Source organism: Rhinoderma darwinii, chromosome 6 (genome assembly GCF_050947455.1).
Source record: "Rhinoderma darwinii isolate aRhiDar2 chromosome 6, aRhiDar2.hap1, whole genome shotgun sequence".
Lineage (NCBI taxonomy): Eukaryota > Metazoa > Chordata > Amphibia > Anura > Rhinodermatidae > Rhinoderma > Rhinoderma darwinii.
The window spans coordinates 21,084,468-21,145,415 of NC_134692.1; the positions used below are offsets into that span (position 1 = coordinate 21,084,468).

Sequence of the window (60,948 nt, forward strand, 5' to 3'; positions counted from 1 at the left end):
AATATAAAAGCAACCTTAGGGGTAGTCACCAGGTTTCCCCACTGACCATAAATGCATATAAATCTACCTTGGAATGCAGATATACATTTAGTTATTCTTCATCAACCAGGTAGATTAAGACGAACACAGAGATACTCTTCCCACAGGGGCTCATCCGTCTTTTTGTTTTTCCTTCTATGCCCTTTAATGTGTGTAGTATTAATACAATTTTACTTATTACATAAAGTTTCTCCACGTTTTCCAGGAGATAGGTCTCTGCACTCAGGATCCTGTTGTTGTCCAGTATCAGGATGTAGTGTGCGGCGGCCCACACATTGCCTTGCACCAGGCGGCATCAGGGCACAAAGCTTCAGGAGAGACTGAAGCACACTACTGAGAGGAGCCAGTGCAGCGGAGACAGACAAGGAGAGGAGCAAGGATATGTGAGTTCATTTTTTTTTTTGTCTGGTCTGTGGTCTGAATGTAGAGGCACAGTGTGGTACTATCTACAAGGGGAATTGCGTGGCTCTAACTACAGGAGTGCGGCATTATCTACAGGGGGCACTTTAAAGCACTATCTATTGGGGAATGAGTGGCACTATCTACAGGGAGCACTCTGAGGTGCTATCTACGGGGCTCTGTGTGGCACTATCTACAGAGGGCACTATGTGGCACTATTTATCGTGGAACTATCCACACGGGGCACTGTGTATGGCTCTTTCTACAAAGGGCAATGCGTGTGGCACTATCTACAGGGGAACCGTGTGGCAATATCTAAAGGGGGCACTATTTACAGCGGAAACTTTGTGGCACCATCTACAGGGGCAACGTTTGACATTACCTACAGGGGGCACTGTGTGGTAATATCTACAGGGAGCACGGTGTGGCACTATTTAAAGAGGGCACTGTGTAGGATTATCTATGGGGCACTTTGTGGAATTATCTACAGGGGGCACTGTGTGTGGCACTATTTACCGGGGCACTGTGTGTCGCTTTCTACAGGGTGCACTTTGTGTGGCACTATTTACAGTGGAACTGTGTGGCACTATTTACAGGAGGCACTGTGTGGCACTATTTACAAGTTGTACTGTGTGGCACTATTCTTCAAGGGGCACTGTGTGTGTCTCTTTATACAGGGGGCACTGTGTGTGTCCCTTTCTACAGGGGGCACTGTGTGTGTCCCTTTCTACAGCCGGCACTGTTTGTGTCACTGTCCACAGGCGGTACTGTGTGCAGGGCTGCCATCAGGAATTTCTGGGCCCCATACTGCCAATGAGTATGGCCCCCCCCCTCATTATTAGGAGGGGGTGAAATGTAGGGGGTGTAGGGGGGGCAACATAAAGAAAAATCATCGCACTGAAGCTGCTGAAGTCCTATACACAGCAGAGTCACTCACCAAAATGTAGTTCTGGCTGCTGCAGTCCCTAATATCTCCTACCGCCACGGGCACGCCTGGATGATGTTTTTGCATTCTTTTCACACGCCGCACACACGTTATCTGTGTAAAAACCACACAACAAAATTAATTCAGACACCAAACCAGAAGAAAATTCAGACCCTAGACCAGAGTTTAGCATTTAGACTTTTATCTGCAGGGGGCTGTGTGTGGCACTCTCTACAGGGGGGTGTGTGTGGCGCTATCTACAGGGGGTGTGGAGTGCTATTTAAAGGGGTGGCACTATCTACAGGGGGCTGTGTGGGGCGCTATCTACAGGGGGCTGTGTGTAGCACTATATACAGGGGGGCTGTGTGTGGAGCTATCTACAGGGGGGCTGTGTGTGGAGCTATCTACAGGGGGCTGTAGTGATACAATCTAGTGATACTGTAGTGATAGTGATACAATCCTATGCTGCAGTGTTAAGAGGAAATAATACAGAGGTGGGTAAGATATTTACTTTCTATAGGGGCAGGAGGAGATTTTTTCAGGAGACTCTGGGCAGCAGCAGCAGCCGGACACAGACATAACTTAGTCACTTACTCACTGTGTCAGATGAAGATTGCTGCTGCTGGACGTATCCTCTGAGGCTGAGCTCATAAGTAGCGCTGCCGTGATGTCTCCACTCCTTGTCTCCTCCCCACACGCTGTCACGCTGTTGTGGAGGAGGAGGAGGGGGGGCACATCTCACTCTCCAGCGGGCCCTTATGTTTTTTTTCTGGTGTAAAGAACGGGCCACGGCTTCGTGATGGAACCTGTTACTTTCACAACAATTAAATCATAAGAGCTATACTGCCATGAGTATATTTAATCCAGCGGCAGAGTGCGGGACCCTTTTTTTTAAATGTATGCCCGGGCCCCTGACTGCAGTACCGCCGGTACTGCCCTGATGGTGGCCCTGACTGTGTGGCACTGTCTACAGGGAGAAAAATCTGTGGCACTGTCTCCACGAGCACAACATGTGGCATTTTCTACAGGTGGCACAGTGTGTGTGTGTGGTGCTTTACCTATATGGTGCACAGCTTGTAGCACTATTTTCATGGGGCACAGCTTGTAGAAGTCTTTTTAGAAGGCACTATGTGTTTGACGCTTTATTTTCATGTGGCACAGCCTATGAAACTATTTTCAGGGGCACAGCGTGTGGCACTATCTTTATGGAGCACTGTATGTAACACGATTGTGTTCAGGGGGCACAGTGTGTGACGAGATTATCTTCAGGGGCACAGTGTGTGGGGGGGGCACAATTTACCTAATCCGCCTAGGACACCAAATTACCTTGTCCTGGATCTAGGGGACATAGCAAAAATTAAAACAGCCCCCTACCTGGTGCTGGTTAATGTTGCACACCCCAATTGTCCCTGGACAAGAGGGCTCAGTACTTATATACCCCTCCACTGGTGGTGTCTGGAGGAATGGGTCCAAACTTAGCATGCTTTACCTCCACATGGGTTTAATCAAAGCTGCAGAGGTTGCCTCTATGGCACATGTATTGTTGTAGCCATTTTCCAGAGGAGCACACATCACTAGATTCATATAATGATATTTTTTTACAATCAGGATGACTTTCCATAACGTTTTCTGGTAAGATAAATTCCATATTTTACCATCCTTCCAATACCTATTATAGATACAATCAAGGTTGGACTGGCCCTCCAATAATGATCCTCTGATTTCAAGTAAAATAATTTGTAGCCAATTGCTTTCCACTAGGGTCTTTTTCTTATGGGATGATTTACAAATAACCTATTAAAACATATTGACGACGTGTCCAGTGCAAAGATAACAATAAAGATTACGATACAATTAAAACTGTTCTGTATATATGGAGGGTGGACCTCAGAATCATCTCTTTCTATGGGCCCAAGAAACCCGGTTCCCACACTGGACACAATTCATTTTGCCAACGGTTCTCAAATAAGAAATTGTTGGACCAAAACAAGCTGACACACTGCCTAACAATGCATGGGCGCCTACACTGCACCCTTTTATTATCTTCCCTTGAATAATGGCAAAGGGACTCATCTTTTTCTACCATTTTTTGAATAAATGTTCTCCTGTGCATTTTTATTCTTGGAGTGGAGGCGATAAATTAATTATTTTCAGATATAGATTTCAATAAACTTAATAGCATTGATTATCACTATTTGTCATATTTATTTAGCTCGGAGCCCAACTGATTTTGTATACGTAGGGGGAAGAATGAGAATCAAATGCAGACATGAAACTGCTTTATTGGTTATGATGATGGAGTTAAAAGGGTTGGAGGCGTCTTTCAATCTCGCAGAATTGGTTTACAGTCTCATGTTCCATTCTCTGTCAGCCCTTAACTCGATTTGCACTGTCTCAGATATGGTCCTTTCTGTGCTGATGAGAAATTTGTAGTTTCCTAGCAAATGTGCAGAGTTGTAAGCACCTAAACAGATTACAGGAGAGGCAGGGAGCGATTTTCCATTTCAAGTGTTTAAATAGATGTTTATTCCTAATCCTCAGTTGATTCCATTATTTTAAAAAAATACAATAATATAATATTACAAGGATATAATTTTTTAATTTATAATTTTGTTGCTGACTAAATAAATTAATTACTTGAACTGTTACCATCTAGCACTAAAGGATTTGTCTCATGACGACTCATAATTAGGGCACGTGGACTTCAGAGAGGGGGGGTCCACCACTTGCGACTCTATTAGAGTGGCTCTCACTCTGGCAGACACATCCTGTCCATGTATTACATGAACATATATTTGATACCACATTTTACCTGCCCATTGATACACAAACAATCGGGTCAGCCAGAACAAGAGACTCCCTCAGTCACTCTCCACTGGCTAATAGATAAGGTTCCTAAACTTGAAACCTACAACTCAAAATTCCCTAATAGTATATTAGATTTCCAAATTGGAAAACCACTTCTTTAAGTCTCGTTATCAAAAATGTACAATAAATATTCGAAAATGGTTTATACTTTAAAGGGTTGTCCAGTTTGCACAATCTATTTTTATATATCCTATTAGGGAGTTCTGAGTTTATAGAGGGGCCCCTGCTCAGCATCCTCATCTCTTGGCCATAGTGGAGAACGGTTACGAAGAGCGTCATTCGGTCTAGAGGACCTGTTCTGTCCTTCATTACATAGATGACCCATTGATTTGAATGATTACTGTGTAATGCTTCATTTCCCCTGGTGTGGCACTGCAGAGAAATTGAAGACTTACTGCCAGGTTTCCCTACTGATTACACCTGATCTCTGGGGATCCCAGCAGGTGGACACTTTATGATCTGCTTATTGTCAAGGGACCCTTCTGACAAGTAAGGATTGTCCAAAGTCCTTTAAAGAAACAACCCACCAAGAGACCACACCATATTTTAAAGACTTAATTGTTTGAATTTGTTAAGGCTCTCCAAAGAACTACAATAGGCCCTTGGCATCAGCCCAAAAAGCTATTGCCATAATCTACCACCCGCCCAAAATTCCAGGATATTTTTTAATTCTGGTATGACCTATTCTGTTCCATCTATTTCATAGCCCTATATGAAGAGTAATAGTGTAGGTGCATTTTCACAAATTAAAGTAATAGCCAGACACAAATGGGAAATTCAGTTCCTTCTATCCGTCCAACAATGCTAGTTATATCACGCCATGTGGTGTGGAGATCTTACGGCTTTGCTCTTCATGGTGTGTCTGGTTAATGACATCAACACCTGCATTGATTTGGTGGCATGGACTGCCCCATCCATTGCAATATATTAACAGCAGAAAAAAACACAACATTGGCAGCACGAAGCCCTGGGGGTAAGCGAGCCTTCTGGCCAAAGGGTATCGTCTGTAAAGCAGATGCCCATTGGTTCTAAATAGCTGTCATATTGGTCTCCAGAATGATAGCTTGGATGATGTGGACCACCGACACTTTTTCTTAGATGGGCTTCCACCTGAGTTGTTTGCAAAGCACCCGGTTCCAGATTCTCATGCAGGAGGTGTCTTCAGAAGAAGTAGGAATTGGGCTAAGTTGACTATAGAGGTTCCTACTCTCTCATGAAGCTGCCCATTGTATGGTGGCAGAGATGGGATTACTTCTTCATGCACTGGGAACAATTCTATTCTCAAAAAAAATTGTTTTTATAGCCTACATGTTGTTTTTGCCCATGACCCCACAGCTTTTTCTGAATTTCTAGAATTGGTGTATTTCTTTTTAAAGTTAACAGCTTTTCAATATGATAACAGGACTTTTCCTTTCTGTAACAAGATCCTCACAAAATACAAAGCACCACATCTGGACTTTGTCTGTAGGTAAGTCCCATGACGGCTGGTAAATAAAATCCCAAAAGAGAGAGGGGGTGGTGGAGGGGGTGCATAAATCCCCAGAGCTGAGGTCATTCAGATATATACGACCCTGTAGAGGGCAAAGCAGAAAAGCAGGAATTTAAAGGCTGTGTGAATTGTTTGAACAGGTGCAATAAATACAAGACATAGAAATGTGATAAAAGAATATCCACTCATTTTAATAGCAGAACCTCATTACTAAGTATCATAAATGTCAGACGCTGCTGAGAGCAATCATTCAATGCTCATACTGGGATTTTTTTTTTTTATTTGCATTATTCCCTCATCTGTAAATGATGTCGTTTATAAGAACATGCAAAGAGTTCCAGCATTTTACTGCAAGTCATAATTTAGAGATCAGCAGAGCAGGAATGCAGGAAAAAAATGGCCGTAAAATTGTTTTACCTCTTACCGAGAACAAGGGATGGAGTCAGAGGGGGTAGGGCTGATATTCCAGCAATTCGGATACTAAAATCAATACACAGCTGCGCTCGGCTCCACCTGGTAAATTTTCCTGGGTGAAATATAAAAAAAGAAAGATTGGTAATATGTATGGCGGGTAAGAAATAAGCGCTCTACAACCCACTGAGGCCCATATGCTTTGTAACCTTAGTGCCAGTCATTCTGTAGTACCAAGCAGGGGCGGGCACAGATGGCAGAGGACCCCTGTGCAAGGACAGTTTATGGACCTCAGGTTCTCAATAGCACAACATAAAGCACCCGACCGTGCCTCTTTTACAACCCACCAGTAATTGTGAGCTATGAAATTCATTATTTCCGTCCTTACACTGAATCTAATAGAGAGTAAGAAGCTGCTGCCTGCTTTTTAGGCAGCGGGGCCCCCAGAATTCACTTATTTGCATTGTAGAGATATTTTTTTTATTTCATTCTAGAATGTAAATACATAAAAGATCATAAGATACTGCTATCACGTGGGCGGCGCCCCCTTCTGTGCACAGCATAATGGTATAGCCCATGCATGCGTCCTGTTCTGAAGGATCTGCGGGCCAACCATGGATAAAACATGGTGCTGGGTCTCTCACGCGACTTGGTAGACTCTATACAATGAAAGAGGTTGAACGAGGATGTGCTAGGTCATATGGGGGGTGGGAATAGGATCACATGACGCTGTGGGGTACACTATGTTTTGTCCATGGATAGCCAGAAAAAGGAAGTATATATGGGCTATACCATTATGTAGTGCACAGACAGGGGTGTGCAGCCCATGTAATAGCAGATGTGTGGGCACTATTTTTAATAAAGGTATATTATATTTGATGTATTTAATTTTTTTTTAACTAAATCAAATTATGTATATACATGTATTACATGAAGTACTATTTTCAGAATCTATTTTTATTTTTACACCCCTTACTATGTATAAGTTCATTTTTCCTAGCAACCTCTTTTCTTCCTTCTGGATGACCACCATTTCAGTGCATGTAGCTATATCAGCTGAAAGCGGTTTTCCCATGAGTATATGTTATATTTACAATCAATTTAGCATAAAATTTGCCATTTTGCCTCCGTTTGCAGTAATCGCACGAATTAACCACGATTTGACTGCATTACCTGAATATATTCTTATGCCGGGTTCACACAAGTTGCGGTAGTGTGCTGTGCGGACAAAAAACGTGCGGCAAAACGGCACAAATTTTACTGAAAATTGCTGCAGTGTTTAACGCACTTTACCGTGTGGTCAATAATCACATTGCAAAACTGCAGCAAGTCAAGCTAAAGCATGTACGGTTTTGCTGTGCGTTTTTTTGGCCACGCGGCACACTACCACAATGTGTTACCCTAAGAAACTGTCTGAATTGAATCATTAAATAATACAGGCTGGTTTGCAATTTCACTTAACACCAGCCATGACGCAGACATGCAGATTACTTCATATACTGTAACTTCCGAGCCCGGTATATGGCAGATAACTGCGTGCATTGCGTTGAAGGTCAATTTTAATGGCGATTAAGCAATAAACTACATTTACGTCTCTTTAGTGTCACACGAGAGCTATAAGCAATGAAGTGCCAAGTCCGTCTTTCTTCCTTAGTGTTAAAATGACACTAGGTTTGTTACTATGGCAACACTTCTCAATCAATATCCTTTGATTCGCAGCATTCTACGGTCATGCGAGGTTGTAGCGGCCATTATTTTACTAGTTAGTGTTCTGGTTTTGTTGTAGAGGAGAATCAAAGAGATGGAGCCGGTCACTGGAATTATCCGGAGGATCTCTGTCACAGTAATTACGGATATACGGCTGTAAGTCCCGTCTCTTATCAAAGGAGCCAGCTGAAGCACAGCGAAAAGTGGCCGAGTTGATTGGTAGAGAGTGGATCGATCCGTGAACATTGATATATGTGCTACTCTGTTTCTCTGGTAACGGTTGAATTTATTTATGTTTGCACGTATTCCAATGACAGCTAAGGAGATCCCGCGGTTTTGTCCTGCATTGCATTTAATTGGTTCTCCTTCAAATTAACCTACATGTATGGAATATATAGATACAAAGTAATTAAGGAGGTTCTCCATTTCATTTTTAGAAAAATCTGATTAATAATGCAGGTTAAGGGACATCTATCTCATTACGTTTGGTTGCTAGGGAAACACTGCCTAGCAACAGCCATGGAGTCAAGAATGTGCTCATTGTTCATAGCAACCAGTCTGATTGCTTTGGTCTTCAGGTAAAGGCCAAGCTCAAGATCAAAGCAGGGATAAGGAGGCTCGGCCGTGATCATATAACACTATTCTCTTTCGTCATATAATCCATTTATGTAAAAAATATATTAGGTGGAGCTCAAGTCAGGATTTATTGTTACATTGGAATTATCAGGAGATATTTTTCCAAAAGGTATATGCATGCTTGCCAAATTTTCAGAAGGGACACCAGAAAGTTTCAGAAAAGTGATATATACGCAACGCATGAAGCAATATGTTTTAACTTATCCCCCGTCCATTTATGTAGGACCCGCCCCAACTCGCTGTGTATAAATCACAAGTAGTGTCTTTTTTTAAATCTAATACAACCCTTTCAATGATATGTTAATTTGTGATATAATAGTCACACTGGTGAAGGGAACAAGATTGCGAAGGCCCCTGGGTTCTCTTATCCGTCCCTGATTATGATTGGTGCTGGCACATATAAGATGACATACTCCTGTACCTTTGTATAACAGTGACATATATATATATATTATATATATATATATATATATATATGTTACCTATCGAATTAGAACCTAAATAATCCATAGTATCTATTATAATGATTAGCCCCAGGGATCGTACTACAGACAGTTAGTGTAATCAACATTGTCCACTATGGGCCTTTAAAAAAAAAAAAGTACAGAAAATCTCACTACAAAAATGTCAAGTTGAAGTGGCATAAATTGCAAACAGGGTATAAATATTGATCGTATTTAGTAACATTTTGCAGCTTTACTGAATTGTGTTATCTGCTAAGAGCATATATGAGTTAGTTGGACTAAGCTTTTCTGCTGTCTTATCAAATAAGCCTGGTAGAGTTTGAGAACTACAAGCGGGCACAGTCTACCCTGACATGCTGACAAAGAAATTATTTTCATGGCACTTTAAGAGTAATAGGATAGTAGCTGGGATGCACCATTACCAAGACGCACAAAGTAGGACAGACAGACGCTCGCAGCCTGGATATAAGTCATACGCACGTATAGCAAGATAAATACAAAATAACCTGGTAACTTGTTAAACTTTCTTTTATATGGTGTTTTGTGGTTTTATATAAATTTATAATTTTAGAATAAAAAGCTCCGCAGCTTTATAACAGACTTTGTGTTTCAATTCTCTGCCATTTTCAAGATCTCTGATTGCTGTAAGTAAAAATACACTTTTATTTATTTTGATTATATCCTGCTGATACAGCTGCAGGGCTTAAGGGCTCATTAAATAAGTTTTTGTTAAGAAACAGTGGCATTCTTTATTATGGGCTGTGTCTGGTATTGTGGCTCATGCCTATTCATGTGAATGCTGCAATACCAAACACAACCCATAGACAAGAGTGACACTGTTTCTGGATCCCATATTGGAGCTCATGATCTACATGTAAACTAGAATATTTCCATTCACTTAGGTCTTGGAATCGGTGAGAAATTGAAGCACAAAGTATATTAGTTGCAGAACTTTTTGTTGCACAATTAATATTTTTTATTTCTTTAAAAGCAGTTTAAGGAGAATGCACCCAAAAGTGATGGCAGGTAATAGAGAGATTGGATATTCTAAAAAATCCTCCAGTTTTCATTTCTATAGAGCACCAAAAAAGTTTTTGCACAACTCAAAGATTTATATGACTCGAAATCTCTGGCAACATTCTAAACAAGGGGACATTCAAATACATAGAGCTTCACTTAAGATAATGCGTCATAAATTTCCAGTAATAACAGTGATTCTCCAGGGTGACCCTAAGGGCTTATTTACACGAGCATGTTAAACATCCGTGGGACGACCGTTGAAACAGCGGCCGTCCCACGGACCTATGTAATTCAATGTGGCCGTTCACACAGCCGTTGTTTCAACGGACCGTGTGAAGGGTCCGTGCGAAAATAGGACATATCCATTCTTTTCGCGCATCCCTCCATAGACTCTCAACTATGGGGGATGCGTGACATCGCGTCCCGCAGCGCTGAGCACGGATGCACCTCGGACGTGAAAAACTGCAGTTTTTCATGTCCGAGATGCGCAGCGTTCGTGTGAATCAGTCCTTTAAAGGGGGTTTTACACTGGGCAATTATTGGGCAAACGATTGTTCATATAACGCTCATTGCCGATAATTGTCGTGTGTAAACAGGGCAGTGATCAGCAGATGAACAAGCAAACACTCGAACATCTGCTGATCGTATCGTTTTAAAAAATTATTATCGTTGTCGGCAGCACATGTGTAAACAGGGAGACGCGCGGACCACATGATAATAATGTTTGGGGACGAGCGATCAGAGTAACAAGCGCTCATCCCCATCCATAGCTCCTTGTGACAGGAGCAAACGAGCGCCGATCAACGAGCTGTCTCGTTAATCAGCGCTCGCTGCATCGGCCAAAATCGGCCGGTGTAATAGGGCCTTAACCTTTTGGTCTGGAGATTGGCAGTGGACAATCTACCAAATCCTGCAATGTGATCTTCTGACGTGTATCTATGACATGACAAAGATCACTTTCCCCTTTCAAGGGAATATCTCATGTATTTGATTTCAGTTTTGATAATTATTTGTAAGTATACGTAGAAGAGAAATAATGCGATTGTTATATTCTTAACTTGTTTCTAGCTATTTATTTTTTATTTTTAAAAAACTTCCCCGGAACGGCCGTATTGGAAACACACACTTCCTTCCTGTATTGCATGCATAGACAGTACAGCAGGGTGGGTGCTTTGTGGCAGCCAAAAAGAAGGGAGTTAAGTGACAGAGGAATGTTATAGATTATTACAGTCTCTGGGAAGTGCTGGAGTACAGCCCCTCCTACTGATACCAAGGAGTATTAGGGGAGATTTATATAGAGCCTTATCTATGTGTATACTATATCAAGCTTTTTCTGCCCTATCTAGGCCCTCAGCAGTAAAATAGAGCTGTTATTAAATGCCCCACCATCTGCAGAGTCTATCCCAGTCTACACAGCAAAGCCTACACATGAGCTATAGAAAGTGTCAACATATTGCAACTCCTCTAGTGGCCAGTGTACAAACTGGAATATTTCAAGACTTTTTATGTGGATAGTCACCTAACAATAAAAAAACAAACACATAAAAAGTCTTACAAAATTTGTTTTAAAAAAAACAAAAAAACTGATTTAATGAATGTGTAATTTGCTGATGATACGTTCCATCAACTATAAATACGGGTCCTAGAATTGTATTCTTCAAAAAAGTTGAAAAATGTTAATTTGAGAAAAAAAAATAGATGGTACCCAATATTACTGCCGTCAGGAAGCCACTCAACTTTTCTATCCTCTTGAAACTTTTGAAGAAACGGACAACCATCAACTTATTACATACCATAGCAAATGAAAATAGCAGCACTCTCTTTAGGTCAGAGATGGGGGTGCATAGCAGTCAGTGTCCCTATTTCCAGACAACCAAAATTGTAAAAAGACGAAAGATCGCAGCACTTTAGACTTTAGCGTTCCAAAAAGGGTGTTTATTCACCAGTACATGTGCAACGTTTCAACCCCCATGAGGTCTTTCTTCTTCATACAACCTTATAACAAACCATGCCACCGCTGGGTGAAGTGTTGTGATCTCGGTGACCCACTTGCTTTTGGTCATATACAGGGGAAGATGGGAGGCTAAGCTCAAAAGTAATCTGTTGACCCTCTAATCTGTTCCCTTTACAGATCTGCGTCTCGTCGTATTTACATCCTCAGTGTTATGTATTGTTGTAAACAAGACTACGGGGACCACGACACTGGCGGGGCGGTAATTTATGTGGTAAGTATTCGGGCTGAAGGGCATGGGCACAGTGCCATAATGGCAGTGCACAGTGGCCGTATGACTCCTTAGTATAAAGCTGCATGGACTCCGTACACTGCTGGCCAGGCTCCGCCAGGTGCCATATCTACAGAGATACAGATTTCAACAGAGAAAAACTTTGATTGCAGCTGTATGAAATGAGAGGTATACGGAGGTACAGAAAGGGGTTCATGCACAGTAGAGGCCCCATGTGCCCCATGTATAGAAGCCCTTTTATGGCGTCAGTACAAAATGTAATTGTAAAGGATCTGCCAGGCACAACTTCTGTGGATACGCCCATAGGTAATCGGTGTGCACCTGAGTCTATGTCTCTGAGACTGGCTCCATCTTCCACCACTCAGGGTGGCAGGCTTAGGAGTGGGAGAGCCTATCGCAGCCTGGCCAGACGGAGCTAGCTCCCGCCCTCTGTCTATTTATACCTGCCTTTCCTGTTCCTCCTTTGCTTGTGATTCTTCTCGTGTGGTTTCCTGGCCCAGCTACAGCTTCTTACTATTTTATCCTGCTCCATACTGACCCTGGCTTACTGACTACTCTCCTGCTCTGCGTTTGGTACCTCGTGCACTCCTGGTTGGACTCGGCTCGTTCACCACTCTTGTTGCTCACGGTGTTGCCGTGGGCAACTGCCCCATTTCCCTAGCTTTGTGTACCCTTGTCTGTTTGTCTCGTGCACTTACTGAGCGTAGGAACCGCCGCCCAGTTGTACCCCGTCGCCTAGGGCGGGTCGTTGCAAGTAGGCAGGGACAGAGTGGCGGGTAGATTAGGGCTCACTTGTTCGTTTCCCTACCCCCATCATTACAGTAATATGTCTATGTGCATAAGCCTTAATAATGTTTTTTTTTAACATGTTTGGAGCTTGTTGAAGGATATTTTTAGGGGTTAAAAAAACATAAAAATCTTATCCTTTCAAGATCATCAGAAGTTTATGGAATTAAATCCCTTTTTGCGCTATGACTGGTCTTTAGTTTGTCGTCCCAAAGTCCCGGGATCTTTAGTTTTATTCTACCAACAAAAACAACAATGCGGAAAGTCCAGAATGAGAATTTTTTAGATCCCTTATGATAAAGGCTTCTAAAGGACCGGAAAATAAAGGCTATGCACAAATTAAATCTCAGTGTATTGAATGAAGCTATAGAAGACATCAAATATAATGAAAGGTAAGTAGTCTGAAAAATAAATTGCAAAAGTTACTTAATAGAGATTGTGCATACAGTACGGATTCATTCATGAAGAAAGACATTTATCTATGTCTCACAGATATTGACCTGAATACAGTTGGTGCAGGTTAATGTGGAACCGATCTCCGGTGAATACAAAGCATCTCCCGGCGGCATTCATTAGAATCTATTTTTATGGTATCCTTTTCACTAGAGGACACATTAACAGAAGAGCTAACAGGCAACTTTCCTGCCTCCTTGGTGTCATTGTTGAAGTTAATTATTGTAATCTCAAATCTTAGCCTTGTATAGACCGATATTATAAACCCGCAAGCGACCTGCATACAGAAGCTTTCATGTTCATCCTTATTATTCTTTATTTTGGTCTTCATCAGACAATTACTGGTCACAGGTAACATGGTGGAGGCTCCGCTACCAAATAAGCAGCATCTAATTGTCTTTTTCACATTACCCTGTGTTATGGCTCATGCACACTGCTAAATTACTTTTTGGAAGGAGGTGTAATAGGACTTCCATAGAGGTACATGAGCCCTCTTCTGTACCTCCGTATGCCTCTGATTTCATACGGATGCATATGTTCGAAGGTGTAAGGAAGCATTTTGTAATGACGGGGGTAGGGAAACGGACAAGTGAGCCCTATTCTACCCACCACTCTGTCCCTGCCTACTTGCAACGACCCGCCCTAGGCGACGGGGTACAACTGGGCGGCGGTCCCTACGCTCAGTAAGTGCAAGAGACAAACAGACAAGGGAAAACAAAGCAAAGTGAAATGGGGCAGTTGCCCACGGCAACACCGTGAGCAACAAGAGTGGTGAACGAGCCGAGTCAAACCAGGAGTGCACGAGGTACCAAACGCAGAGCAGGAGAGTAGTCAGAAAGCCAGGGTCAGTATGGAGCAGGATCAAATAGTCAGAAGCTGCAGCAGGGCCAGGAAACCACACGAGAAGAATCACAAGCAAAGGAGGAACAGGAAAGGCAGGTATAAATAGACAGAGGCCGGGAGCTAGCTCTGTCTGGCCAGGCTGCGATAGGCTCTCCCACTCCTAAGCCTGCCATCCTGAGTGGTGGAAGCTGGAGTCAGTCTCAGAGACATAGACTCAGGTGCAGACTGATTACATATGGGCGTATCCACAGAAGTTGTGCCTGGCAGATCCTTTACACATTTCTTCTAAGGAGAATATTTTTGATACACGCAGAGTCTGACAGAGTGAACGAAGGCTATATGGCGCCTAAGTTTATAGCCGTACAGCCTCTGTGCACTGCCATTGTCTTGATGCCATTATGACAGGCTCTATTATGTGGCACCGTAACTGGCGATATCAAACCTTTCCCACATTTGGATTTAACTGTACGTCCATTTTAGCGGCAAATCGGCACACAGTTATGTCCATTGGATGAAGTGGGCACATTCCGCTGCAACGACCGAGATTAGAGTTACCTCCGATCCTGGTCGTTTAACCCCTTATGGCTCTTGCACACAACCGTGGGTGCCACCCAAGTCCCATCTGTGATCTGTGGAAAGATATGATATGTTCTATCTTTCCACGGATCACACAGTCGGGTCCGTTTTCACAGACCCGATTTACTGACTGAAGTGTATGGGTCAGTGAAAACTATCGGGTGCCCCTCGGATGGCTTGAAAAACGGCCTGAGTGGCACTCGGTTGTGTTCGAGAGCCCTTAGAGGCAACGGACAATAATCCTATTGATCCATACAATATAGGTAACCTGTTATTTATCCTGCACAGTGAACGGCACAATGTATATTGTTGCTGTTTTTTTACATTTTCTCCAGAAAGAGTTACTAAAAGTTAACCAATAATTTGTACCCTAAAATGGTGCCATTAAAAAAAACAAGCCCTTATATAGCTACGTCAATGGAAAAATAAAAAAGTTATGGCTTTCAAAAAGCAGCGACGCAAAACCTTCAAAAATCCTGAAGGCCAAAATAGTTTCGGTCCTGAAGGTGTTAAGGAAACACTGCGTCCGGCACTTAAACAAGGGTACGTTAAAGGGGTTATGCGGGGACCGAAAAGTATTATCAGTGTAGTCCCTGCAGTATGTGAGTACACTCGCTAATATACATTCCGGTCCCCCGTCGATTGAGATTTTTAATAGATTTTTATAGCACTGGTGGGGGACAGGAAGTCTAGTTGCACAGTCTTCCTTCATGACAGCACGACTCTTCGTCATGAGATCGGCCCCGCTGTACGACTGCTACTGCTTGTTCATAGAGTACAGCGGGGCAGGACATATGATGAAGAGTTGTGCCGTCATGAAGGAAGACTGTGCAACTAGACGTCCGGTCACCCGGCACCGCTATAAAAATCTATTAAAATCTCATTATCATCGCAACGGGGCACCGGAATGTACATTAGCGAGTGTACTCACATACTGCAGTGACTACACTGCTAATCATTTTCGGTCCCCACATAACCCCTTTAACTTGCACTATTATAGCGGGTCTAGGATTTATTTATTTTTTGCATCATGCTGCATATATACGTCACTCTTTTCCATCAAGGTATGGTTAGCATAATACAATAGGTTTACCCACATTTTCACATGCGTATGCGCGCAGAACAACCTGCAGGAACCCTTAGGCCTCATGCCCAATTCAGTTATTTTCTTCAGGGTGCTAACCGTTTTTTTTAACAGATAGCACACTGACACATTCATTTCCATGGGGCCATGCCCACTTCCATTGTTTTAACAGTTTTGTGCATCCGTTCCGTCAAAAGTAGAACATGTCCTACTTCTATCCGTTGTTCAGTGTCCGTCTCGCCCATTGAAGCCTATGGGTCCGTCAAAACAACGGACAGCACACGGAAGTCAACCATGTGCCGTCCGTTTTTCACGGATCCGTTACCAAGCAATGGCAGGGCGTGCCAAAGTTCCCTGCATTCAACACACAAGATGGATTTTAATGGACTGTTTAAAATGGAACAACGGAATGGATGCGGAGTGACAACGGAAACCACACAGATGTTCCAAACGGACGTGAAAACGGTGAAGGATGTGTGCATGAGGCCTTAGGCTGTCTACTTCTTGGAAACAAAAGATAAAAAAATATAAATATTATAACACAAAAATAGATACAGTATATACTGTTGCTGTCCCTTTAAAAGGTCCAGTGCAAAAAGGTTAGAAAGATTTTGAAGTTACCGGCGAGACTCTGAAAAAGTCCAATAAATCGAAAGTATTAATTGAATGAAAATCTTCTTTATGTCCCAATTGAGGGCAATTTCTTACAGTTCTCCAGTGACCCAGACCATCTGCCTTGAAACTTTATGTTCTATAAATACAGACAGAGGGCGAGTTATAGGTTGTCCTGCCCTTGGGAAATCAGGCAAGTCTTGTCCACAACTAGTTTGATCTTGTCATAAAATATATTGTCATCACTGACGTGATCGGATGTTGACACAAATGAACACGATTTTCTCTATGCTCTTGGTATATTGGTTTTATACTATCATTAGTTGCCCCTCCACCTCTTTGGAGAGCCACTTTTTGATTACCTGGTGCCCTGACAAATAACTCGTCATGCCGGGTCTTAGTCCTGTTAATCTTCAGTTATCTCTAAGAGATAATAACCCGAGTGTATTATAGCTATAGTGTCCGGCAAGGGGCCCATGAACGTTATTGCCCAGGGGCCTAGACCGCTCTCATCCATGTTATTGCCCAGATGCCCAGACTGATCTCGTCCATGCCTGAGTCTAAGACCGGACTCACACGAGCGTGTTGCGCGCGCAAAAAACACTGCTTTTTGCACACGCAAAAGGTTCGTGTGTCTTCAGCGTATGGTGCGTGGCTGCGTTATTTTCACGCAGCCGGCATAATAATAAGACTCTGTTTTTATGTTTGTAAACAGAAAAGCACGTGGTGCTTTTCTGTTTTCATTCACTCATTTTACTACTGTTGCGCGAATCACGTGCGGCACCCGGAAGTGCTTCCGTTTGCCGGGCGCGATTTGCACGCACCCATTGAAGTCACGGCCAAATATAGGACATGTCGTGAGTTTTACGCAGTGGCCATACGCTGCGTGAAAATCACGGACTGTCTGAACGGCCCCATTGACTAACATAGGTCCGTGCGACGCGCGTGAAAATCACGCGCGTAGCACGGACGTATTATATGTTCTTCTGAATAAGCCCTTAGAATTACACAGTGCTCTGTGGATCTCTGCACTGGCAAACAGAGAAGTGGCCCAAGAGATGCCCCGCTATATGCCCCAATAATGCAAAGGGATGACCAATAGTGGAAAGGGATGACCAAAAGGGAAATCTATTTAGAAATTTATAGTAGTGGCTACATTATTACTTATAATTTTCATTTCAACTGATGCAGTATAAAGAAAGGGAAGTCTCAGGCCCTGTTCACACAGAGTATTTTTGACATGGTTTTTACCGCAGAAACCGCTGCAAAAAATGGCTGAAATTGCCTCCCATTGATTTCAATGGGAGGTGGCGCCGTTTTTTTCCCCCCACGAGTGGAAAAAAATGCTTGCGGGAAAAATAAGAGACATGCCCTATCATGAGGCGTTTTCCGCCTCAAAAATCCCATTTAAATCAATGGGAGATGGAAAAAAAAAAACACTGCGTTTTTTGACACGTTGTTTCGCGCTCTTTATGGCAAGAACCGCTCTCCTTTGCCTGTTGAAGAAGGAGGTAAAAAAACGCAACAAACAAAGTGGCAAAAACCGCCTGTGGTGCAAACTCACTCCAAAAAAACTGGAGCTGAAAACTCAGTGTGAACAGGGCCTCAAAGAGATTCTGCAGGAGCAGAGCTGTATATTGTGGATTACACCAGCTGCTGCAGAACATCATTCAAAAGAGGAAGGAAGAGCTCCTCCTAAAGTGCAAAGCACTGGCTGGGTCTAATAAGATGGGAACAATGAGACTGGGAGGGGCAGGAACATCAGGGAGGGTAAGGGTAAGGCCACACGGAGCGGCCCTGACACGGTCGCAACGCGGCCAACAACCGCACTGGCACTATGTAGGCGCGGCTGTCAAATACCTTGTTAAGGGGTATTCCGGTTACACGCTCATGCGTACTGCCGCTCCATTCATTCTCTATGGGAGCGCCGGAGATAGCCGAGTGCAGTGTTCGGCTTTTTCCGTTGCAGCCATAGAGAATGAATAGAGGGTAAGTTGTTGTAATTTGCAAAATCGTGTGGCCATAAAGGGTGTATTAATTCATGGCCGCCCGATTTTTCAGATAAAGGGACGGTTTACCCGCGTTAACATGCGGCCACTAAAAGGCTGTTTGACAGCCGCACCGAACATGGTGCCGGCGCGGTTGTTAGCTGTGTTGCGACCGTGTCAGGGCCGCTTCGGGTGGCCTTACCCTAACGGCTGCAGAAGGAAGGGGGCGCGTTCTAGAAATACTTCTGCATGGGTTAATTGAAAAGGTCACATATTATGTGTGTGTGTACATATATATATATATATATATATATATATATATATATATATATATACACACAAGGGGCCCTTGGAGAGATGGGGCTCAGCCATGGTTGGTCTCAACCTGTGCAGAACTTGGAAAATTGGGCCGGGAGTTCTGTAAAGTGCGGCGTAGGGGAAACCGAACACCAGACCCTTCTGTCCTAGGTGGAAAAACCTGACACCATAATGAGGGGTTAATTTTAATCTTTGCCTTTAAGCCCTTTTTCTCTATGTACACCACTGTATACAGTAGGCGTATATTATATTTTAAGATCATAAGGTTTGTTTGTTTTGTTTTTTAAATAATTTACAATTCGTATATAGACAAAATCACAAAAAAATATAACACCCATGCTTAAAGCTCAACATTATAGAATATAAACCTTTATCTGAGAAATAAAGTAGCACTTGGAACATTGGAAACTAAATTTGTAATATGTTTTTTATATTCTATTTTTATGACTTTTTGAAAAATTGCATCTTAAATTCCAAAACTTTCACAGTAAACTTTACAATATCCTGCAAGGTATGGAATCTGTATGCTATAAATCGACAGCGTTTTATGGTAATGGATTTTGGGCAGGTCAGCAAGGCAGCTAATGAGAAATTAAATATATTTTATTCGGCCATTTTAGATTAGACTGATTTTGACCTCAATCAACGGGGCCAATTCCCCTTCTTATTAACCCATAAAGATCCATTTCATTTCCCGGTCTGTAATATGAAGAGATTTTATGATGAAGTTGTGCAGAGATCTGCCCTCTCCTGTATTTTACACAGTTACTTTACCAGACGAGCTGAAATTCTGCAGAAACTTAAATTTCCTGAATGCCTGCATCTCACCCTTGGGATCCTCTTGCTGCTAAAATATGGGACTGGCTACGATAAAACATCTGGGTTTTATAATCATGTCAAAGCCCAACTCCAGCTGGAGAGTTTCAGTCCAGTCTTAACACACACGCTTCCTGTAAAATTCTTATGCTCCAGCCAAATGGATCAGGCCGAAATTAGAAACACATTTTCCAATTCTATTATATTTTATATACGGGGTATAAACATTTCAAGCGAAATAATGAAACGAGAGAAAGTCAAATATAAAATATACACAAAAACAGTTCTCAGTATTGAGAGTTTGTGTTTGTTGTTATAGGGGGCGGTATAAAAGACAAAAAGGAATTTGGGGGTAGTAGTGTTTACATGTCGTCCGCTGAGGGTTCTGCACTCAGGAAGATGAGATGTTCTAGAACATAAATATAGCAATTTCCTGTTTAAATTTTTTGATAAAATTCTAATGACTATGGTTTAGATCTAAGCTGGAATGATAAAGAACAAAAGAAGGTTGTATATGTAATGTGTTTAGTCTATTTACTGATATATGGAAATGGATTACCACGTTATTATCGGACACAAAACTTTTATAAGGGTGGTCCCGGTGGTCTGGCAGGATTCTGGGCTCTTGTTGGGTAAAATAAATTCATTTATAAAGTGCGTGTCCAATTTTGGGAACATATTTTTCAGAGGGGTAACTTGAAGCTTCTGGGCCCCAAAGCAAAATCTGTATGAAGGACCTTAAACTATCATATGCCATTTATAAAGCTGGTGTCCTCCTATGTGACTGAGGGGCCATTGGGCTGCCTCATGCACTAGGGCCCAGGTTCCATTACAACCTCTTGGCCACATCTGTACGCCCTTGATCTTGTTATATGAATGATCCCCAACAGATTTAGGTGGATTAACCCCAGGCGTCATAATATGCTGTCCTTTACCTTAGGAAAATATTTTATTTGCAGCCCTGGCCATGTATCTAAATACTGTGGTCGAGGCAAAGTGGATTGTTGGCACCCCTTTGGCACCCATTAGCCCCTTAGCTGCGTCCCTGCTGTCAGGATCCAACATGAGACCCGAAAACCCTCAAAGACCTCAAGTATAGCTAAATACACAACATATTCCTTAAAGTCTATGTGCACTTTTTGCAATTATTTGGCTCCAATGCATCTAGAAATTAAGTAGTCCTGATTAAAGATTATCCTACGTTTTTGTGTATACAGCTCCTGTGCAGACTTATGTGTCTCCATGGTTACAGACTACAAACAGATCCTGTGTCGTCTGATCTTGCTGTCCTGTTACTCCACACCTTCTATCCCCTCTTTTTGCTAATTCATAGACAGAAGAACAATAATTCCTAAAGCAAGTTGAGGACTGGTGAATAGCATAATACATCGGACTATATGCATCTTCTCAGGACAAATAATGAGTGGGTATGAGCAAATGTATTCGCCTAATTCAACTGTTCCCGATTTTCTCAGAAATAGTGCCACACTTTTCAATAGGCTGGTATTGTTGAGCTGCAATACCGAACACAGCCAATGGTCAAGAGTGGCGCTGTTTCTAGAAGTAGGCAGCAATGTCTTTGTAAACTTCTAAAACCCCTTTAAAAAGATATACAAAACAGTAGCTGTATGGTTCAGGTAGTTTTTTTTTTATCATTTCTTTCTTTATAAATAACATAAATAATAAGGCACGGGGTGAATACTGGTATTGTCTGCGTGTTCTCTGGAAAATATGTCAAGAATGTTTCTACCTGGCTGATAGTCATCTTGTCAAGGTGCCAGGTACTGATTTTTTGCTAGAGAATGCCAATACAGTTTAATTAAAAAGAAAAATAATCCTTACAATTTCAAGGTCAGTATATTTGTATTTGTCACATTGTCATGAGCCAAGAATTAATGAATGGAGGGAAATAAAGGGAAAAGATCACAAATAGAAGTGCAATATCAGGCTGCAGCATATTACACCCACCAGATAGAAATGTAATATCAGGCTGCAGCATATTACACCCACCAGATAGAAATGTAATATCAGGCTGCAGCATATTACACCCACCAGATAGAAATGTAATATCAGGCTGCAGCATATTACACCCACCAGATAGAAATGTAATATCAGGCTGCAGCATATTACACCCACCAGATAGAAATGTAATATCAGGCTGCAGCATATTACACCCACCAGATAGTATTGTAATATCAGGCTGCAGCATATTACACCCACCAGATAGAAATGTAATATCAGGCTGCAGCATATTACACCCACCAGATAGAAATGTAATATCAGGCTGCAGCATATTACACCCACCAGATAGAAATGTAATATCAGGCTGCAGCATATTACAGGACTATCCGAGGCTGTGGAGCAGCTCCGTCCGTTGCGGGAACAGGGCTAGGTCAGTAAAACATTTTTTGTGTTTGTGGGGCTCTGTGGCACTATGTACAAGGGGGTCTGTGTGGCACTATTTACAAGAAGGGGTCTGTGTGGCACGATCTACAAGAGGGGGGCTGTGAGTGGGACTATCTACAAGAAGGGGGCTGTGTGGCACTATCTACATGAGGGGGCTGTGTGTGGCACTATCTACATGAGGGGGCTGTGTGTGGCACTATCTACAAGAGGGGGGCTGTGTGTGGCACTATCTACAGGGAGCTGTGTGTGGCACTATCTACAAGAGGAGGCTGTGTGTGGCACTATCTATAGGGGTTGTGTGTGGCACTATATACAAAAGGGGGCTGTGTGGCACTATCTACAAGAGGGGGGGCTATGTGTGGCACTATCTACAAGAGGGGGAGCTGTGTGTGGCACTATCTACATGAGGGGGCTGTGTGTGGCACTATAAAAGAGGTGGCTGCGTGTGGCACTATCTACAAGAGGGGGCTGTGTGTGGCACTATGTACAGGGGCTGTGTGTGGCACTATTATTATTGTAGGGCTTAAAGGGGGTACTTTTATAGTGTGTGGCACCGAGGGGGCATTATTTCTATCTGGGGCACTATAAATGGTGAGTTTTTGTAGAGGGTGGCGCGGTGCTAGAAAAGTGGGAAGCCAAAGATGTTTGTGTTGCAAATTCTGCAGAGGTGATTTGTAGTCGGGAGAATGCGTCAGGGCAATCTGGGCCGGATGAAGAAGAAAAGGAAAAGTGAGCGACTCCAATCTGAGAAGACGTCACTGGTGAGTCACTGGATTTCACTGTATTGTACTAACTTTAGGCATTTATGGCATATCCACAGGAAATGGCAAAAATGTCTGATAGATGCGGGTCCCAGCTCTGGGACCTGCACCTATATCAAGAACTTTCTGCAGAATCCAGGTGGAGAATAGTAGAGAGAGGGTCGCATGTTAGGAGTGGTTACATTATTTCTATATAGCTGACGGGTGGACCCCAATAATTATTTCCTCTGGTGGGCCCAAGGTACTCCAGTCCGACACTGATACTGTAATATCAGGCTACAGCACATTACACCCTCCAGATTATCTTTTTGTAATGATAGGTACAATTTAAATATATCAATAAGGAGGACTCAGCATAGACCACATTTTCTAATCCCCTCACAGCAGTTCTCACAGTTCAGCCATGAGTGTCCTCTATATGATTTCAGCCAAATTGCAACCAGCTACAGGGGCATAAAACATATCAACACATGGAATGGGGCCCCATTGGGCAAAGACACTATCAGCAGAAAACGGGTTTAGGAAGTGGGCAGGTTATGGTGTCTATGGTCTCTACTGTTCCTTCATTGGCCTCTCAGTGCCGTACCTGCATCTACCTGCACATTCTGCATCATCGACAGGTGTCAGTAACCATCACTCAGCAGATGGACCCCATAACAGCTGATCGGTCTTCTACCTGGGTAGTTACTCCCATTCCCTGCTATTACACTACCACATGCTCATTAAAGGGGTTATGTGGGGACCGAAAATAATGAACAGATTAGTCACTGCAGTATGTTATACACATTCCGGTCCCCCGTCGAGCCGGTTATGAGATTTTAATAGATTTTTATATCGCTGCCAGGGGACCGGAAGTCTAGTGACATAGTCTTCCTTCATGACGACACGACTCTTCGTCACGTGTCTAGCCTCGCTGTACTCTATGTACTCGCTGTACTACTTGTACATAGAGTACTGTGGGGCCGGTCACATGACGAAGAGTCGTATTGTCATCAAAGAAGAGAAAATCTCAGAATCAGCGCGACGGGGGATCGGAATGTATATTAGCGAGTGTATCACATACTGCAGTGACTGCACTGCTAATAATTTTCATATAACCCCTTTAATTGTCCAATCGTCAATTACTCCTCCTACGCCATTGTACGTGTCTTTGAAACCAATACCAAATTATAATCCAAATGAAACTGACTTGATCTGGAAAGCTGCCTCCAAGGATTTTTACAATCCAGGTTTTACACACTGAGGAATATTGTAAGTAAGGTAAGTATGAACTTGACGAGTGAACTCATCATATTGACATTTCGCCACTCGGTAACAGAGACCTGTTCTGATAAATAGCGCTTTTGTTATTTATGCTTTGGCATAATTCAGCAGTCAGTCAAAGCTCGGGAAGAGGAATGCTAAACATGTCATTTTGGATCCAGTTCACTTCTTTGGAAATTGCATTCATTTAAAAGGCACATACTGTATTTCTTACTTTTGACAGAATTCTAATTTCTTTTACATCAACATCTACTGGAGAATGCAGGTACTGCATGTCCGATTTAGAACCTTCAGTAGGTTTGGAGCCAATGAACGACTAGCATACCGTTATACAGCTGGGGTTTAGTGTTCCATACCTGCCTACCTCAAAAACAGACGTTTAGGGAAGTACTAGTAAAGTAAACTACAAATGCATGCACATTGCCCACATGAAGACGAGGACAGTACCCTGCGCATGCAAATCCACACTCTAGTAATAGTGACAAGTGGTCACATTCTTCTGTAAAATGCTATGATGGACATGCTGGTGGTACCCAAACTACTAGGTCTGGTTTTAAGGGGTGGCAAACTTGGCAGATGCCCAGTGCCCCCATTTACTATGGGGTTCCTGAGGACAGGAACTCTAAGGCTCTATTCACACGACAGGGTCCGAGTGTCTGTCTTTCTCAGCCGTTTTACATCCGTTCCGTTTCCGTTCCGGGCCGTGTTTCCGTTTTTAACGGCCGATTTTGACCCGTTTTGCAGCCCTTTTTTTCCCTGTCCGTTTTAAAAACGGGTGAACTTCATTTGTAAATTTTTTGCCCCACAATTCCCTCTGTAGATAATGCCACACACTGCCCTCTGTAGATACTGCCACGGGGATCGCCGCTCCTACAGGGAGCAAACAAATACCCTCCTCCTCCTTCTCACATGCACTTCGCACTGCGGGAAGGAGGAGGAGATAGCGAGCGACGGAAGACACGGCCGTCACTCGGAACACATTCCAGTGATGGCTGTGTATTACCCGGCCCCGTAGACTTCTATAGGAGCCAGGCGGCCAGGAGAACGGCCGAAAATAGGGCACGTCCCATTTTTTGACGGCCGGGTTTCCCGGGCGGTCAAAAATCAGTCGTGCGAATAGCCCCATTTGGGGTCTATTGTTCCTACTGTTTTTTGAATAGCCGTCACACGGCCTTGAAACCCTGTCGTGTGAATAGGGCCTAACATAATACACCTAATATAATTTATCAGTGCATGGTGGTATTATTTGGAAAATAATTGTAGTAATACTGTATGTGTGCTCTCTAAGGGAGTATTATTTGAATACTGTATCTTATTTGGGCACTATATGGTGTTATTATGTGGGTTGTCTAGGGCAGTATTTCTTGCCACTATATGGATGTGTTATGCGGGCTGTATTTGGCAGTATTATCTTGGCACTATATGGTGGTATTATGTGGGCTGTCACAGTTTGTGGGTATGTGGACCCACTAGGCCGCACCGCCGTAGCAGGGAGGCAGCTGGCCAAACAACAGGGAACCGCAGCAATACAAAGTCCCGCACAAGGGTACCTGGATAGTCCAGAAAGTGGCTGCAGCTCTGGCATGGATGGAGGTGGGTGCAGCAGGTAACGCCAGACGTGGCGGGTGACAACAGGTGCCGCAGGTTGCGCCACACGTGGTGAATCCCTCTGGACATGGCAGATGACACAGGGTGTGGCGGATGACATAGGACGTGGCAAACAACAGCAGGTGTAGTAGACACGACTCCAACTGGTAGGCACAGGAACAAGAACACAGCACGGGATACAGGAACAGGTAACAGGGCACGGGTAACAACTGGAACGGGAAACACTAAGGGACCATTTGAAAGACAGACTTGGGATAAACTAACAACGCTCAGGCAAGGATCAGATGGGCTGGGGCCTTCTTATAGACCAGGAAATCATGTGTGTTGATGATACTTTCCCACATGTGCGCGCACTGGCCCTTTAAGAGCGGGTACGAGCGTGCGTGCGTGCGCACTAACGGGACACAGAGGACTGGAGCGGAAGTGAGCACTGGCATCTCCTGGGAAGGAGATTGGGACCAGCGCTCACAGATCCATGGCTGCGGGCGTCAGGAGGTTAGTATATATATGGCAGTATTATCTTGTCACTATATGGTGGTATTTTATGAGCTGTATATGGCAATATTACCTTGGCACTATATTATATTATGTGGGCTGTATATGGCAGTATTATCTTGGCAATATATGGAGGTGTTATGTGGGCTGTATTTTGCAGTTTTGTCTTGGCACTATATCATGGTATTATGTTGGCTGTATATGGCAGTATTATCTTGGCACTATATGGTTACCTTATGTGGGCTGTATATAGCAGTATTATCTTGGCACTATATGGAGGTGTTATGTGGGCTGTATTTGGCAGTATTATCTTGGCACTATATGGTGGTATTATGTGGGTTGTATATGGCAGTATTATCTTGGCACTATATGGAGGTGTTATGTGGGTTGTATTTTGCAGTTTTGTCTTGGCACTATATCATGGTATTATGTTGGCTGTATATGGCAGTATTATCTTGGCACTATATGGTGGTGTTATGTGGGCTGTATATGGCAGTATTATCTTCCCATAATATGGTGGTATTATGTGGGTTGTGTATGGTAGTATTATCTTGGCACTATATGATGGTATTATGTGGGCTGTATATGGCAGTATTATCTTCGCACTATATGATAGTTGTCATGACGCGGGGTGTAGACCCACTGGGCCGTACCACGTAGCGGGGTAGCAGCTGGCCAACATGGTACAAAACAATGTCTATAGTCCAGAACGGGTACCTGAGGCAATGTAGACAGTAGCAGAAGGCACGACTTGACTTTCACAGCTGGTGGCACCGTGGATGCAGCGGAAGACACGACTTGACTTTCTCAGTAGATACGATAGCACGGGATACAGGGTACAGGCAGCAGGAACAGTTGACACTGGGAACTGGAAAACACTGGGAGACCATTTGCAAGACAAACTTAGGTATACAACAACGCTCAGGCAAGGAACAAGTAGGCAGAGCCCCTTTTTTAGTCCAGCAGCCATTTGGGCTAATTATTTATTGATGACAGCTGAACGCGTACTGGCCCTTTAAGGCCATGCACGTTCGGGCGCACGCGCCCTGCGGGAAACAGTCCGGGGACACGGAAATGAGTCCCTGGAGGGAGCAGACGCCAAGAACACAGATGTCCATGGCCGGGTCCGTCTGAACAACGGGCCCCGGCCATAGACGTTACAATGGCATTATGTGGGCTGTATATGGCAGTATTATCTTGCCACTATATAGTAGTATTTGGGCTGTATATGGCAGTATTATCTTGCCACTATATAGTAGTATTTGGGCTGTATATGGCAATATTATCTTGGCACTGTATGGCAGTATGGCGTTATTATGTGGACTGAAATTGTGAGAAAAACTGTCTGGCAAGCGGGTGTAGGGTCATACTTTGCTTGTAACCCAGGGCCCCATATTTTTTTTAAATCAACCCTACAAACTACTTGCAGATCTGTTCCACAGAAGGTGACTAAGCTAATTTGCACAAGCGCATGTGGATCATTAGCGGTCACCTTGACGAGTAGCCAGACAGATGCCCAAACTTATTTTGGTCCTACCTAGCAAGCACAGCAAATGCAGAGTGTATTCATTAGGTGGGCTGAAGGACTGTGTGAGGAAGATATAAAGGTGGAAACTCTGATGTTTGCTGGAGTTTCCTTTTAAATTGTTAAATGGTGTTAAAGGCACTAAGGCCTTATTCACACGAATGTGTTTAACGTCCGTGATACGCACGTGAAAATCACGCGCGTCGCACGGACCTATGTTAGTCAATGGGGCAATTCAGACATTCCGTGATTTTCACGCAGCGTGTGTCCGCTGCGTAAAACTCACGACATGTCCCATACTTGGCCGTTTTTCGCTCATCACGCACCCATTCACTTCAAGGAAGCACTTCCGTGTGTCGCGCGTGATTCGCGCAACAGTAGATAAAGAAATGAAGGAAAAAATAAAAGCACTTCCTTCATTTCTTTTTCTAAACATCAAAACCGCGTGTCATAAGCATGGCATATGTGTGAAAATCACGCAGCCACGCACCATTCACTGATGACACACGGAACTGCAACGCGCACAAAACGCTGTGTTTTTTGGGTGCGCAAAACGCACATGTTCGTGTGAATAAGTCCTTATTGTGTAAAAAGTAGACATGCTCCATGAGCTATAACTTGAATAGGATTGAACTGCAATACCAGACACATCCCATGCACAAGAGTGGCGCTGTTTTAGGGGAACAATAATCTTATCTCAAGGATCCCCTTATCATGATAAACAATTCACAAGACAATGAGCTTAATCTATGCCCAAAATGAATTCTCCCTTGTCCATCCCCCGTTCTGCTGTCCTACTGTCAAGTATCTCATGTATTATTCCTCAGAAGAAACTCATTGACCATTCGCCAGTGTTCATTCTTTGTGCCGCATCCCAGTCCAGATGGAGGCTGATACTTCTGCGGCTCTCCAGTAATTGTCATTGTTCCAATGCTTATAAATGGCTTAAATTACCCCATCTGCTCGCTCAGCGTGCCAAAGAACGGGCTTTATGTGTTACATTTTCTATGTATTTGTCAATGAATTAAAATATAATGGATAGACATTTCCAGAGAGCTGATAAACAGATCTATCAATATTTACTCCACACATTTCTATGTTCTCTTACTAGGTAATCCATTCCAAGATGTCTGCCGTGTGCACGCCTGGACCTACCAGTGACAATGCTCCCATCTACATTAAGGCTACATTCACACTTGCGTATTTTGGTCAGTATGTGTAAACCAGGAGTGGAACCCACAAAGGTAAAAAATATAATCGAAATATTTGCACCTCTTACACGTTTTGGATCCGCTCCTAGTTTTGGCTTACCAAGTCTGAAGTTGTGTGAAAGTGGCCTTAGGCCTTATTCACACGAGCGTATTTCACGTCCGTGTTACGCGTGTTAAAACAACGGACTTCACATGGACCTATGCAATTCAATGGGGCCATTCAGACATTCAGTGTTTTTCACGCAGCGTGTGTCCGCTGCGTGAAACTCACTGCATGTCCTATACTTGTGCGTTTTCTGCGCATCACGCACCCATTGAAGTCAATGGGTGAGTGAAAATCACATCCGTACACGGATGCACATCCGTGTGCTGTCTGTGATTCACGCAACTGTTCCTAAAGAAATGATGAGAAAAAGAAATACACCTCCTTCAGTTTTTTTAGCTGACGTAAAACGCGTGAGATACGGATGACATACGCGCGTAAAAAACATAGATGAACGCCGTACATGAATGTCACACGGAAGTGCAACACAGGAAAAACGCTGCGTTTTTACGCACGCAAAACGGTCTTTTCTTTTGTGTCCACTCCTGTATTTGGCTAAAAAAGTGATCCAAAAACTGCACCAACTCTGTTTGTGTGATCTTGGCCTTAGGCTTCCTTTTTTGAGGGGCAAAAAAAATGCATGTTAAAACGGCAACATCTTTTTTTATGGCACATGCGCTTTTTTTCAAGCATTTTTTGTTGGTATTTTTTTGTGGGTCATATTTATTTAGACTGGCGCAACATATGCCAGTCTTAGGCCCCTTTCACACAGTGTTTATTGACGCTGATTTTGACGCAGAACAGGCAGAGGAGTGGGTTTTTTTTCCACGTGGCCGCTCGTAGAAAAAAAAAGTGGCATGTCCTTTCTTGCCGCGGTTCAGACTCTGAAATCAACGGGAGGCAGAAAAAACCTGCGATGCTGGTTTCCGAGCTTTTTTTGCAGCGTTTTTTTCCCGCCATCCTTGCATTAGCTTCACTGGCCTCAAGCGAAAAACAGCATCAAAACCGCTGCAAAAAAGCACAGGCAGGTCAAAATCTGCTTTAATTTTCCTGAAGGAATTCTGAAGCAGATTTTTCTTCTGTCCGCAAACAACTCAGCGTGAACAGGGCCTTAATAAAGAGGACTGGAATAAAATGTGCTTAATTTATTAGTCGCACACCCTAAATTAGGTGCCTCTGACTGTCCGTGCGCCAGAAAGGGAAAACTTAGCCAGCTATGAGCTGGAATAGATCCCTGCTATAATTTACGCCAGCTTCTGCGGTAAATTATAATGAATTTGTTGGGTCATGGGTGGTCATGCCTTTAGATTGGTCCCCACTTCGAGCATTTACCAGCTCCATATGAAAGTTAGGGTATATTCAGACGTTGTGGTTGAGGTGTGGTTAAATGCGCATAAAAAAATGCATCCAAAAACCACACGCATTTTCACAGCTATTTGGGGCATTTTTCGATGCGGTCAATAACGCATCTGCATCGGAAAGCACCAAATTCCGGTAAAAATGCATGTGGTTTTTGGAAGAACTTTTTTAAATCAATTTTCATCGCACCTCAACTGCAACGTCTGAATACAGCCTTTGGGTGAGGACAAACTTGCAGGACAAGTTCCGGAAAAAAAACACAATTTCTGTGAAAGTACAACTGACAAATAAATGACAAATAAACAGAGCGCTCCCAGCTGCTCGTCACCGCTGTGTGCGCCACCGCAAACAAAATCCTAACATTAGTCGGCGTCAGGACCTTGTGTGCCAATCACCAGCCAAACTGAGGGGCTTGATGTGGCATGGGGGACTGTGGACCCCCTAGCCTTTGGGGCCCAGTTGCAACTGCGACCGCTGCGACCTCTATAGCTACGCCACTGGAGCCGATCGAGCACGTCCATTCTTTAATGCAGCGCAACATCAGCTCTAATGTAAGTCTATGGGAACGTATCACATCGCATCTGTACATGTGATGTCACGTGTCCACGACTTTACAAAAGCAAAAAAAGACAACAGCGTTGCATTTTTTGCAATGATCACAAATCGCATGTCATTTCCTCCCCATCCCACGTGGCACCACATCACAAACAATATGTCAACATGGGGCTCTGTCCTTATTGAGGAGTCTCAGGCTCCAGTCCTAGGATGTCAGATAGGCCAGGTCATAGGGATATCTTACCTGATGTCAGTTGTGCTGGTCACATGACCCTGATAATGAGTCATCACCGCTGATATAAAGGTGATCATAGCGGCTGAGGGTCATCAGTGCAGGTTATTCACAGTGTCTTTTGCTGGGGGAGGAGAAGTGGTCATCATGTGGTCATCATGGCTGAACTGTCAATCTGGGGTAAAACGCATGCAGGTTTTTTTTTTTACAATGTGTTCTCCACAAATTAAGGAACTAATGACAATTACAATAAAAATGTGTTAAATGCCCTGTGGAATCCCAGCCTTATGCACAGATTCTACTTCTCTTATTGGAAGAGGTTCCTGGTTTTGGCTTAAAAAAAAAACCCAAAGCCTGCCTTTGTGAACGCACGTTTTATACCACAAACGGCACGCCACTAAGGATGATAGTTAAGAGTTGTGCCAAATGTAAAATGCTAATGAAATTTTAAATTCTGATTTAAAAAGTTAAAGGGGCGGGTTTTCTGGTTGAGTTGATGCCCTCAATGGAGACAGAAAAATGTTCCCAATTATATGGGCTTTGACAAACTTTCTGCATAAATGACATCCTACTTTTACATGAAGTTTTTTGGGATTAGTGATAGTATTTATTATATACCTGGTGGGCAATACCTAAAAACTCTAGGCAGGAGTATTGATATTATCCCGTAGCCCTGTATATTATATGTATCTAATCCATGGAGGCCTGTGGTTAAAGGGGTTGTCTGCTACCTGACAACTTTGGCCTATCCACCGGATAGGTCATCAGTATACGATCTGTGGGGGTCTGACACCCGGGCCCTGCACCGATCCGCTGCCGTCGGGCACTGGATGTGATTGCACAGTATGCAATGTACGGAGCCTTGAGTAGTTTGCTCCGTACGTTGCATAGCAGCCGTACTGCAGCTCTACTCCTAATCACTTGAATAGGAGCAGTATGGCAGCTCGGCTACTATTCCATGACCGGAGCCATCTGCTTCTGGCATGGGCGTTTAGTGCCCGGAGGCAACTGACTGGTGCCGCGTCCAGACGTTGGACACGTACCAATCGTATACTGATGGCCTATCCGCTGGATTTGTCGCTGGTTGTCTGGTAGGGGTTGCTTTAATGCTTAACAGTTTATTGTAATTGCTAAAATTATATTGTTTAGGATAATGAAGGGGCTTATGGTGGTCATAAAAGTGAACCTATAATTTTAATAGGCCTAGAATTATTATAAAGGCTTACTATTTTTATTTTTTTCATTCATGTACGGTATATATCAAAATCCCCTGGCTCCCTCCATACATCTATAGTCTAACATAGGTTCCTGCAGTTGCTATTAGACGGCACTCACTGGATAGGGACTTGACTGGTCTCATTTAGCGGAATAATAAATTCACATGCAGTGAGCTCCCCCTAGTGGTAGCAGAGAATTTTGGCCTTTAACTTCATTGGAGCCAAGCTGCAATCCCAGACACAAGCAATGGACAGGTGCAGTGATGTTTCTAAAAGAAAGCAGCCATATCTTTCTAATCATAGTCAACCCCTTTAAGTGGGACTTTTGATGAGTTGCTTGTATTTAGAGGGTGGACAACCCCTTCAATGCTGCTTATAATCTGTAGGTGTCTGCATTTTTGTAGTAAATGGTGTTAATACCTTAGTTAGACACCAAGAAATCGAACGCATTTATTCAGCTCTATAGTCTAAATGTTCATGAGTCACTCTGCCTGTTTTAAAGGTCATCTTCAAGAAGTTTCCCCATCTCGCAAAGTTATGGCTTATTGCTAGGATCCCTAGAATGAAGGACAGTAGTGCTGGTCTACCAATGTGTCCTCATCATGGGGCTTCCCCGCACAGCGGTGCCCTCGACTACCCACTTTTAGGGGAACACACCACTGCGGTCCCTTCATTCTAGATTTTGGTGGAGTTCCCAACATTTAACTCCCCCCCCCCCCCTTTCCCACTGATCAACGAGCACAGGCATAACCTGGGGATATGCCATCACTTTTGAGATGGGCAACACCTTTAATGGTTTTGCCCCTGAAACTTTCCCTTTCCAGTCTCTTAAAGCACCATCCTGAGACCAAGTCCCACTTCAGTCATATGGATATTACTCCGGGCAGTCAAGATCTGAAGACACGTGGAGGGAAGATCATCAATGCCTTTATTGATGCACTGTAACAAGAAGAAACTCTAAATGAGAACTTGGGAAATCTCCGGGATATGCACACAAACCAGCTGAAACTGAATGTAGAAACCATTATGGTGAGGACGTGATGGATCTATTGAGGCAGAAATCATCTAGGATTTTCCTACTGCATGGACTGGGATTCTGGGTATGAAGGTCGGGCTACCTACAAGTGGCTATTAAGATCTTCATTATAGACTAGCTTTAAACAGAAGGGATGTGGTAGTTGAAACATCAGATGTCATGAAGGTTAAAGTTGGTCCCATACTAATGGTATAACACTAGGATGTGCCCCTGCTATGAGGTTTGTGGGTTCAAAAGTTGAGGCCCTGTTATTGTAAAGTTGTCCCCTGCCCCCACCTCTCTCCAATGACTTGTGATGGGGAATGCTTGTGACTCTTGTGTTGCTTGCAGTTCAGTACTGTATGGACAATTTAATGACTGTTGGCACAGTTATGGTAGCATGTCCAAAATAGCTTGACATAGCCTATCCAGATCTGTAACCCTAAACTGCTCATGTCATGACTGAACTAGAATTAAGCTTGGGTTGAAGATTTCCTTAAAAAAAACTGAGTAGGAAGGGGCCCCACATTTCTTGCTTCATCCATTAAGAATGATTCCACCTTTCTAGCATTAGTATTTCTGTCTTACTCAACAAACATATCACAAGTCGTGCTCAGGTGTTCATCTTACTTAGTGCCAGCCATACCGTATTGTAAGCCATCCAGACTAATAGGGTGGGTTTTGGGTATCTCTATGGGCTCACTAGATCAGCCGGAACAGGAAGCCTGGAATATATTAGTTGTTGGATCCACTGAATTGGTGGTGGGTTGTCTGCTGCGAGAAAACTGCTTTAAAGTACCCCAAGTCCATGATCCTGCCCTTAACTACATAGCATTAAGTCAGTGCAAGTGCCCTCTAGTGCAGCAGTCCCGTACCCGTGATGGTGTAGTTCTGCAACAGCTGAAGAGCCAGAGGTTGGTCTCCTGCCCTAGAGACATGGCATGTTGCCTGGGGTATGTGTACCACAAGTTAAGAACCTAGATCCTAAAGTGCCAATATCATGCCCATGTCACCTAGATTTGAGTGGGTGCTAATTGACAATTTTGTCTCCTCCAGCTGCTGTGCGATTGTCTCCTGGAGGTCGTAGTCAAGCATTTCCCAGATGCGGATCAATCTGCCTGTAAAAAGTTTCTCAATGAAGTCGCTGTTGCCCTGATCGCCAGCTGAACGCGGAAAATAAAGACTGGCCGGAATGTCTGTTCAATGTCCACATGTTTACTGGACTAGTTTCTTGGTATGAATAACTAATAAACATTTCCAATGAATTAAAACTCTGGCCTCCTCTTTCTAAAGTTCGATCCTATGATAGGAAATAGCTGGTTACCTGGGCAGTACAGTGGCTCAATGGTTGGCGCTGGTGCCTCATTGCATTTCGGTCCTGGGCTTTAATATGGACAGAGCAACTTATGTATGTTCTGACTTTAAGAGTATTTTCCTTCAGGGTCAACCCTCCCCCCAACCTCAAAAGCAACGACATTGGCCAGATTATCTCCTCCTAAAAGGGAGATCTCCTGGGTGCCACATCTGTATCTACACCTCATCGGGGGGTCTGTATTGCTTTGGGAGTGAGTTAGGGTGTCCTATGCACTAATGTGTTAATTGCTGTAAATTCACGTTTGCCCTACATAAATTGGGGGGGGCGGGGGCAAAGTTAAAAAAACCTCTCTTTTTTTTGGGGGGGGGGGGGCTTTTTTAAGCTCCTATCACTGCTTCCAGGGACCATGCAGAAATGATGGAATCTGGTAGCAAAGCTCAGGAAGGTTCAAACCCCCCCCCCCCCTCCCCGAGCTACAACTAACGTACTATGCCTTTAAGATGTCCACGGTTATTCCATACCATGTTTATAGAGGCTGAAGCATATTTTATTTTTTCTAGCTTTAAATCCCCCACTTCCCTTTTGTCACCTGCTAAAATTCTAAATACATGCAGCCACCATTAGGGGGAGCTCTTGTATAAGGATTTCTACAGCTGGTACTAACATTATTGAGCTTCCCTAGTGGTAACTATAGGAATACTCTTTAATGGGAGGTAAACTGCTTCTTCTAGTATTTAGTTCTGTGCTGTAAGTTTCTAAACCTCAGATGCTGGATTATTGTGATTATCATGCTTTTTTGCATAAACTAAAGTACATGTGAATAAATGTAATATTTGGGGAAAGTGGCATCTTCACCTTCCAGTAGTTCCCAGCTCTATAAACATTTAGGTCAGTAAACATTGAAATGGTAACTAGAAGAGAACTGTCCGGTGCCACCTACGCTGTAAGAAAGTTTACTCTTAGGCTATGTTCACATGGGGTATTTTGCAGGAGGAATATCTGCCTCAAAAGTCCGTTTGGAAGTTTGAGGCAGATATTCCTCCCCCTGCACGCCGATTTTCGCTGAGTTTTTTGCCCGCGGCCATTGAGCGCCGCGGGCATAAAACAGCGCGAAATACGCTTTCTCTGCCTCCCATTGAAGTCAATGGGAGGTCGGAGGCGGAAGCGCCCGAAGATAGGGCATGTCGCTTCTTTTTCCCGCGAGGCAGTTTTACTGCTCGCGGGAAAAAGCCGCCGACGCCTCCCATTGATTTCAATGGGAGGCGTTTTCGGCCCGTTTTTGCCAAGTTTTGCGATGCGGTTTCCGCGTCAAAAAACTTGGCAAAATACTCCGTGTGAACATAGCCTAAGGCCTCATGCACATCCACTGCCTGTTGTACGGCCGCTAATGACGAATCCATGAAATACTCCCCGTACACGGATGGCTTCCGTGCGCAGTCCGTTGTTTCAACAGACCAAATGAATGGAATGGCCGAGACTGTACCGTCAAACGGACAGGACTAGGACCTGTTATATTTTTGCCGGAACAGCCACACTTACGTTAAAACAGTGTGCATGGCCTCATAGAAATGAAGTCAGTGGGATATCCACTAAAAAAACAAAAAAAAAACTATCGCACCTGAAGAACATAACTGAAGTGGGTTATGAGGCCTCATGTACACCAGTGTTTGGTCCACATCCGTGTTTGATCTGTGGGAGTGCACTCCTGTACTGAAACGTGTTTTCAATACGTAACCGTATTCCTGCGGGGAGGCAGGGACACCTAGCGTCATACATAACTATGATCGGAGCCCGGCTCCCTGAACGCAAACTGTATATCACGGACTGAACACGACCATGTGTCCGACTCTTTAGGGTATGTTCACACGCTTAACCAAAAACATCTGAAAATACGGAGCTGTCTTCAAGGGAAAATGGCTCCTGATTTTCAGGTTTTTTTTGTTTTTTTTGTCAACTCCTTTTTCACAGCGGTTTTGATGGCCCTTTTTGGAGCGGTTTTTCTATAGTCAATGAAAAATGTCCCAAGAAGTGACATGCACTTTTTCGCAGGCATATTTCCTATTGCAATCAATGGGCAGGTGTTTGGAGGCGTTCTGATTCTGTTTTTTTGAGGCATAAATGTCCTGAAATATGCCTGAAAACACTCAGTGTGAACATACCCTTACTCTTCAAGGGTCTTGCCTATAGGTAGCACTAGAGCAGCTTCCCTCAGGAGGCTTTTTTTGCATACTGGATTCCAGGGTCTTTGTTTCTGTAATGTCTGAAGCTTTTCTACTTTTTCAGAAAAAAATAATTTTTTCCTTGTCTGCATGTTGTGATGTAGAAAGAGCAGCGTTCTTCCTCCGGGTGGAGGCAGGTGTCCTGCTGCATTATTTATGCTCCTGACATGTTTTGAGCAGCTATTTTAGGGGATGAGTCAAATACTTTTTATATTCTATCAAGGCCTGTGAGCCAGTGGGAGCGCGTTTTTGAGTATAGAAAGATGAGCAATATTGTCATATAGTTACATAGTTACATAGTTAGTACAGTTGAAAAAAAAGACACGTCATCCAAGTTCAACCAAGGGACGGGACAAGGGAAGGGAAACATTTCTACACATAGGAGCTAATATTTTTTCGTTCTAGGAAATTATCTATTCCATAGATTCACAGTAAAGAAGACTTGTCGCCTCCTGTAGATTAGAGGGAGCGCCCCCTTGTTCTTTTAGGTGGTTTTACATGGAACAGGATATAATACCACAATACTAAAGAGTCTCCAATATTCTCACTACAGGAGCATAATGACGTTCTACTCTAATAACTCCATTACAAGGATCTGTCCAGCATCATAATGTGGGGCCTATTATATGTCCGTCTTTTATATAGTCATTACATCAGTCGCTGTACAAACTCCATGCAGATGTTGTTGGTTGGATTAGAGCCCTGGACTTCAGTGCTGTGAGGCAATAGTGGCCTATTTTAATCTTTGCTGCGGGGTCTACTCTTCTTTCTATTTTTTATTTTTTTTTGCATCTACAGAATGTAGCTCTTCCCTGAGGCTACTACTTCTACTGTACAGAACAAGTGAAAACACACCAGAAAATTGTTTGTAAAAGATATAATGTACAAGTCCATAGGCGTGGAAGAGTTTAACAAATGGACTCTGGCGCCATCTAGTGGCCAAAAGTCACAATTGTTTTTAAAGAAAAAAGACAGTTTATTATTCAGTGTAGCTAAATGTTTGACAAACATCTGACATGTCATAGTGACATGTCAGAAGATTGGATTGGCGGGGGTCTGAGCACTGAGACCACCACTAATCGTTAGAACGAAGCGGCTGAAGCGCTCGTGTGAGCGCTCAGCCGCTTCGTGTCTGTTTGGCTTTTTCCAGAAATAAATGTATCGGATAGATAGAAAGTATGAGCCCGTACTCCGATACGTCGGCTTTCCAGAAAAAGCCGAACAGACGCGAAGCGGCTCACGGGCGCTTCAGCTGATTCCTTCTAGTGATTGGTGGGGGGTCTCAGTGCTCGGACCACCACCAATACAAACTTCTGACATGTCACCATGACACGTAAGTTTTTGAAACATTTAGCTACACTTTAATGTTAACAGGTTTTGCAGTTTGACAACGAATTAATCTTCTGGAATTAAACAGTTGAATTGCAATAAGATTACATATTAGTTTGAATAATTTATAACTGGCTCTGAGTATTGTAACTTTACAGAATGGATTATATTAAGAGACAAGTAAATTTATCAGCAGTATATGAAGCATGCCCAGTATATTACACATGGGTAAGGTATCTATTGGGATGTATTTGCACATAACATAAAACAGCAGGCAAGGGGGGGGGGGTGGCACTCGCAGGTGTAAATTGAAGCTCCTGGGCCAAATGCAAAATCTATAAAATACTGGATTGTCTGGGAGATTTCTCAGACTCCTTGCCGGAGCAGACAAGTCTCCAGGAAAGCTCCTGGCAGCCACCACATGGAGGCAGGGGCGTAGCTAAAGGCTCATGGGCCCTGGTGCAAAAATTCAGCTTGGGCCCCCCTACCCCCCCCCCCCAACACCGCAAGACTCCTGCACGCGCCTATGCCCAGCTGCCTTACCCAACCGCAACCATGGATGCCCCCACACAGTATATTGCTCCCCATAGCTGCCCCCACACAGTATATTGCTCCCCATAGCTGCCCCCACACAGTATATTTCTGCCCCTCTGCAGTATAATGCTCCCCATAGCTGCCCCCCACAGTATATTGCTCCCCCCCCCCACAGTATAATGCTCCCCATAGATACCCCCCACAGTATAATGCTCCCCATAGCTGCCCCTCCACAATATAATGCTCCCCATAGCTGCCCCTCCACAATATAATGCTCCCCATAGCTGCCCCTCTGCAGTATAATGCTCCCCATAGCTGCCCCTCTGCAGCATAATGCTCCCCATAGCTGCCCCCCACTGTATAATGCTCACCATAGCTGCCCCCCACTGTATAATGCTCACCATAGCTGCCCCCCACTGTATAATGCTCCCCATAGCTGCCCCCCCACAGTATAATGCTCCCCATAGCTGCCCCCACAGTATAATGCTCCCCATAGCTGCCCCCCCACAGTATAATGCTCCCCATAGCTGCCCCCCCACAGTATAATGCTCCCCATAGATTCCCCCCCCCACAGTACAATGCTCCCCATAGCTGCCCCTCCACAATATAATGCTCCCCATAGCTGCCCCTCTGCAGCATAATGCTCCCCATAGCTGCCCCCCACTGTATAATGCTCACCATTGCTGCCCCCCACTGTATAATGCTCCCCATAGCTGCCCCCCCCACAGTATAATGCTCCCCATAGCTACCCCCACAGTATAATGCTCCCCATAGCTACCCCCACACAGTATAATGCTCCCCATAGCTGCCCCCGCACAGTATAATGCTCCCCATAGCTACCCCCACAGTATAATGCTCCCCATAGCTGCCCCCCCCCACAGTATAATGCTCCCCATAGCTGCCCCCACAATATAATGCTCCCCATAGCTGCCCCCACAGTATAATGCTCCCCATAGCTGCCCCCCCACAGTATAATGCTCCCCATAGCTGCCCCCACAATATAATGCTCCCCATAGCTGCCCCCACAGTATAATGCTCCCCATAGCTGCCCCCCCACAGTATAATGCTCCCCATAGCTGCCCCTCCACAATATAATGCTCCCCATAGCTGCCCCCACAGTATAATGCTCCCCATAGCTGCCCCCCCACAGTATAATGCTCCCCATAGCTGCCCCTCCACAATATAATGCTCCCCATAGCTGTCCCCCCACTGTATAATGCTCCCCATAGCTGCCCCCCACTGTATAATGCTCCCCATAGCTGCCCCCCACTGTATAATGCTCCCCATAGCTGCCCCCCCACAGTATAATGCTCCCCATAGCTACCCCCACAGTATAATGCTCCCCATAGCTACCCCCACACAGTATAATGCTCCCCATAGCTGCCCCCCCCCACAGTATAATGCTCCCCATAGCTGCCCCCACAGTATAATGCTCCCCATAGCTGCCCCCCCACAGTATAATGCTCCCCATAGCTGCCCCTCCACAATATAATGCTCCCCATAGCTGCCCCCACAGTATAATGCTCCCCATAGCTGCCCCCCCACAGTATAATGCTCCCCATAGCTGCCCCTCCACAATATAATGCTCCCCATAGCTGTCCCCCCACTGTATAATGCTCCCCATAGCTGCCCCCCACTGTATAATGCTCCCCATAGTAGCCCCCACTGTATAATGCTCCCCATAGCTGCCCCCACTGTATAATGCTCCCCATAGCTGCCCCCACTGTATAATGCTCCCCACAGCTGCCCCTCCACAGTATAATGCTCCCACAGCTGCCCCTCCACAGTATAATGCTCCCCACAGCTGCCCCTCCACAGTATAATGCTCCCCATAGCTGCCCCTCCACAATATAATGCTCCCCATAGCTGCCCCCACAGTATAATGCTCCCCATAGCTGCCCCCCCACAGTATAATGCTCCCCATAGCTGCCCCTCCACAATATAATGCTCCCCATAGCTGTCCCCCCACTGTATAATGCTCCCCATAGCTGCCCCCCACTGTATAATGCTCCCCATAGCTGCCCCCCACTGTATAATGCTCCCCATAGCTGCCCCCCCCCACAGTATAATGCTCCCCATAGCTACCCCCACAGTATAATGCTCCCCATAGCTGCCCCCCCCCCACAGTATAATGCTCCCCATAGCTGCCCCCACAATATAATGCTCCCCATAGCTGCCCCCACAGTATAATGCTCCCCATAGCTGCCCCCCCACAGTATAATGCTCCCCATAGCTGCCCCCACAATATAATGCTCCCCATAGCTGCCCCCACAGTATAATGCTCCCCATAGCTGCCCCCCCCCACAGTATAATGCTCCCCATAGCTGCCCCTCCACAATATAATGCTCCCCATAGCTGCCCCCACAGTATAATGCTCCCCATAGCTGCCCCTCCACAATATAATGCTCCCCATAGCTGTCCCCCCACTGTATAATGCTCCCCATAGCTGCCCCCCACTGTATAATGCTCCCCATAGCTGCCCCCCACTGTATAATGCTCCCCATAGTAGCCCCCACTGTATAATGCTCCCCATAGCTGCCCCCACTGTATAATGCTCCCCATAGCTGCCCCCACTGTATAATGCTCCCCACAGCTGCCCCTCCACAGTATAATGCTCCCACAGCTGCCCCTCCACAGTATAATGCTCCCCACAGCTGCCCCTCCACAGTATAATGCTCCCCACAGCTGCCCCTCCACAGTATAATGCTCCCCACAGCTGCCCCTCCACAGTATAATGCTCCCCACAGCTGCCCCTCCACAGTATAATGCTCCCACAGCTGCCCCTCCACAGTATAATGCTCCCCACAGCTGCCCCTCCACAGTATAATGCTCCCACAGCTGCTCTCACACAGTATAATGCTCCCATAGCTGCCCCACAGTATAATACCCCAATAGATGCCCCCATACAGTATAATGCCCCCCATATGAGCTCCCCATACAGTATAATGCCCCCCATACAGTATAATGCCCCCCATAAAGTATAAGGCCCCCACATATCAGCCCCTCATACAATATAGTGCCCCCCATATGTGTATAATAGAAAAATAATAAAATTACTTACCTATCACCGTTCCCACGCCGGGTGGAGGATCCTTGTTCTCCTTTGCCATGTGATATGAGTGACTAGGCGCAGACTGGGGCGATGACGTCACTACATTGCGCCTGTCTGTGTCGAGTCACTCATGGCTCAGTGAATGCTGGAGGAAGGAGCCGTCAGCTCCTTGCTCCAGCATTGAATTCAACAGGAACTGGGACCTTGGTGAGTGACCCGCGACCCCCCACAATTTGTAGTGTATTGTATTGTGCAGTTTGTGGTGGAGATAGAAGGGGGGGCTGTAATTTAACGGCCTATCTCTCCTCTCTCCACCGCAAACACAGGCAGCACAACACAGTACATTACGGGCCCCCTCTTCAGCTCACCACGAGTCTTCCCGCACCGGCTCTTCCACGCTGGCTGGAATGTCCCTCACATGACATCACGGTCACATGGTATACTGAGTGTACCATGTGTCCGTGACGTCTAAGGAGCCCGGCCCGTAACCAGGAAGTGCCGGCGTTGCGGCACAGAGTATTTATTTACTTATTAGCGTGCTGTGTGTGCGTGTATATATATAATGTGTGTGTATTTCTACTGCTCCCACTGCATTCAATAAGGGAAATTTATTAACCTTTCTACACCAGTTTTCTGGCATAGAAAAGTTGCAATTTGCAACTTGTGGGCATTTTACACAGCTCTCGCCACGTTTGTGTAAAGGGGGCATTGCTTTCCAAAAAGGACCAGGCCACAGTAGTGGGTCAAACTTATTATTTATGCTAGAAAACTGATGTAAATTATAGCAGAAATCTATGCCAGCTCGAACGTCTCTCTGTGGGGCAGAGCAGGGTAGAGGCCTGTGCTGGATCTAGTACCTTCCCGATCGGACAATAAAATGTATACTCGCCTCACTGTTCCTCTTCCCTTCCCTCCTCCGTGCCCCTCAGCACTCTGCAGCTCATACAAGTCGCCTCAGCATGTTGATATAAGGACCTGACGCTGCAAAGTACGGAGGGGAGAAGCAAAGAGTAACCGTGAGATATACTTCTCTTTTTAATCCAATGGGGGATGGATGGTGCATGGCCACAGACGCTACGCCACAATTATGCTGCATGGCCAACAGAAAGATGCAACACATTAAGAGGCGTTCTCCTCTTGATAAAAATGTTGCATCTTATTCCAACAAACTGGATAACGGCGTCCCACTAAGTCTCGATAATCTCCCCAAATGAATGTTGTATAAATATGAATGTGGTGAGCACCCCCTAGTGGGGACTGCAGGATTTTCTGAAATGCTATGATTATGAAGGGTAAGCACTCTGTCGACACTATCAGGGACCCTCTTCCTTCTGACACGAATAGAGCAATCTGCTGGCACTATCGGGGGGCCATTTGCTGGCACCGTTAAGGGGCATGCCTCTGATTTTTAGGATTGCACACCGCTGGCACTGTTCATGGGGGTCACTATGTTAATTGGGGTTCCCTTTGAATGTTGTTATACGGTGTGGCTTGTACTTGTGGACGGTGTTAACAAAAACCAGTCCTAAAAGTAGGTAAGGCTCTATTCACGTTTGCCTCAGACTCCGTTAGGAACCTCCATCACAGATCCGATGAGAAATGGCAGACAAAAACAACTATTTATCGTCCAGTAAAACGACGCACACTGAGGGGAACCCGACAGAACCCATTAAAGCTGCGTGTCTGTCATGCGATGGGCTGGCGCTTCCGTTTTTTTTTTTTATTCCGCAGTATATCAATGGTATTTGCGCAATCGCTGCTTACTTGCTGTGGGTTTTCCACATTGAATTCAATAGGAAGGTAAAACCTGCAACAAATAGGTGTTTTTTTTTCATGCGGAAACGCAACATTTCCGCTACAAAAAAACGCAACTCAGATAAAAAAAAACAATCTTATGCTTACTCAGAATTCTGTGCTTCTCCTTTGTCCGGGCCGCCCTCCTGGGATGATGTTTTATCCCAGGTGATCGCTGCAGCCAATCACAGGAAACGTCATCCCAGGACTGCAGGACATCAGAGGGACGCATCACCATGGTAAGTATCCATATTTTTTTAGGTGCAGGATTTTCGCAGGGGACATTCTGTCCGAAAAGCTGCATCACAATTAGTTTTTTTTTCGGCCGGAATTCCGTGCAGGGCATGGTGTATAAGCTGTATACTTTTACGCAACGTATCCACCCTGTGTAAACTTACCCCAATGATGGAGAACCTTGAGGGAGACAGCCCACAACAAATCAGATTTTATCGGAGTAGTTTTCTAATTGATTTACTTTATTTGGTGTCCAGATTATCATGCGTTGAAAATAAATGCCAGATTATCAATGTCGATCATTTGATTATAACCCTTGACTCGCTTGCAGACACCAATGACCAACAGAACACAAGTTCCTGCACAATTTCCAAAATGTCTCGTAAATTTCCATTGACTATAGACCAGGTTTCCATTGGTGGGCAGCTTTTGTTTTTATTAATATCATGAAATTATTTTGACATCCATTAAGTAATCATCTGTGAGCGCTTTCTTTCTGTTATCAGCCACATGGTGATTGCACGTTACCTCATTATATAAACCGTGATCGCTTTTATACTATTTACAGGGCTAATAGCTCACACATCGTTTTATCAGCTGTAAGATTTCCAAACTCTTCATACAGACTTGTAGATGTGGACCAAAGAGAGGGCGCAAAAGGTTATTTTGCGTGACCCTAACACAACACTATCTAATTTTGTGCCGTATGTGACTACTGAACTCAAATACAGATGTAGCCATCTTTATCTGGACTTTCAACAAATTAAATATTGTCAAACTTTTTCAATGGCTTTTGTTGTGTTATCACGCTGCAACAAGTTATCAGTCAAGATAAAGATGGCTACATCTGTATAATGAACTGGAAAAATGACGTATATAATAATCAAATGTATATTTAACAATAGTAAACCAAGGGACACTGGATTATAAAGGAACACTACATGAAAACCTGATACCGTGTTATGTCTAGTGAGGGGGAGGAGTCAGACACAGGGATTCTCTTTAAAGGAACAGTGTCATCACAAATAATTTTTTTATATGTTAAAGATGTTAGTGCTTTAATAAAAACGTTTATATTCATTTGTGTGTTTGTGTTTTACTGTTTCTTATTTTTACACTTTTTCTTCCCTATGGGGGCTGCCATTTTTTGTTCCATTTCTGTGTGTGTCGATTAACGACACACACAGACATGGAATACGGCAGCCACAGTCCCATAGGGACTGCGAACGGCTCCCGTCCCATTGACTGCCGTGTACGGCGTCTGTGTGGGAACTGCGCATGCGCCGCTCCCACACAGTCCTATTCGAAATTGGCGCCGTCCGGCGCCATTTTCCTGTGGACCGGAAGTCGCGGCCGGACAGTAATATTACTACTTCCGGTCGCGGCTTCCGGACTTGTGCACATGGAACAGCGGCAGCAAACGGAGCGGACGGGCCGGAGGGAGCCGCGGCGGCAGGAGCAGGTAAGAGATTTCAATGTATGTTAGTGTTTGTGTGTGTTTACTACTGTATGTAAACCTACTACACTGTGGGTTACCTCAAAAAATGGCGACACACAGTGTAGGAGGTTAAACCTTTCAAACCCCTCGTTTATCCCGGCACTAGCCAGGATAAAGGAGGGGGGGATGCTGAGAGCTCACTAGAGCGAGGGCTTTTAACCCAATGTTGCAATGCTGCAATTTTGGGAACTAGCTCCATCTAGTGTCCAAAAATGGGTAGTATTATAAATTAAAAAAATTTATAATATTTCCTGACTCGCGAAAAAAATAAAAAAAATTTGAACAATGTTTAATCACCCACACACTAAATGTTTAATTTTTTTAAAAAAAACATGTTTTTCTGGCAACACATTCCCTTTAAATTCTTGTCATGCTCCGCCTCCTGAAGCCCCGAGATAGACATAAGTGTATCAGATTTTTCTGGAGTGCTCCTTTAATCCTTTGCCTTGTTTTGCTCCCTCATCTAATCTTCCTATTTTAAGCCTGATCTTCCTCAAAGAGCGCCAATTTATTCTTATGGGAAAAAGCAATGCATTCCACTTCGTCACCACCATTACTTGGTTTCTGAAAATGTATCTCTACAAAATCCTGAATGTCGTCTTCACAGTCTATCTGATTTCTTATCTCTGCCAGCAGCACAGTTCTTCGGCAAATCCCAGAAAATATCTGAAATTAAAAAAAGAAATAACAGAATTAAGGGCTATGTACACATTAGAAATGTTGTTTTTTATATATATTTAAACATCAGTGTGTTTGCGACTTAATTACATTTTATTTAAAGTTATGTTTACTTTTTGAGATACAGCTGCTTTGTATCCTGTATGCCGAGAAGCTGTATCGTGCCCTGAAACTTAGTTATGAACTTAACCCCTTAGTGACCACTAATACGCCTTTTTACGTGATTCACTAATGGGCTTTAGGCTAGGCCGACGCCTTTTCACGTCAGCCTAGTCTAAGTCCTGCACGGGTCTCCCGTGCAGGCAGGAGCCGGGGCTCTGCTGTCTGATGACAGCTGAGCTCCTGCTCCAACGCCGGCGATCAAAGTTTACTTCAATCGCGGCCGTTTAACCCGTTAAATGCCGCCGTCAATAGCGACCGCGGCATTTAACTTTGTTTACAGAGGGAGTGCGCTCCCTCTGTCACCCATCGGCGGCCCGCGAATGCAATCGCGGGTCTCCGATGGGGTGTCATGGCAGCCGGGGGACTGATAAAAGCCCCCAGGTCTGCCCTGGACATATGCCTGTTAGGACGCGCCGGAGGCACTGACAGGCAATAATGCTTTGGTATACGAAGTATACCAGAGTATTATAGCAGCGATCGGAACATCGCACAGTAAAGTCCCCTAGTGGGACTAATAAAATAAGTTATCAAAGTGAAATAAAGATTATTAATAAAAAGTACAGTAAAAAAATAAATAAAACCATTTTTTCCCATAAAAAGTGGTTTTATTTAGTAAAAGTGTAAAAAAAAAAAAGTACACATATGTGGTATCGCCGCGACCGTAATGACTCCATTAATAAAGTTAATATGTAATTTAAACCGCAAAGTGAACACCGTAAAAAAAAAACGCAAAAAACTATGGCGAAATTGCAATTTTTTTCCATTGCCCCCCAAAAAAGTCATAATAAAAATGAATCAATAAGTCCCATGTACCCCAAAACAGTACCATTCAAAACTACGTCTTGTCCCGCAGAAAACAAGCCCAAAAAATCACTACATTGATGGAAAAATAAAAAAATTACGGCTCTTGGAAAGCGACGATGCAAAAACAAATAATTTTAGTTCAAAAGTGTTTTTATTGTGCAAAAGTCGTAAAACATAAAAAAACCTCTACATATGTGGTATCGCCGTAATCGTACCGACCCATAGAATAAAGGTAACATGTTATTTACGTCGCATAGTGAACGACGTCAATTTAAAAACGCATAGAACAATGGCGGAATTTCAGGGTTTTTTTATAATCCCCCCCAAAAAGGTTAATAAAAGTTAATATAAAAATTATATGTACCCAAAAATGGTGCTATTAAAAAGTACAACTAATCCCGCAAAAAACAAGTCCTCATACAGCTATGTAGACGAAAAAATAAAAACGTTATAGCTCTTTGAATGCGACTATAGAAAAACGAATAAAATAGCTTGGTCATTAAGGCCTAAAATGGGCTGGTCACTAAGGGGTTAATTGTGATCCATAACAGCTCAATCCTGCACATCGGAGACACGCTAGACCCACTGACACTGAACCCGTCTATCCAGCTGACCTGATGGATTCAGGTTTCAGTGCACGATACAGCTGCTCTGCATCCAGAATACAAAGCAGCTGTATCTCAATTTTTTTTAATAAAATATAATTACAAAGTTGTACCAATCACACTGATAGACATTTTTATTAAACAAATATATATTTTCAAAGGTGTACATAGCCTTTAGATATTATAAAATAAATGCAGAAATATTACATATAAGGCTCAGTCTACATTTGTGGTCTAACTGGTTTATATTGCTTTTGATAGGCACAATTGGCCACCCTAGACAGCAGATGTTGGGGGGGGGGGGGGGGGGAGAGGGATCAGGTATGTTGGATTTCAACATCCAAAGGTGTCTGACAGCAGCTTAGTCACCGCTCCCCATTGAAATAAATATGCATGTACAATTATGCTGAACGTGCATGTGCTGTTGAGTCGGGTGAAATATAATAGCACCCAGCGAAGGAATGTACGGCTAACAGCTATTTCATGTGTATAGCTGGCTTTAGTATACGGTTGAATAAATCCATCATATTTCTTATGTCATAGACCCAGAGACTGCTCTCACTATCTCTATTTCCCCATGCTTTACACTGCAGCTCTGCTTTAGAATGGTGCTGTATATAAGTAAAAGTTCTGTTCTACCACTCCTGAATATCACAAGATATTTCCGTTACAACCAGGATAGAATGAATAACTACAAAAAGATTAAAGTAGCTACCACACATACACAGAAGAATAATAGCTCCATAAATGGGGGATGCCGAAATTTCTCTTTAAAACCCTTAACTCCATAAAGTTCAGAATCTTACCTGTAGTTTGTTTAGATGTTTTTCTATGGATGGTGATATTCCAATTTCATACGTGGAGTCCCCGGCTGTTATCTGATGCTGAGTTTTCTCTAAGACACGCTGAGCAACTTTAAAAGAAAAGTATATAGAAAATTTAAAAAAAGGTGCTAACAATGCTGTGTTACGGCTACTCCTCAATAACACAGGCACAGGCTGCCTCACTGCTCAGGTTCTACTTCTAGTCTATATTACGTACATGTATTTTTGACATTGTCAAACACTGTCAAACACTGGCTACCAAAGCTTGGTTAGTAAATGAAGAAGTTCCATAAAGAAATAAGACATTTTGTACATTCGTCTGAAGCTTTTTGATATTGTGCTGGGACTTCCTGCTGGGAGAGGGGAGAGAGAGCTGCTTCACTCACAATCTGGACTCCAAGATGTTCACACAATGTGAATTTACTGAAAAATTAAAATAAAAACCTGATATTGTTGCATGGCTTCTGCATAGTATCAGTAGTTTTTTTTTAATTATTTTTCTGGGACACAGGTTTTGTGTTTCCTACCCCAATAAAAATTGCTGATGTCCATAATCCTTTCATTCACAATTCCTAAAAAGAAAACTAAAAATGTCTCCACCCACACTAAATACACACCTCCATTCTCTTTATAAGTAATGCAGGCAGAATTATTGTTCTTGTTGTATTCCACCGACTCTATTTCTCCACCTCCTATGTTAGATTTGTAGAAGGTAAGCTCCAGTTTATCCTTCAGGGTCTCTTCAGGGAGGCAAGTAGGGAGATTTCGAACATTTACTTTTGTGTTGGCGATGGTCATGTTCACCTATGAAGAGTAAGGATATCATACAAGAAGTATCCCTTTATCACGCTTCTCAGTAAATTATAAAAAATAAATGTTGGGCCTATATAAAGCCAATGAAGAACAATGATGATGTCGAAAAAAGTATAGAAAAATACAGTAAAGAGGTGAGTCAGGATGCTTACTTCGTGCAGAACCTCTGTACACAATAGTACTATACATAATTTGGACAAGTAGAGTCCCAATGATAAGTTGATCACAGGGCGTCCCACTGCAGGGACCTCAGCGATCATCTGCAATCTGTTGGGGAAGCAGGCAGCAAGTGTTTCATTTCCCTGCAGCGCCTCCACAGGGGAAATTATGCATTACATAGTTTCCATCTAAATAAATGGGCGGTCCATGTAATACATGGACATCCTGGGTCCTTCACAGTGAGACATACTCTTTATAGATGCTCTCCTTTCTTGCTAATAGATGACGGTCCTGAACGGGGACTTCCCTCTATTAACACTTTCTTAATTAAAAAAATAGTTCTATTCTACGCCAGACAAATATTTTTTGTACCTCAAACGCCAAGGTTCTTCCAAGTTGTACTTTATATGCTTTCACTTCTTCATATCCATTGCTGAATTCAACATTATGTCTTCCTAAATCAATAATACCTTGGGCCACTGTAGGAAAAAAAAATACTTAGAAAAATATAGTGGCTTTTATGATGCCGATTTGGAAAATGGGGGTGTCGGGTCTTGTTCCAAGTACACGGATGGGACTCTCCATTAAAGCCTATGGAAGATGAGAAGTAGCTCTACGACCCCAGTCTAGTTTATTAAAACAATATTTTGCTGAATCACATCTTTCTGGATCTCAACCGAATCTACATAGGTCAGTGAAAAAAGTACTTATAGTGGCTTCAAACTGTACTGAAGGTTTTTTGCAGCGATTTTCCTGGGATTCTTTCCAATGCTTTGTTGCAAAAAAAACGCTATGGCCCGACGTTTGCTGAAGACCAATAGGAAAATATAAAACGCACTACAAACTATGCTTGCTTGTGTCTTTTTTTTTTTTCTTTCCATTTTTGATACATTTTTGGGATCCATAGCATTTTTTTCAAAACGCAGCATGCCCTAGGTATAGTGGGGTTTTATTCAGGCATTTTCCTATATTCTTCTCTATAGGACATGAAAAACGCATGTAAAAATGCCAACTTTGTTTTGCAACCCATGATTTATTCTGAAAAACACCACAAAAACTGCCATTAAAAACGTAACACACGTTGACACGTGTTTTTGGATAAGGCAACAAAAAAAACAATGGAGGTCTTTGGAAGAAAAACCCCTACTAATTGTCTGAATAACCGCCAAACCAACCCCTTGCTAACGCCACTGAGCCAAAAAACGCAGGACAAAAGAAAAAACACACCGCAAAAAAAACTGACAGTTTGTGGTACGTTTATTATTTCACGGCACCTTTATAGCAACATTTTTGTAAATCCCCCATATGATTCCCATACACAAAAACTGGTATAAAAAGTTGAACAGTTGCCCTAGGAGCCAGTCCGATTGTAACTCTGGTGTGTCCCACAAGGTTTTTATGGGCAACTTTTTGGGCTGGACAGGTTTTTATACAACATTTTTGTCATTTATTATACCTGTTTCTTTTTCGAATGTTAGCAGAGCCTGACCATCTTGCAAAATGTACGGGTATTGTATCAAGATGTGACAGGTGTAAGGAATATTTGAAAGGTTTCCCGGGTCAGATTCTTCCTTTGTACAGTTTATATTCTTGTGTGGCAATGTGTTGTCAACCTGATGTAGAGACAAAACAAAAGAATGCGCTCAGATCAAGAACTTATTTTAAAATTAATGATAAAGAAATTGAAGAACTTATGTTAAAAAAGGAAAAATGCGCCGTATATATATTGGTATGGGTAAATAAATGAGGTCTGTTACTTTTTTTTTCGTAGCCTTTTAACCCGTTTTTCAGGAAAATGTTACATAGAAACAAATGAGTCTAAGGGCGGGTTCACACGTGGCGGAATTTCACTGAAATTCCGCTGCGGACACTCCGCAGCGTTAATCCGCAGCGGTGCCGTTTGTCCATTGACTTACACTTTAATTTAGCAGTGTTCGTTTAGACTAGGCGTAAAATTCTGCTGCGGAGCATAGGCTGCGGAGCGGAATTTGGTGTCCGCAGCATGCTCTGTCTGTTGCGGAGCAGTGGCGGACTGGTTGCGGACTCATGGCGGAATTTCTCCATTGACTTCAATGGAGAGTCAAAATTCCGCAATGAAGTCCGCAGATCTTATGTGTGCTGCGGAGCGTATTGTTTTTACTACCATGACATTTCTTCATTCTGGCTGGACCTATGTATTTCTAGGTCTACAGCCAGACTGAGGAAGTCAATGGGGCTCCCGTAATGACGGGAGCGTTGCTAGGAGACGTCTGTAAATAGTCACTGTCCAGGGTGCTGAAAGAGTTACGCGATCGGCAGTAAATGTTTCTGCACCCGGGACAGTGACTACCGATCTCAATATACATGTATCTGTAAAAAAAACATATAAGTTCATACTTACCGAGAACTCCCTGCGTCTGTCTCCAGTCCGGCCTCCCAGGATGACGTTTCAGTGTAAGTGACGGCTGCAGCCAATCACAGGCCAAGCACAGGCTGCAGCGGTCACATGGACTGGAGCGTCATCCAGGGAGGTCGGGCTGGATGCCGAAAGAGGGACGCGTCACCAAGACAACGGGCGGTAAGTATGAATTTCTTTGACTTTCACTAGGGAAAGTGCTGTCCCTTCTCTCTATCCTGCACTGAATAGGGAGAAGGGAAGCACTTTTCCTGCAGTCCGCAGCGGCCAGTCCGCATCAATTTTCTGCACATTTTGTGCAGATCCGCAGCAGAATCTGCAACGCAGATTCTGTGCGGCATTGATGCGGACAGTTGCGGAGGAAATCCGCCACGTGTGGTCATGCCCTAAGGGTATGTTCACACGGCTTATTTTAAACGGGCAGAAATTCGGAAGCAAAACGCCTCCAAACATCTGTCCGTTGATTTCAAAGGGAAAAACTGCGTTCTGTCCCGACGGGGCATTTTTGTACGCGACCGTTTTGAAAAATGGCCGCATTAACAAACGCCTGCGGAAAAGAAGTGCATGTCACTTCTTGAGACGTTTTTCATTGACTCTTTAGCAAAACTGCTCCAAAAACGTCTGTAAAAAACGTAGCGAAAAACGCGAGTTTGATTAAAAAACGGCTGAAAATCAGGAGCTGTTTTCCCTTGAAAACAGCTCCGTATTTTCAGCCGTTTTTTACTAAGCGTGTGAACATACCCTAAGGGGTCTGTCTATGTTTGAATGAGTCTAAAGGCTGGGGCTTCACAGTAGATTTTATCCAGTCATGTTCATTGTTGCTCAGCCGTGAATGTGATGGACCAATCAGTTGTTGGCATGTAGAGGAAGCGGCTAAATTATGTATTATGTGATGGCTGGTCTGTAGTAAAATATCAAATGTACTACATGCAACTGCATTTTGGTTTGTGCCGTTTTTGAGGCAATTTTGGGGTCAGCTGCATTTTTTTCAAAATTTAACACTTCAAAAATACCATTAAAAAAACTGATGTACAAAATGGCACTAAAATTAAAAATGCCACAAAAAAACGGCAATAAAAACACCATAAAAAAAAGCATATTTCATTTTAATACCGCTAGCGTTTTTTAGAAGCGTTTTTTTTAATGTAGTTTAAAATGCTAGAAATGTTGTGTGTGTGAAGGAGGTCTTATGACGGGTTAATTGGGTATGCCATAAAAGTCAGATGGTGGTTAAATGACCACTGGGACCTCATTGCTCCTGAGAATGGCGGTTACCCAGTCCCCGTTCCTAGCAGATAGTCTTTATATACACAAACACTCTTCATTAAAGGGGTTTTTCCATAATCATTATATATCACCTATCCACAGGATCGGTGAAAAATATCTGATCGGTGGAGGTCAGACCGCTGGGACCCCAACTGATCACAAGAACGGGCTTACCGTACCGTTCCTGGGAGCCCTATAGGAATAGAGCGGTACTGCGCATGCTCGACCACCGCTCCATTTATTTATATGCGGCTGCCGAGCGCAATCATTAGCAGCCCCATAGAAATGAATGGAGCGGTGGCCGAGCATGCGCAGTACCGCTCCATTCCTATCAAGCTTTTTAGAACGGCAAGATGATCCCATTTTCGTGATCTGTGGGGGTCCCCTGCCGATCAGATATGTACCACCTATTCTATGGATAGGTGATAAATAATGATTATGGGAAAACCACTTTAAAGTCAATGTGAGATATAGAAACAAGTGAGTGAGTGTGCTCAATCCAAGAACAGGAGAACAAATTAACAGCTGAGTTTTCGGTTAACCTACCCGTAATTCATTTCTTGTCTTCTGAAATGTTTCCGTGCAATTCTTAATCTTACCGTCAAGTACATCAATATTGCTCATTAATTCTTCTTTTTCCCTTTCTAGTTTTTGCATCTCCCTCTACAGTTGCATAAAAATAGAAAACATAAGAATCAATAAAGGGGTTTTATGATATTGGAAGAAAAAGGTCCCACAAACAGCGCCATTCTTGTTCGTAGGCTGTGTCTAGTATTGCAGCTCAACCCTGTGCACTTGAATACTGCAGTACCAGACACAGCCCATGGGCAAGAGTGGCGCTATTTCTAAAGTGGATCCTTTTTTTCTAATCTTAGCCATTACTGTGACTACAATGAATATTATGAGGATTTTCTTACATGGTAAAGCTTCTTCTTTTCTGATAGAGTTTCCTCAATTTCAGATGACTTCTCCAGCAGCTGATTCACTTGTTGTTCTGCTTCTTTATGAAGATCATCTGCTTCCAGTTTAGCTAAAATTGTTTTCGATTTGCGTTTTTCTTCCTCCTCACATTTTTCCTTACAAAAATGAGAATAACAATTATTATTAATCCTACTGCGACATCTGTGGCAATAAATAGTCTACTGAAAACTTAAAGTAACACTCCGCCTCTATCATAAATTCATACAAAATATTAAAGGGTATGTGCACTTTTGCAACCATTTCTATTGCTCCAGTGGATCTAAAAAAAATATCTCCTGCCGTTTTGCGTCTACAGCTTCTGTGCAGATGTGTCTCCATAGTTACAGGCTACAAACAAACTGTGAACCTGCAGTGATGTCTTAGTCAACTCCTTTGGCCCTTTCTTGTTGCCAACCAATATGCCCCAAAGTGTGGTTCTCCAGCTGTTGCAGAACTATAAGGGTATGTGCACACACAAACTAAAAAACGTCTGAAAAAACGGAGCTGTTTTCAAGGGAAAACAGCTCCTGATTTTCAGCCGTTTTTTAATCCACTTGTGTTTTTCGCTACGTTTTTTACGGTCGTTTTTGGAGCTGTTTTTCTATAGCGTCATTGAAAAACGGCTCCAAAAACGGCTCAAGAACTGACATGCACTTCTTTTTTGCGGGCGTTTTTTTAGGCGGCTATTTTTCAAAACGGCCGCGTAAAAAAACGGCCAGTCGGAACAGAACACTATTTTTCCCATTGAAATCAATGGGCAGATGTTTGGAGGCGTTCTGCTCCCGATTATTCGGCCGTTTACGGCCCGAAAAACAGCTGAAAATAGCCTGTGTGAACATACCCAAAGGATATGTGCGCACACAAACTCAAAAACATCTGAAAATACGGAGGGGTTTTCAAGGGAAAACAGCTCGTGATATTCAGACGTTTTTTAAACCACTCGCGATTTACGCTGCGTTTTTTACGGCCGTTTTTGGAGCTGTTTTTCTATAGAGTCAATGAAAAACGGCTCCAAAAACATCCCAAGAAATGACATGCACATCTTTTTCGCGGGCGTCTTTTTAAGTGCCGTTTTTGGAAAACAAGGCGTAAAAAAACGCCCCGTCGGAACAGAACGCCGTATTTCCTATTGAAATCAATGGGTAGATGTTTGTAGGAGTTCTGCTTCCGATTTTTCAGCCGTTTTTCGGGACATTTACGGCCCGAAAAACGGCTGAAAACACTCCGTGTGAACATACCCTTACACCCATCATGCCCTGACAGTTTGCCGTAGTTTTGAACAGCTTGAGAGACACTGATTGTGGATCACTGCTATACACAGTATATGAGAGGCAGGTGGAAGGAAGTGAGGGTATGTTCACACGGCCTATTTTCGGCCGTTTTTCGGGCCTTAAACACCTGCGTAAAAAAACGGTCGCGAAAAAGAAGTGCATGTCACTTCTTGGGACGTTTTTGGAGCCGTTTTTCATAGACTATTGAAAACCGCTCCAAAAACGTCTGTAAAAAACGCAGCGAAAATCGCGAGTGGCTTAAAAAACGTCTGAAAATCAGGAGCCGTTTTCTCTTGAAAACAGCTCCGTATTTTCAGACGTTTTTAGTCTACCGTGTGAACATAGCCTAACAGGATCAGATTATACTGGTTTGTTTGTAATCTCCTACCATGGCGACACATAGGCCCGCATAGGAGCTGTATACAAAATGGTACAATATTTTTTATTCAAGTCCATTTGTAGAATTGCCTCATTTTTTATTATAGGTGCATGGAAAAATAAAAAACCTGGTTGCAAATGTGCATGATTTAGCTGATGGTTCCAGTAATGTGATTAAAAAAAATATGAAAAATATTACCTTCAATATTTCCAGTTCTGCTCTTAACAGCTGAATATTATCCATGGTGTTTATTAGAAATCTAAAATCAACCGAAAAGTAACTTTATTATAGTACTGCTATTTCATATGTACAGCATTATATTAGACATTGCCACTATTCTGCCCTAGGGTGCCCAGTATTTACACCTTCTGCACATTGTTGCTAGTCAAGGGTGTGGGTAACATAGAGGTTGCCCATGTGGCAGCTAGGAGGGCATCTGGAGTCTGTTGCCTACGGGTGTGGGCCTTTTGCTTTTCTTTATTTTGTTATAACAGTCCTGCCGGGGGTGAGATTTTTGGGGGCAGTTATACAGGAGGTCCATAAGGCCAAGTTCAGACATAGCAGCAAAGTACAATACAGAACATCTGGACGGTGTTTACAAAACTCCATCCACATGTCATGAAAAAAATCTGCATGGAATTGGAATTTAAAAAGCAAGTCAATTGATTTGTTGCAGATTTGTACCGTGGATTTTCCACGTTCAATGTATGGGGAGAAATTCATGGCGAATCCGCAGCACAATCTGCAGCAAAATTCGCTCGTAATACATGTGGATTTTGTTGTGCACGAAGCTTACGTTTTGTGGATAGGCCATAAATGTCTGAGATGGGAATACCCCTTTAAAGGAAATCTGAGAAGTTGCATGACCGAGAAAATTATGTTTAATTCCCCTAGCGTGCCAATCAGAAATGCCACTGAGGCGGGTCTCCTGATTGGCCGCTAGACCCATCAGCAGTTTTGGGGCCTCAGGTTCCCTTTAATGTACTATTACAAAAATGTGATTGCGTAATCACTGCATCAGTTAGTCTGATGACCATCATTCAGAGCTGCATTAACTCTGCAACTGCCAGGAAAGAAGAAAATTCCGATCCTGATTCTGATATTTTAGGTAAAAAAAAAATTAAATAAAAAAGTTGAAAAAAAATAACACAACAATTTTTTTTATTTATTTATTTGATCCCATATACAGTAATATAAGGCCCTGTTCACACAGAGGTTTTTTGCAGGCAGAAAATTCTGCCTGGAAAAATCAGCTGTTTTTTTTTAAGTAGCTTTGCACCACATGCGTTTTTTGACGTGATTTTTTGCTGCAGATTTTTTTGCTATTTCTTCAAGAGGGAATAACCGCTAGAGTTTTTGCCGAAAAGCGCGTCAAAAAAACGCAGCAAAAATTGCATTTATTTCCGTCTCCCATTCATTTTTAGGCTATGTTCACACAGAGTTTTTTGCAGGCAGAAAATTCTGGCCATGACGTTTGTGGCGTTTCTTGTTCGCGGCTCTCGCGGGCAAAAAACGCAGTGAAATACGCTTTCTCTGCCTTCCATTGATGTCAATGGGAGGTCAGAGACGTAAACGCCGAAGATAGGGCATGTAGCTTCTTTTCCCTGTGAGATGATTTTTCCGCTCGCGGTAAAAAAAAACGCCTCTACCGCCCATTAAGATCAATGGGAGTCAATTTCGGCCGATTTTTGCGGCAAAAAAAACTCTGTGTGAACAGGGCCCCCACATATTTGGTATCTGCAGATTACTGTCACAACTTTCACTACAAATATTTGCACTTATTTAAGGTCGGCAATGAAAAACATGCACAAAAAAAAAAAAGAACAAACAACGACATGGCAGAATGGGATTTTTTTTTTGCTTGTCTTCCTAAAATGAAAAAATGAAAACTTAACATATAAATACCCCAAAATGGTAGAAACTACAACTTGTCTCAGATAAAACAAAACCTCATATTGTTGTGTCGATGCAAAAATGAAGAAAGAAAGTTACTAGTTACGGAACGCAGAGATACAAAAATGTCAATAAAGGGTTAAGGAATATTGCACGCAGCGTTTTGGAGATCGCGGTCTCCAGGATACCCCGACTACGGAATGTGAAGCATATGATAAGGAAGTAGAGGAGCGGTAGACGGGCGGATGTCTGTGAAAATACGGGGAGAGTCCGGACCATGTGGTTTCCATACAAAGCGGGAATCACTGGTAGGTTTATACTCAGAAGCAAATAGACTAGAAGTGGTCAGTGACTTACCGGAGGCAGCAAAACGGTGAATCCGAGGGCGACCGGAAAATAAGAGGTTTCCTAGTTCTCTGCTCTTCCTGCTGCAGAATAGAAACTAAAAGATCAGCGCGACCGTCACTTTCACTTTCTATTTTCTTGTGTGTTAACCTCTTAATGACTGAGCCATTTTTAATTTTCCTTTTTCCCTCCCCGTGTTCCAAGAGCCATAACTTTTTTATTTTTCCGTCAATGGAGCGGTGTGAGGGCTTATTATTTGAGGGGGGAGTTGTGGTTTGTAATGACACCATTTAAAGTACCATATAATGTACTAGGAAACTGAGAAAAAATTATTTGCGGGCAGAAATTGGAAAAAATGTGTGATTCCTACATTGGTTTTTTTCTTTTCGTTTTCACGGCTTTCACCGTGCTGTAAAAACAACAACTTAACTCTATTCTGCTGCTCAATATGATTACGGTGATACCAAATTTATATAGTTTTTTTTAATATATTTTATTACTTTAAAAAAAAAGAAAAAACCTTTTTGTTAAAAAAATAATAATTTTGTTTTGTTTCACCACATTCTGAGAGCCGTAACTTTTTTATTGTTCCGTGGATTGAGCGGTGTGAGGGCTTATATTGTGTGGGACGAGCTGTAGTTTTTATTGGTAACATTTTTTGGTACGTAAAACTTTTTGATCACTTTATTATGACTTTTTTTTTTTTGCGAGCTAAGGTGACCAAAAAACAGCGATTTTGGTGTTTTACATTTTTATTTTTTACGGCGTTCACCATGCACATTAAATAATGCTGTATTGTATTAGTTCAGACTTTTACGGATGCAGCGATACCAATTTTGTTTATTTTTATTTTTTTTACATTACTTTAGAAGAAAAATGGCAAAAGGGTGTTTTTAAAAAAAAAAAAACTTTTAATACTTTTTTCCCTCTACTAATAACTTTTATTAAACTTTTTGTGCCAGAGACCTGGCTTAACAGAGGCAGACAAAAGGCAGCCCTGGGTGCCTTCATTAGGCCTCCGGGCTGCAATGACAACCATTGGCACCCCCCATCGCGGTGTGGGGGTGCCGATGAGCTGTCTGAGGGGGACGCCCCCCTCTCTAGAACGCCTCAGATGCTGCGGTCCAGATTCGCTGCAGCATTTGAGGGGTTAAACGGCCAAGAACCGCATGATCGTTAGTCTGGGCTGTCAGCTGGAAAACACAGCCCGTGAGCGCGCTCCATACTTCCCTATGACACTTATCATGTACATGTACGTGATAATGCATCATGGGGTTTTAAAGTCAGTGATACAGTAAGTGACACAATGTCAATCAGTGACACAGAGTCAAATAGATATAGATCAGCAGCACAGGACCAAAAATTAGGTTGGGTGCACGCCTCTTGGGCACAGTCCAAAATTACCCCTTCAATGTAGGCAGAAGAAAGTGAGGCAGCACTACCAAATATTGGAAAAAATGATCCTTTTATTCCACGTGCGACGTTTCAGCTCAGTGTGAGCCTTATGCTGGAGTGTTATGCTTGAGGAAGGCTCACACTGAGCTGAAACGTCGCACGTGGAATAAAAGGATAATTTTTTCAAATATTTGGTAGTAGTGACACAGAGTCAGTGATTCTCTGGGGCAGATACACTATTGTGGCTGTGGCTGTGCCCAAATGTAGCGCATTTTTGGTGCATGATGTTGCATTCATTTTAAGACCGATTACGGGAATGCTACGAAAAGAACAGATGTTTGTTTCTCACTAGACACTTTACAAGTGTCTACAAAAGAGGGTGTGGCTAAACATGCGCCAAAATTTGACACAAAAAAATGGCCCTATACTAAGTCAACCAAGAGGTGGAAAAGGAACAAAAAAAAGTGTCTAACATGTCTAGCGAGATTCGTGCACCACTTTAATAAATTTGGCGCATCTTCTGACTGCCTGGTCTAAGTTATCTCTGTTACTAGTAAATCTGTCCCAATATGTTGATTTGTATAAATTGTATTTCCCTTTGTGTATATACAGCAGCCCCAACATATGCAGCGCTGTGCGGAGATTGTCAACACTCTCATCGGTTCCTGTCCCTAATGGGACTCACAATCTGGTTTCCCTGACTCATCATTTCATAGAAAGCCAATTAACTTCTCAGGATGTTTTTGAAAAGTTGCAGGAAATCGGAAAACCCAGAGGAAATTAATGGAAACACGAGGAGAACAAACTCCATGCAGATGTTGAATGACAACATTGTGTGTCACCTGAGATAAGACCTGCAATAATTTTCTATGTAAATTCCACTCTCAAGAACAGACCGTACCCTCATAACCGCAACATCTGAATGGTCCCATTAGCAGTGCCAACAGAATGCCCACCAATAAACAGTGGCAGCAAAATGTTCCAGTATGAGCAAAAAGCCCCTAATAAACAATACTGCCGGCAGCTTTGCACATAATCAGTACTAGAAGAGTTTACCCTCATATACGACGCCAGCATAGTGCTCGCCATCACACAGCTGCAGAATTCAATAATAAAATTGTGCATGCTTGCAGCTACCACTAGGGGGTCTCACTGATACATCTGCTTTCCGGAAAAAGCCGAACAGAAACGAAGCGGCTGAGCGCTCACACAAGCAATTCTGTCTCAGTGCTCGGACCCCCATCAAAACTTATGACATGTCAGAAGTTTGTCGAACGTTTAGTTACTCTTTAACCCCTTAAGGACGCAGCCTAGTTTTGGCCTTAAGGCTCAGAACCCATTTTTCAAATCTGACATATTTCACTTTATGTGGTAATAACGTCGGAATTCTTAAACCTACCCAAGCGATTCTGAGATTGTTTTCTCGTGACACATTGGGCTTCATATTCGTGGTAAAATTTGGTCGATATATTCAGTGTTTATTGGTGAAAAATTGCAAAATTTAGAGAAAATTTTGAAAAAATTGCATTTTTCAGAATTTAAATGCATCTGCTTGTAAAACAGACGGTTATACCACCCAAAATAGTTACTAGTTCACATTTCCCATATGTCTACTTTAGATTGGCATCGTTTTTTGAACATTCTTTTATTTTTCTTG

The 60,948-nt window shown here is 43.3% G+C and overlaps 1 protein-coding gene and 1 long non-coding RNA gene across 2 annotated transcripts; one reads left to right on the forward strand and one right to left on the reverse strand.

Annotated features, from left to right (window-relative positions):
- Positions 1-7,927: 7,927 nt before the first annotated feature.
- On the forward strand, positions 7,928-34,562 carry LOC142656197 (uncharacterized). The gene is made up of 4 exons (XR_012849618.1): positions 7,928-8,111; positions 12,090-12,183; positions 28,847-28,979; positions 34,424-34,562. It is a non-coding gene; the product is annotated as an uncharacterized LOC142656197 (long non-coding RNA).
- A 10,769-nt stretch (positions 34,563-45,331) lies between these two features.
- On the reverse strand, positions 45,332-57,972 carry NMI (N-myc and STAT interactor). Its single transcript, XM_075831085.1, has 9 exons — positions 57,909-57,972; positions 55,857-55,917; positions 53,966-54,124; positions 53,595-53,711; positions 50,844-51,000; positions 49,760-49,866; positions 49,033-49,219; positions 48,398-48,504; positions 45,332-46,008 (listed from the first exon to the last, which is right to left on the reverse strand). The coding sequence occupies exons 2-9, from the start codon at positions 55,899-55,901 to the stop codon at positions 45,820-45,822; spliced, it is 1,068 nt and encodes a 355-aa protein (XP_075687200.1). The 5' UTR covers positions 55,902-55,917; positions 57,909-57,972; the 3' UTR covers positions 45,332-45,819.
- Positions 57,973-60,948: the final 2,976 nt, after the last annotated feature.

Excerpts from the sequence above, each read along its gene's own strand:
- NMI (XM_075831085.1), bottom strand. The coding sequence starts at position 55,901 with ATGGATAATATTCAGCTGTTAAGAGCAGAACTGGAAATATTGAAG. Across the intron at positions 53,712-53,965 it reads AAAAGAAGAAGCTTTACCAT|AGGGAGATGCAAAAACTAGA; the intron begins GTAAGAAAATCC and ends ATGCAACTGTAG. Across the intron at positions 51,001-53,594 it reads AGACAAGAAATGAATTACGG|GTTGACAACACATTGCCACA; the intron begins GTAGGTTAACCG and ends TCTCTACATCAG.